Consider the following 72,089-nt stretch of genomic DNA (forward strand, 5'->3'; position numbering starts at 1 on the left):
CAACCTGCAGTAGTGTAAGTCATCAATCCTTGCTGGACACACCTATTTGAGAGAGCCAAAATTATGTCATGACTTGTTAGAATTGCTCTCTATGCTTCACTTCAATTTTTATGAGCTATGGACTTGCTCTAGTGCCTCATTTATATCTTTTTATAGCACGGTGTGCTTTAGTATTTTTGAAGAAATGCTCTGTTGCTTCACTTAGATTTATTTGAGAGTTAGTAAAATTTTCAAGAAATTATCTCTTGCTTCACTTAAATTAATTTGAGAGAAATAAATATTATGCTCATGATCTTCACTTATATTTGTTTGAGCTTATGAAAAGAAACATATAAAAAATAGTCCCAAAGCGATAGATATCCAAGAAGGATATAATTAAAACTTTCATGAAGATCATTCATACGTCTCCAACGTATCTATAATTTTTGATTGTTCCATGCTATATTATATTCTGTTTTGGACATTATTGGGCTTTATTATACACTTTATATCATTTTGGGACTAACCTATTAACCGGAGGCCCAGCCCAGAATTGCTGTTTTTTTTGCCTATTTTAGGGTTTCACAGAAAAAGAATATCAAACGGAGTCCAAACGGAATGAAACCTTCGGGAACGTGATTTTTGGAACGAACATGATCCAGAGGACTTGGACCCTACGTCAAGCAATCAATGAGGAATTGGGCTTTATTATACACTTTATCTCACTCTCGTAAGTGACCGTGTAGGGATTGACAACCCCTTATCGTGTTGGTTGCGAGGATTTATTTGTTTGTGTAGGTGCGAGGGACTCGTGCGTGGCCTCCTACTGGATTGATACCTTGGTTCTCAAAAACTGAGGGAAATACTTACGCTACTTTGCTGCATCACCCTTTCCTCTTCAAGGGAAAACCAACGCAGTGTTCAAGAGGTAGCAAGAAGGATTTCTGGCAGCGTTGCCGGGGAGGTTCGCGCAAGACAAGTCAAGATTTGACTCCCGACAACGAGTCACTTGTGGCGTCGTTGCAAGTCAAGACATACCAAGTACCCATCACAAACCCTTATCTCCCGCATTACATTATTTGCCATTTGCCTCTCGTTTTCCTCTCCCCCACTTCACCCTTGCTGTTTTATTCGCCCTCTCTCTCCATCCTCCCTCTTTCTCTATTTGCCTCTTTTTGCCCGTCTCTTGTTTGCTTGTGTGTTGGATTGCTTGCTTGTCACGATGGCTCAAGATAATACTAAATTGTGTGACTTCACCAATACCAACAACAATAATTTCCTTAGCACTCCGATTGCTCCTCTTACCGATACTGAATCTTGTGAAATCAATGTTGAATCTTGTCATGAAAGATCAATTCGTCGGCCTTCCTAGTGAAGATGCTGCTTCCCATATGAATAGCTTCGTTGATTTATGTGATATGCAAAAGAAGAAAGATGTGGATAATGATATTGTTAAATTGAAGCTATTCCTTTTTTCGCTTAGAGATCATGCTAAAGCTTGGTTTTTGTCTTTGCCTAAAAATAGTATTGATTCGTGGAATAAGTGCAAAGATGCTTTTATCTCTAAGTATTTTTCCTCCCGCTAAGATCATCTCTCTTAGAAATGATATTATGAATTTTAAGCAACTTGATCATGAATATGTTGCACAAGCTTGGGAGAGGATGAAATTAATGGTACGTAATTGCCCTACACATGGTTTGAATTTGTGGATGATTATACAATTTTTTTATGCCGGATTGAATTTTGCTTCTAGAAATCTTTTAGATTCGGCTGCGGGAGGCACTTTTATGGAAATCACTTTAGGAGAAGCTACTAAACTCCTAGATAATATTATGGTTAATTATTCTCAATGGCACACTGAAAGATCTACTAATAAGGAAGTGTATGCGATAGAATAAATTAATGTTTTGAGTGGAAAGATGGATGAACTTATGAAATTATTTGCTAATAAAAGTGTTTATTCTTATCCTAATGATATGACTTTGTCTACTTTTATTGAGAATAATAATGAATCTATGGATGTGAATTTTGTTGGTAGGAATAATTTTGGTAACAACGCGTATAGAGGAAACTTTAATCCTAGGTGGTATCCTAGTAATTCCTCTAATAATTATGGTAATTCCTACAACAATTCTTATGGAAATTATAATAAGATGCCCTCTGATTTTGAATCTAATATTAAAGAATTTATTACTTTGCAAAAGAATTTCAATGCTTTGATTGAAGAAAAATTGCTTAAGATTGATGAGTTGGCTAGGAACGTTGCTAGAATTTCTCTTGATGTTGATTCTTTGAAACTTAGATCTATTCCACCTAAGCATGATATCAATGAGTCTCTCAAATCTATGAGAATTTCCATTGATGAGTGCAAAGAAAGAACCACTAGGATGCGTGCTAAGAAAGATTGCTTTATAAAAGTGTGTTCTCCTAGTTTCGATGATAACAAAGATGAAGATCTAAAAGTTATTGATGTTTCCCCTATTAAATCTTTGTTTTGTAATATGAATCTTGATAATGATGGGAGTGAATATGATCCACCTTTACCTAGAAGGTGTTCCAAAAATTCGGAGTCTTTAGATCTTGATGCTAAAATTGTTAAAAGTGGGATTGAAGAAGTCAAAATTTTAAATATTAATGAACCCACTATTTTGGATTTCAAGGAATTTAATTATGATAATTGCTCTTTGATAGATTTTATTTCCTTGTTGCAATCCGTGCTAAATTCTCCTCATGCTTATAGTCAAAATAAAGCTTTTACTAAACATATCGTTGATGCTTTGATGCAATCTTATGAACAAAAACTTGAGTTGGAAGTTTCTATCCCTAGAAAACTTTATGATGAGTGGGAACCTACTATTAAAATTAAAATTAAAGATCATGAATGATATGCTTTGTGTGATTTGGGTGCTAGTGTTTCCATGATTCCAAAGACTTTGTGTGATTTGCTAGGTTTCCGTGATTTTGATGATTGCTCTTTAAACTTGCACCTTGCGGATTCCACTATTAAGAAACCTATGGGAAGAATTAATTATGTTCTTATTGTTGCAAATATGAATTATGTGTGTGTAGGTTTTATTGTTCTTGACATAGATTGCAATCCTTCATGTCCTATTATTCTTGGTAGACCTTTCCTTAGAACGATTGGTGCAATTATTGATATGAAGGAAGGAAACATTAGATTTCAATTTCTATTAAGGAAAGGCATGGAACACTTACCTAGAAAGAAAATTAAATTACCTTATGAATCTATTATGAGAGCCACTTATGGATTGCCTACCAAAGATGGCAATACCTAGATCTATCCTTGCTTTTATGCCTAGCTAGGGGCGTTAAACGATAGCGCTTGTTGGGAGGCAACCCAATTTTATTTGTATTACTTGATTTTTGCTCCTGTTTAGTAATAAATAATTTATCTAGACTCTATTTTGGTTGTGTTTTTTGTGTTTAATTAATGTTTGTGCCAAGTAGAACCATTGGGAAGACTTGGGGAAAGTCTTTTTAATCTTGCTGTAAAAAACAGAAACTTTAGCGCTCATGAGAATTGCTGCCATTTTTATTTGGAAAGTGATATTTAGTTAATTATTTTTGCAGATGATTAATAGATAAATTCCTCACGTCCAGAAATTTATTTTAGAATTTTTGGGGTTCTAGATTTTGCGTTAGCTACATATTACTACAGACTGTTCTGTTTTTGACAGATTCTGTTTTTCGTGTGTTGTTTGCTTATTTTAATGAATCTATGGCTAGTAAAATAGTTTATAAACCATAGATAAGTTGGAATACAGTAGGTTTAACACCAATATAAATAAATAATGAGTTCATTACAGTACCTTGAAGTGGTGTTTTCTTTTCTTTCGCTAACGGAGCTCAGGAGATTTTCTACTTTAAGTTTTGTGTTGTGAAGTTTTCAAGTTTTGGGTAAAAGATTTGATGGATTATGGAACAAGGAGTGGAAAGAGTCTAAGATTGTTTATGCCCATGGCACCTCAATATAATCTAAGGACACCTAAAATCCAAAGCTTGGGGATGCCCCGGAAGGCATCCCCTCTTTCGTCTACTTCCATCGGTAACTTTACTTGGAGCTATATTTTTATTTACCACATGATATGTGTTTTGCTTGGAGCATCTTGTATTATTTGAGTCTTTATTTTTTAGTTTTCCACAATCATCCTTGCTGTACACACCTTTTGAGAGAGACACACATGATTCAAAAATTGTTAGAATACTCTATGTGCTTCACTTATATCTTTTGAGTTATATAGTTTTTGCTCTAGTGCTTCACTTATATCTTTTAGAGCACGTCGGTGGATTTGTTTTATAGAAACTATTGTTCTATCATGCTTCACTTAGATTATTTTGAGAGTCCTACAAAACAGCATGGTAAGTTGCTTTAATTATTTTATGCATTCAAGATTAATAAAAAATTTCTTATGAGTGTGTTGAATACTATGAGAAGTTTGATACTTGATAATTGTTTTGAGATATGGAGATGGTAATATTAGAGTCATGCTAGTCGAGTAGTTGTGAATTTTAGAAATACTTGTGTTAAAGTTTGTGATTCCCGTAGCATGCACGTATGGTGAACCGTTATGTGATGAAGTCAGAACATAATTTATTTATTGATTGTCTTCCTTATGAGTGGCGGTCGGGGACGAGCGATGGCCTTTTCCTACCAATCTATCCCCCTAGGAGCATGCGCGTAATACTTTGCTTTGATAACTTGTAGATTTTTGCAATAAGTATATGAGTTCTTTATGACTAAGGTTGAGTCCATGGATCATACACACTTTTCTCCCTTCCACCATTGCTAGCCTCTCTAATACCGCGCACCTTTCGCCGGTATCATACACCCACCATATACCTTCCTCAAAACAGCCACCATACCTACCTATCATGGCATTTCCATAGCCATTCCGAGATATTTTGCCATGCAACTTTCCACCGTTCCGTTTACTATGACACGCTCCATCATTGTCATATTGCTTTGCATGATCATGTAGTTGACATTGTATTTGCGGCAAAGCCACCGTTCATAATTCTTTCATACATGTCACTCTTGATTCATTGCATATCCCGGTACACCACCGGAGGCATTCACATAGAGTCATATTTTGTTCTAAGTATTGAGTTGTAATTGCTGAGTTGTAAGTAAATAAGTGTGATGATCATCATTTTTATAGCATTGTCCCAAGTGAGGAAAGGATGATGGAGACTATGATTCCCCCACAAGTCGGGATGAGACTCCGGACAAAAAATAAAATAATAATAATAAAAAAAGAGGCCATAAAAAAGGCCCAAATAGAATATATATATATATGAGAGAAAAAGAGAGAAGGGACAATGCTACTATCCTTTTACCACACTTGTGCTTCAAAGTAGCACCATGATCTTCATAATAGAGAGTCTCCTATGTTATCACTTTCATATACTAGTGGGAATCTTTCATTATAGAACTTGGCTTGTATATTCCAATGATGGGCTTCCTCAAAATGCCCTAGGTCTTCGTGAGCAAGCGAGTTGGATGCACACCCACTTAGTTCCTTTTGTTGAGCTTTCACATACTTGTAGCTCTAGTGCATCCATTGCATGTCAATCCCTACTCACTCACATTGATATCTATTGATGGCATCTCCATAGCCCGTTGATACACCTAGTTGATGTGAGACTATATTCCCCCTTTTTGTCTCCTCCACAACCACCATTCTATTCCACCTAAAGTGCTATGTCCATGGCTCACGCTCATGTATTGCGTGAAGATTGAAAAAGTTTGAGAATAGTATGAAACAATTGCTTGGCTTGTCATCGGGGTTGTGCATGATTTAAATACTTTGTGTGGCGAAGATAGAGCATAGCCAGACTATATGATTTTGTAGGGATAACTTTCTTTGCCATGTTATTTTGAAGAGACATAATTGCTTAGTTAGTATGCTTGAAGTATTATTATTTCTATGTCAATATTGAACTTTTGTCTTGAATCTTTCGGATCTAAATATTCATACCACAATTAAGAAGAATTACATTGAAAATATGCCAAGTAGCATTCCACATCAAAAATTCTGTTTTTATCATTTACCTACTCGAGGACGAGCAGGAATTAAGCTTGGGGATGCTTGATACGTCTCCAACGTATCTATAATTTTTTATTGTTCCATGCTATATTATATTCTGTTTTGGACATTATTGGGCTTTATTATACACTTTTATATTATTTTTGGGACTAACCTATTAACCGGAGGATCAGCCCAAAATTGATGTTTTTTTGCCTATTTTAGGGTTTCGCAGAAAAAGAATATGAAACGGAGTCCAAACGGAATGAAACCTTTGGGAACGTGATTTTTAGGAAGATTATGATCTGGGAGACTTGGACCCTACATCAAGAAAAGAAAAAGGAGGCCACGAGGTAGGGGGCGCGCCCACCCCCACCAGGCGCGCCCTCCACCCTCGTGGGCCCCCTGTTGCTCCACCGACGTACTTCCTCCTCCTATATATATCCACGTACCCCAAACGAACAGATACAGAGCCAAAACCCTAATTCCAACACCGTAACTTTCTGTATCCACGAGATCCCATCTTGGGGCCTTTTCCGAAGCTCCGCCGGAGGGGGCATCGATCACGGAGGGCTTCTACATCAACACCATAGCCCCTCCGATGAAGTGTGAGTAGTTTACTTCAGACCTACGGGTCCATAGTTATTAGCTAGATGGCTTCTTCTCTCTTTTTGGATCTCAATACAATGTTCTCCCCCTCTCTCCTGGAGATCTATTCGATGTAATCTTGTTTTGCGGTGTGTTTGTTGAGACCGATGAATTGTGGGTTTATGATCAAGTTTATCTATGAACAATATTTGAATCTTCTCTGAATTCTTTTATGTATGATTGGTTATCTTTGCAAGTCTCTTCGAATTATCAGTTTGGTTTGGCCTACTAGATTGATCTTTCTTGCAATGGGAGAAGTGCTTAGCTTTGGGTTCAATCTTGCGGTGTCCTTTCCCAGTGACAGCAGGGGCAGCAAGGCATGTATTGTATTGTTGCAATCGAGGATAACAAGATGGGGTTTATATCATATTGCATGAGTTTATCCCTCTACATCATGTCATCTTGCTTAAAGTGTTACTCTGTTCTTATGAACTTAATACTCTAGATGCATGCTGGATAGCGGTCGATGTGTGGAGTAATAGTAGTAGATGCAGGCAGGAGTCGGTCTACTTGTCTCAGACGTGATGCCTATATACATGATCATACCTAGATATTCTCATAACTATGCTCAATTCTGTCAATTGCTCAATAGTAATTTGTTCACCCACCGTAAATACTTATGCTCTTGAGAGAAGCCACTAGTGAAACCTATGGCCCCTGGGTCTATTTTCCATCATATTAATCTTCTAACACTTAGTTATTTTTATTGCCTTTTATTTTACTTTGCATCTTTATCATAAAAAATACCAAAAATATTATCTTATCATATCTATCAGATCTCACTCTCGTAAGTGACCGTGTAGGGATTGACAACCCCTTATCGCGTTGGTTGCGAGGATTTATTTGTTTTTGTAGGTGCGAGGGACTCGTGCGTGGCCTCCTACTGGATTGATACCTTGGTTCTCAAAAACTAAGGGAAATACTTACGCTACTTTGCTGCATCACCCTTTCCTCTTCAAGGAAAAACCAATGTAGTGCTCAAGAGGTAGCAATCATTGGACAAAATAAACTTGATTCTTAGTAATAGTTTTGAGATATGATGATGTGATATGTGAGTCATCTTGATGAGTAATTATGCTTTAGTAAGAATATTGGTGTTAAGGTTTGTAATTCCCTATGCAAACACGAAAGTCAATAGTCATGCAATGAAATTATATCCTACTTGTGGTGCATTATTCGGTGTTATTTATGCTTAATGCTTGCTTATGAGATTATCCATTTCTTGGTTGGTCGCTTCTCAATCTTTTGCTAGCCTTCATTTTTGCACTAAGTATGATCTCTACTTGTGCATCCAAAAACCTTTAAACCAGTTTTGCCACATGAGTCCACTATATCTACCTATATGCGGTATTCTTTTGCCGTTCTAAGCAAATTTATATGTGCCATCTCTAATTTTCAAAATAAACTTCTCTTTTGTGTGTTTGTTTCGCTCGTGGAGCGGTGAGGGGTGGCTAATATTTTCCATGCTAGATGTGTTATTCTCACGATGAGTGTTTATTCACTTGTCATTACACGAGAATAAGGCAAAGGTATTAGGGATGCCCAGTCCCGAAATGCAAAAAATGAATTTACTTTATGTTGTCAAATAGTAAATTCATTGGAAAGTGTTGGTATGGAGGGCACCCGTTGATACGGTTAGCCATGGAAAGTGAAAGTACGGTGGAAAAAGGAATAAACTTTATTTTCTCTTTGGGAACCGCCTATGATATATCTATGCATGGAAAGTATTGGTAACTCTAAGTCGTTTTTGTTGGTGGGATGGATACACCTCCCAAAATGTTTTTATCTCTAAGTTTTTCGTTTTGAGCTCTGGCACCTACACAAATCCCTACTTCCCTCTGCGAAGGGCCTTTCTTTTACTTTATGCAATTTTTATTTTGAGTCTCCATCTTCTCTTATAAAAGCACCAACTAGGAGGCAATATGATCGTACTTAAGTATTGGGTATAGCTAGTATTCGAATGTGTTTCATGAATGGATCAATGGTTGAGCATGAATGGCTAGGGATAACTTATTTTAGCGTTGATATTTTGAAAGACATGGTTGCTTGTTGATATGCTTGAGTATTTAAATTATCATGTCAAAACTAGACTATTGCTTTGAACAACTAAAAGTCCAAATGTCCATGCTATAAAGAAAAGAAATATGATATGACATGTTAGGCAACATTCCACATCAAAAATTCTGTTTTTATCACTTACCTACTCGAGGACGAGTAGGAGTTAAGCTTGAGGATGCTGACACGTCTCTGACGTATCTATAATTTTTTATTGTTCCATGTTGTTATATTATCAATCTTGGATGTTTTATAATCATTTTATATCATTTTTTGGTACTAACCTATTGACATAGTGCCAAGTGTCAGTTGTTGTTTTTCCATGTTTTTTTACATCGCAGAAAATCAATATCAGACGGAGCACATATACCTCAAAAATTTATGGGGAATTTTTATGGGCCAGAAGGAACACAACGGGCCCTGGCTGGGCCTGGGGGGTGCCCCGAGGGGGGCACAACCCACCAGGGCACGCTAGGAGGCCCAGGCGCGCCCTGGTGGGTTGTGCCACCTCGGGTGCCCCTTGGACCACCTCTTTGCTCTATAAATACCCCAATATTCCAGAAACCCTAGGGGAGTCGACGAAATATTCATCTAGCCACTGCAGAGTCCAGAACCACCAGATCCAATCTAGACACTATCTCGGATGGGGTTCACCACCTCCATTGGTGCCTCTCTGATGATGCGTGAGTAGTTCTTTGTAAACCTTCAGGTCCGTAGTTAGTAGCTAGATGGCTTCATCTCTCCCTCTTGATTCTCAATATAATGGTATCTTGGAGATCCATATGATGTAACTCTTTCGCGGTGTGTTTGTTGGGATCTGATGAACTTTGAGTTTATGATCAGTCATATCTTTTGTTATCCATGAAAGTTATTTGAGTTTCTTTGATCTCTTATATGCATGATTGCTTATAGCCTCGTATTTCTTCTCCGATATTTGGGTTTTGTTTAGCCAACTTGATCTATTTATCTTGCAATGGGAAGAGGTGCTTTGTAGTGGGTTCGATCTTACGGTGCTTGATCCCAGTGACGGAAAGGGAAACAACACGTATGTATCGTTGCTACTAAGGATAAAACGATGGGGTCTATCTCTACATAGATAGATTTTGTCTACATCATGTCATCGTTCTTATTGCATTACTCCGTTTTTCCATGAACTTAATACACTAGATGTATGTAGGATAGTGGTCGATGTGTGGAGTAATAGTAGTAGATGCAGGCAGGAGTCGGTCTACTAATCTTTTACATGATGCCTATAAAATGATCAATGCCTGGATATCGTCATGAGTATTTGAAGTTCTATCAATTGCCCAACAGTAATTTGTTCACCCACCACTTTGCTATTTTTCTCGAGAGAATCCACTAGTGAAACCTATGGCCCCCGGTGTTGGATAACACAGTAATTTCAAAAAAAAAATCCTATGCACACGCAAGATCTATCTAGGTGATGCATAGCAATAAGAGGGGAGAGTGTTGTCCACGTACCCTCGTAGACCGAAAGCGTAAGCGTTATGACAACGCAGTTGATGTAGTCGTACGTCTTCATGATCCGACCGATCCTAGCACGGAAGGTACGGCACCTCCGTGATCTACACACATTCAGCTCGGTGACGTCCCATGAACTCTTGATCCAGCTGAGGTCGAGTGAGAGTTTCGTCAGCACGACAGCGTGGTGAAGGTGATGATGAAGCTACCGGCACAGGGCTTCGCCTAAGCACTGCAACGATATGACCGAGGTGGTAATATGTGGAGGGGGGCACCACACACGGCTAAACAATCAACTTGTGTGTCTATTGGGTGCCCCCTCCCTCGTATATAAAGGAGTGGAGGAGGGGGAGGGCCGACCCTCTCATGGCGCGCTCAAGGGGGAAGTGCTACTCCCGGTGGGAGTAGGATTCCCCCTTCCCTAGTTGGAGTAGGAGAGGAAGGAAGGAGGAGAGAGGGAGAAGGAAAGGAGGGTCGGCCCCCACCCCAATTCGGATTGGGCTTGGGGGGGGCCACCTTGGCCGCCTCCTCCTCTCTCCCACTAAGGCCCAATAAGGCTCATACACTCCCCGGGGGGTTCCGGTAACCCCCCCCCCGGTACTTCGGTAAATGCCCGAACTCACCCAGAACAATTCTGATGTCGAAACATAGCCTTCCAATATATCGATCTTTATGTCTCGACCATTTCAAGACTCCTCGCCATGTCTGTGATCACATCCAGGACTCCGAACAACCTTGGATACATCAAAACACATAAACTCATAACACCGATCGTTATCAAACGTTAAGCGTGCGGACCCTACGGGTTCGAGAACTATGTAGACATGACCGAGACTCATCTCCGGTCAATAACCAATAGCAGAACCTGGATGCTCATATTGGTTCCTACATATTCTACGAAGATCTTTTATCGGTCATACCGCATAACAACATACGTTGTTCCCTTTGTCATCGGTATGTTACTTGCCCGAGATTCGATCGTCGGTATCTCAATACCTAGTTCAATCTCATTACCAGCAAGTCTCTTTACTCGTTCCGTAATGCATCATCCCGTAACTAACTCAATCGTCACATTTCTTGCAAGGCTTATAGTGATGTGCATTACCGAGAGGGCCCAGAGATACCTCTTCGACAATCGGAGTGACAAATCCTAATCTCGATCTATGCCAACTCAACAAACACTATTGGAGACACTTTTAGAGAATCTTTATAATCACCCAGTTGTGTTGTGACATTTGATAGCACACTAAGTGTTCCTCCGATATTTGGGAGTTGCATAATCTCATATCATAGGAACATGTATAAGTTATGAAGAAAGCAATAGCAAGAAACTAAACGATCATCGTGCTAAGCTAACGGATGGGTCAAGTCAATCACATCATTATCTAATGATGTGATCCCGTTCATCAAATGACAACTCTTTGTCCATGTCTAGAAAACTTAACCATCTTTGATTAACGAGCTAGTCAAGTAGAGGCATTCTAGTGACACTCTGTTTGTCTATGTATTCACACATGTACTAAGTTTCCGGTTAATACAATTCTAGCATGAATAATAAACATTTATCATGATATAAGGAAATATAAATAACAACTTTATTATTGCCTCTAGGGCATATTTCCTTCACCCGGGTCTCTTTCTCATATTATTTGCCTTTGCGGTCTACTTTTATTTGCTTTTATTTTCAGATCTATTAATCCAAAAACCCTAAAATACTTTGCTGTAATTTATCCTTATTTATTTGTTTGGCGGTTGATCTATCAATCTACTACAAATTTACCTCATGTTCATTTCCCTATCTTGAGGCACCGTACCCCGGAAGGGATTGACAACCCCTTTAACACGTCGGGTTACGAGAAGTTGTTATTTGTGTGCAGGTGTTGTTTACGTTGTCTTTCTTGGTTTTCCTACTAGTTCGATTACCTTGGTTTCATATCTGAGGGAAATACCTACCGCCCCTGTGCTGCATCATCCCTTCCACTTTGGGGAAATACCGACATAGCTTTAAGAGACATTGACCACAACAAACACGCACACCCTTAGTTGTGTGTTGATGATTGACATGCAACTATGGACCCTCACACACACTCCCCCTAGTTGCAAGTCGATGGATGGCTTGCACGTATATGCCACGAAAAACAGATACACCCCTAGTTGTGAGTCGATGGTCGGCATGTAACTGGGGGAACGACAAAACACACACACACACACACCCTAGTTGTGAGTTGACGGCCGACATGCAATTGGGAACCCTCAACAAACACACACACACACACCCTAGTTGCGAGTCGATGGTTGACATGCAACTAGGGACTGTCGAAAAACACAAACACTCTTAGTTGCGAGTCGATGGTCGGCTTGCAACTAGGGACACGATAGAACAGACCCACACCCCCTAGTTGCGAGTTGATCGTTGGCATGCAGCTGGGGTCCACGACAAAACATACATACACACACTAGTTGTGAGTCAATAGTCGACATGCAACTGGGGACCCTCGACAAACACACACACACCCTAGTTGTGAGTCGATGGTTGACATGCAACTGGGGACCACGACAAACATACAGAAAACACCCCTTAGTTACGAGTCTATGGTTGGCTTGCAACCGAGGACCCTCGACAAACATAAACACCCCCTAGTTGCGAGTCAATGGTCAACATGCAATTGGGAACCCTCGATAAAACACAAACACACCCTAGTTAAGAGTCGATGGTTGACTTGCAACTAGGGGCCTGACAAACACACACACCCTCCCCTAGTTGTGAGTTGATTATCGACATGCAACTGGGTACCCTCTACAAACACACACTCCCCTAGTTGTGAGTAGAAGGTTGACATGCAATTGGGGACCCTCGACAAATACAAACACCCTTAGTTGCGTGTCAATGATCGGCTTGCAAGTGCAGGCTGTCGACACACACACACACACCTAGTTGCGAGTCCATGGTCGACAAGCAACTAAGGACCCTCGACAAACTATGGGCTCAGTTGCGAGTCGAGGGTGGACTTGTACTAGGACAACTACTAAACTACGATCCGAGTTGCGAGACAAGGGTGGACTTGCAACTCGGATGAAACAAACTACGAGCCATGCGAGTCAAGGATGGACTTGCGACTGAGAATACTACACAAAACTACGAGCCCTAGTTGCGAGTCAAGGGTGGACTTGCAACTGCGACAACAACAAAATACTAACTCAGCTGCGAGTCATGGGTGGAGTTGAAATTGGGATGAAAAAACACAGGCCCAGTTGTGAGTCGAGGGTGAGCTTGCAACTAGGACCACAAAAAACTTTGGGCCTAGTTACGAGTCGAGGGTGGACTTGCAAATTGGACAATAACAAAGCTATGATCCGGCTGTTAGTCGGAGGTGGACTTACAACCAGGACAACTACGAAACTACGAGTCATGTTGCGAGTCAAGGGTCGACTTACAAATGGGGTGAAACAAAACTATGGGCCTAGTTGTGAGATAAGGGTAGGCTTGCAACAGGGACAACTACAAGCCCGGTTGTGAGTTGAAGTCTGGCTTTTAACTATGAACCCCAAGCAAAATTGCATATCCGGGGTGAAATTGCAACTAGGACAAAAGTTCGTGTAGAAGTTGCATGTCGAGAATGGACTTGCAACTGGGAGAAGGTTCAAAGGCAAGTTAAATGTCGAGGGAGGACTTGCAACTATGATAATGGTCAGCGGCAAGTTGTGTGTCGAGGGTGGACTTGCAACTTTGTTGGGGTTCAAGAGCAAGTTGCTGGTTGAGGGTGGACTTGCAATTGGATTAGGCCGGTTCATGGACAAGTTGCACATCGTGGGTGGACTTTCAACTAGGTTGGGGTCAGGGATGAGTTACGTGTCGTCGGTGGGTTGCAACTATATCATGGACAAAAAAGGGGGTCGAGGGTGTCTAGTTGCATGTCAATGGCGGATTTGCAACTGGGACAAGGGTCGAGGGGTGGCAAATTGCATGTCGAGAGTGGACTTCCAACTAGGTCGTGGTTTGGGGGCAAGTTGCATGTCGAGGATGGACTTGCAACTGGGTCGGGGGTTGGGGACAAGTTACTTGTCGACATTAGGGTCCAAAAAGGGGTGAGGTTGGCAAGTTGCATTTTGATGTTAGACTTGCAACTGGGACAAGGGTTGAGGGTGGCAGGTTGCGTGCCGCTGGTGGACATGCAACTAGATCGGGTCGAGGCAAAGTTGTAGGTCGTGGGTGGAATTGCAACTCGGACCAAGGGTCGAGAGTCAGACTCAGTTGTGTATCGAGGGTGGACTTGCAACTCGGGCCACAAATAGAGGCGGGCCTAGTTACATGTTAGGGTGGACTCGCAACTAGGACAAAATAGGGGCTACCCCTAGTGACGTGTCGAGGACGGACTTACAATTGGGACAAGGAAAAAAATGAGCCACCCGGTTGTATGTTGGGTGTGGAGTTATGACTCCGACAAAAAAGATTGCCCCACTAGTTGCGTGTCAATGATGGACTTGCAACTGGTACAAATAATAGGTCGGGCCCAGTTGGGTATCAAGGGTAGACATGCAACTCGGAGCAAAAAAGAGATAGGCAAGCATAATTGCATGTGAGGGATGAACTAAGAACTAGGACAAAAAGGGGTCGGCCCCGGAGTTACATGTCACGAGTGGACTTGCAAATCAAACAAGAAGTAATGGGTAAGGCCCAATTGCGTGTCTAGGGTGGACTTGCAGTTGGGATAAAAACATGGGCCGGGCACAGATGCGTATCAATGTTGGACTTGCAACTGGGGCAAAGAAATTGGTTGTAGTCCCTACTTGCGTGTTGATATTGGATTTGCATCTGGAACAAAAAAGGGGTCGAGATCCCAGTTGCATGTCAGTTGTCAACTTGTAACTAAGACAAAAAATGGTTTGAACCCTAGTTGCAAGTTGATGGTTGACTTGCAACAGTGACAACAACAAAAACGGGTCCATGCATGACAGGGTTGTACTTGCAACTAAATTTAGAAATATTTCGAGCCCAGTTGCATGTTAGTGGTCTATCGACAAGAAAAATAAAAGATGTTTGCTCTAGTTTGTAGGTCGGTGGCCAACCTGTAACTTGGACAAAAAATTTGAAAGGCCAGCCAAGTTACATGTCGAGAGCACACTTGCTGCAGAAATCAAAAAATAAGTCAGGCTCAGTTGCATGTCGATGGTCAACTTGCAATTAGGACAACAAAAATAAAAGAGGCGGTCTTCTTGCATGTCAAGGTTAGACATGCAAAAAAAGGCGGTCTTTGCATGTGGTTATGGGATGAGGATCCCCTGCCGTGCCCCAGCCTACCTTTAAGTCACTCACACATGGGTCCCACAGAGCATGGGGCCCACCTGTCAGTGACTCAAACGCAGGGTATGGCAGGGATTGCAAAGTCAGAGGATACACGTCTGTGCTTATGATGTTTGGAAGCAAATCATTGCTTGGGTCGCCTCTGCATGAAAGACAATGGGGAAAACGGGATATAAAGAGGGAAAGAGTAAAGAATGGAAATGATGATCCAACGGCCAGATCGTCTCTTCGACCTATACTGCCCCTCGTCTCTTTAATTATGACACAACTTAATAAAAATAAAATGTGCCACAAAAAAGGCCCAACAAAAAGACACACAACATAATGGGCCACAAAGTGGACAACAAACGCACAGAGAGATAGTACAAAACAACCCCATCAAAGAATTTCACAAAATTTACAGCGACTGATTGAAACTTACATAAAACATCACTAAAAATCTTCTCATTGAAATGAGTTTTAAAAATTATTCACATATTTAAAAAACAGTTGACAAAATTGAACAATGTTCACCAAACACCCCAAACCCCAAAACTAATGCAAAAAGAAAAAAATACAAAAATAAAAATGGTAGTTACGCTCGCTCCTCTAGCTACATAGTCGAACCAAAACAAACAAAAACAGAGAATAAAAAGAAAATGACCCACTAGAAATAGTTGTATCGGACCTCACTGCTTCGCGAGGGACGAGCATAACATGAGACATATTGAGAGTGGATGCAACTAGGTCGGGGGTGAGGAAAAATTATGTGTCGAAGATGAACATACAACTGGGTTGGGGGCGGGGGGGGGGGGGTCGGGGCAAATTTCTTAGTCAATAAATGACATGCAACTGAATTTTTTTTGGGGGGGGGGGGGGTGTCGACGCAACTGCACAGATCATGTCAAGAAATATTCAAGTATTAAAAATAGAAAACTGAACACGACCTTAGAAAACACACACACACACACACACAAAAGGACTCAAAACCTCGTGGTCTGTCATCTCTTGGTCACGTGGAAGCTGGATCTGAGTGAACTCCCCTTCGTGCTCACATCGCAGTGAGAGAAGAGAGAGATCTTGCCTGAGTGAGCTCCCCTTCGTGCTCACATCGCAGTGAGAGAAAAGAGAGATCTTGCGTGCCAGGGTCAAGCTAGATGCCGTTAACAAATCCCTTATTTTTTTTGAGGAGTAAAAAAAGCCTCGATTGTTCTAACCAAATAGTACGACGTTCATGCAATCAACAAGAAAAAAAGGCCCATATAGAGTCACATCGCCTGCAGCAGACATGGGCTAAGGCCCTCACGCATGACACGAACGAAGACAACAGGCGATCGACAAAAACGACAAGCCCGACCCAGGATAGCAGCCAGCGACAATAGATCAAGACGTTTGCACGAATTTTTCAGCGATTAGATCCTGTGGTAGACAACTTTTTTTTTTGCGAATGAAACTTGTATTACTCAACCCCACGGGTACAATCAGCGAGACACAAGTTCTCGACATTCTCCGGGCCAGAACAAAGCCAAACTGCAGTACGATTGCTACGCCTAGCATAACTAGCTAAGAAGTGACTAATATAATTCTGGTCTCGCTTTACATGAGTAATGCAAGTCTCACGTGTGCTCAAGAGAGCTTTGATCTCTTTCACTAAAGTCATGTGTCCAGAAAGATCTTGTTTCCTCTTCTTTAACATATTCACCATCTTCAAACAATCCATTTCTAGATGAATGGGGCCATCGCACCAATTCAGGGACAACGCCAAACCTTTCCTGGCTGCCATCAGTTCTGCTTCTAGTGCAGTTGAGCATCCGTCCAGATATCGGCAAGAGGTGAAGATGATTTTCCCTTGTTGGTCTCGTAAAATCATGCCTGTACTAGCAACCCCATCAGTAGTAAAAGAGCCATCTGTGTTTAGCTTAAACCAATCTGGATCAGGGGGATTCCATCGCCTACTGGGTGCCTCAAGAGATACTGAAGTTGGTTGCAGTTTTGAATTTCTATCTAGCCTTCACATAGTTCTCATTCGGAAAGTATTTGACTTGAACCAAAGAGCTCAGATAGCTGATTAAGAATCGGCAAGACACATCCAGTGGTGGAGGGATTTTATCATGGACAATCTCATTACAAACGAACCATATCCGCCAAAGAAGCATCAGAATCATATCAATAGTGTCCTTATCTAGACCACCCACAAGGATTAGCAGCCAATCCCTTCCCGTATTTGTAATTGCATCAAGCTGTGGAAGCTTCCAAAATTCAGACATATAATTCTAGAGCAGCCGTGCCATACGACATCGAACAAATGGATGAAAATTAACTTCAGGTTCAATGCCACAAACGGGGCATTGGTCCGTCACTTCTAGCTTCCTTTTCATCTTATTTCTCCAGGTCGGCAGTGAATCATCACGACAATTTAGATGTAACATCCTTAAATACTATGATTTAGATGCGAATTAGTCATTCTGTTTTACTATTTCTTATTATTATGACTGCCGGACTCCTTTTGTGCCTTTTTTTTGCAACACAACCGTAAGCAACCTCGATTGCAAAAGGACTCTTTCATGACCGCACGCGTCAGCGCGCGATCCGCTTCGTGCAACTCCAATCTGTTTCCATAAGCGATGTATATCTCTTTCCAATTCTTTTTTGTTGTTGCATTATTGCCTTCCAATTCAGTCGCAGTTGTTTCCATCTATTCGAATGGTGGCCTTCTATACTCGTTCAACGATACAAGTATCCCAGCCCATCAGGGACTATGGTATCCCAGCCCATCAGGGTTTAAATCCTGATACTCGAATTTATTTCAGGATTTCCGGCGATGCACATTCAGTGAAAGGAGACGTTCCTGTCAACGACGAGACGTCTACGGTAACTTCATAAATCTCAAGATAATATACCGGCTCAGTCTTTCGAAGATGCTCATAGAGGTAAGGTGTGCGTGTGTACGTTCATAGAAGTGAGTGTATACACGTGTATAAGAGCACTTGTGTCTGTATTGATGTTAAAAAAAATATCCCATCGTGCATGCACTTCATAATCTACAGCCCCTGATTTTTTGGTGGGCCCACCAATCTTTCCATCCATCAATTAGGAATAGCGCCCCGGTCGGAATTCGATCGCTCCAACGCGCGCGCATTAGCCTTCTCCAACTAATTTTTTTAGTAGAAAAGCATATAGCACACGTTGAACTGTTTTGTTTATAGCTTAAAAAAAAACTGTTCTGTTTACGTGACAGGCCAAACAGTTTGTACATCATGCTATTTTTATGTAATGCTATATTTTTTAAATCTCAACCGTTAATATCTAACATTTATAGTCGAGATAATTCAAACTACGTGGATGAACGTGATGGCTTATTTCACTTTTGTCTTAATTATATAATACTCCCTCCGTTTCTACATACTACCTCTCTCTCAGTTTATAGGGCGTATGCGTATTCCTAGGTCGTCAATTTGACCAACCTAAAATAAGTCATATATTACAAAAATATATACCAATATAAACTTCAGATGTTCTATTTTCAAACGATATAATTTTTATGTTATATAGTTTATATTAGGGTGATAAAATTGGCAACCTAGTTATACGCGTAGGACTTGTAAATTGAAACGGAGGTAGTATAAATTTTTCTCGAGATTTTAATATGGACTATATACGAATGTATATAGACATAGTTTAGAGCGTAGATTCACTCATTTTACTCTGTATGTAGTTTATATTAAAATCTCTAAAAAGACTTATATTTAGAAACAGAGTGATAGATAGATAGATTCTGAAAATTCACTCAAGAAAATCTTCTTGGGTCGGTCGTTCACAACTCTGGTGTCTAAAAATGGAGCCCAAGCAATTCTGGTTAACATGATACTCGATCCACCTCGTACGTGGCATTTCTCCAAATCGATCCTTCGCTAACCCTGTTAGAACTAGTAAGCTTGCACGTGCAACGCACGTCTCGATCGAAGCATCCTATTAAAATCAAATGAGTATTGAATTCTTAGTTCATATTCTAGAAATTTGGGGAAAAAGAATATCTATAGTGCCTGATGACCCCGCATGTCTAAAGGTCAAGTTTAATACAAACCATAAATTATCTTTTGATGATGTCATTTGAAGTTCAAGAAGACCAAAATGATTGTATAGTAAAGATTTCAGGATATCTAATTTTTTCTTGTCTGAACTTGAAGGACTTATAATAGGTATAGGTATTGCCCAAGTGAACATGGCTGCAAATTTTTAATAAATATAAAAGAAATAGTTGTCCTGGAAAAATTAAATCCATTCCCTCTTGGGTTCGGGCTACATGTTATCCTCACAAGTTGAATTGTTGGGCCTGACTACAACGCCACCAGTGGGAACACGGCGAGCTAGAAGAGTTCACCAATAGTCAGGACTATTTTGCTCCCATTCTGAGTTTGTCTCACCTCATGTAGTGCAACATATTGATGTACAAAAATGAAGAAATGGAATTTAATATTTTTGTATGACACAAATGGCATGCATCACGCCACAGTTTCTCTAAGCTAAGCTTAGCTCTAGAAGGATTAAACATGAATTAAACTTTTCATATCGACATCCTAATTGTGGAGAAAAGTCTAGTATTCTAGAATGATAAACTGTACAATAAGGTAAAAAGCTCTTAGTAGATCATGCGCTAGAATAATAATTGGTTAGCTAACCAGGAAAAAAACACGCGAAATTTAGGAAGACAAAAGCCACACAAAATAAATTTCTGATGAGATGAATATACCCTTAGGAAAATAAATCGCACCAATATCATGACGGACACACAAGTAACTTGGCAGGTTTAAAATGAAGGAAATGCATGATGTGATGCAACTATCAGTACATATTCCATTTGAAGCAACCTTATGTCAGTTAACTCACAAAAAGGGGGAAATAACATACTGAAAATGCTAAATACTCGAATTTCCATGATAGCCATAGTGACTCACTTCCTGTGTAATGAAACTTCAGCGGTGTTCTTTAGAAAGAAAATGATTAGGTGCAGATTGAAATACAGATACAAAATAGTCAAGTTGCCTGTCATCATGATTATCGAATCACGCAATGAACATCATGGAAGAAAGATAAGAAAAGTGCTTTCATTATGTATTGGAATATGAAATAGTTGTTCTGACTAAGCTTTTTAAGTGTAAGAAATGAACAGCATATCTTGCAAACTCTATACACAACATGCCTACCATATTTGGCTGTTGAACTTAAGCTCCTCCTCCTTCCATTTTAGAGCCCCATTCTTAAAACAAAACAGGGTTATTGTTCATGCATAAAAATCTGATCATTCTACAAAGGGGGAGTGGTAATTAAAAATCAATTCAGGAGCTATTATCAATATAAAATAAGAAGAAAAGAGAGAAATTTATTGTTAGCACTAATTCTATACAATGTAAACTTGTCATAGTCTGGATCCTCTTTTATTTGGCCACTATTAGCAAAAATTAGATCTATTTTTAGTTGCAACTATTATCAAACGTATTGTTAGACCACAAATTAAATCGTCTTATTGTTTAACATGTATGGCCGCAAGCCCTAACAGCAAAAGAAAAGAAAAAATAGTTGTTGCAGCTAAATGCTGGAACTGCATGTATACATAGAACAGAAAAAAAAATAGCAAAAACAAATTAGCAAATTTTTTTTTTGGCAAAAAGTGCACTGATGATGGGCATATGTTTCCCCAATTGACATGTGGAAATTGTTGTAATGCACTGGCGAATTTGTGCCAGCAACTATGAATCAAAAATGGAAAAATAGACTCACCTGATTGAGCATCGAACGACAAATAATACAGCTGCAAATACTCCACGGATAATGGTGCAGAGCATTGCGTAATACATGAGTTATCTAGTTACGGCTGGTGTACGTAGGAACTTATTCTGAATTTTCTGATACCCAAAGGCAGATTTCAAACAAACTTCTTCCAATCTAGAAGTCTAGAAGCCCGACCAGTCCGAAAAGAGATACTGTAATTAAAAAAAACATATATGTATCAATACAAAGGGTGTTCTGTTTACCACAACACATGAAAATATAGTGCTACATCCCTGTAATAGCATCTATGACAACCATATAGAGATTTGAACAATAAAAAATTAAAAATGAATGATAAAGGGATCTACATGAAGCAACAATGGTGTAGGATCATGGAGAAAAGTAAAATATCTGGGATCTTCAATCTTGCAGGCACACATAGCGTTGGCCTTGTTTCCTGCAGATCGTCGTTCTGTTAGGAACATTTGGCTTCAGGCCTTTGGCTCTTCACCTCAAACCATTTTCTTAATTAAATAATATGCAGATAAACCCACATCGAACCCATGAGTTGGCGCGGCGATGGTCGGCCTTGGCTGTGACCTCGTTAATCTAGCAGGTACAGTTTGGCGATTACTGGGAGCGGCTTCGGTGGTGGCCCGTCTTCCCAGCCGCCATGGAGGAGTGCAAGGGAACGACCAGAGATGCGGAAGCGGTGCTGGGGTAGAGCTCTTCTGTTGGAAAAGGACAAGAATACATCATATATTTGTCATGCTTATCTATACCTACTATTAAAGGGAATAGGTATTCTTTGTCCGTCACACATATTTTATAGAATGACCCCTCACTTTTTTAAAAATCAACCTGCTATCAATCTACTATTTTTTTTAATATGACAGAAAACTTTTCATCCAGTTGGGCCTCGACTGCGCTCCATACGGCCCACCTCGCCTGTCCATCGTCTCCGGCGTGCGTAGCAAAAAAAAAATAATGGCCAAAGTATGGGATCAAAACCGTGACCTGCCGCACAATAATAATGTGCACAACCAACTGATCTAACCATCAATTTATAAAATTATCTCATATCCTTTCTTTACCATCCGCCTAATCAACTTTATATGTAAGCAATTTAAAATCAATAAGCGCCTCAAGAATCAATAAGCAGAGAAACAAAATCGAAGGATTCGTGCGACACAATTAACAGGATTCTTGTGAAGTACCAAGGAAATAAAAAGATTTCAGCCGATATGCAAAGAAGTAATAAGGAAGGAAAGGAATTGAGTCCATTGTGGCAGGGAAAATAAGGAAGGACAAAAGAAACTGAAGTCGTTGTGGTAGAGAAACTAAGGAAGAAAAATAAGAGGATTTCATGCGAGTGCAAAGAAATAAGGAAGGGAAGGAATATATGAAAGGAGCAGTCCACACCTAGGAATATAAGGAAGGAGGAAAACAAGGAAGGACACCCTCTAATCCTCAACTTGAATAAGGAAGGAGAACATTACACATAATCAAAGGAGCATTATGGGCCTTGCTTAATATACAAGGGATTACATGCACACTGTGCCTTCACATATATGGGCCTGCATACGGTGATGATCAATAAAATCCCTAATCTTGTCTAAAAAACCAAAATTATCTTGAGTAATCAGGGTTGCTTTAGCCAATTGAGATAAGAAAAGTTGTTCACAAGAACGGCCCATAAGTCGAACAATGCATTCATTTCCCCTGCCAAAAAAAACAATGTATTAGACCTTTTGCAAAGATGATTGGCTTGAAAGAACAATTCTTCTTAATGTTAGGGATATTTGACCATATTTTTTAAACCATACTGATTGGATTATGAGTGTCGGAGGAGTGCGAGGAATATCTATCACGTTGCAACGCACGGGCCATTTTCCTAGTGGTCATAAATTTCTTATACGCACAAGGATACTTCAAAAGAAAAAAAATATCATATGTTAATTCATGAAAGTACCTAAGCAAAATCCCTACCGATGATCCACTTCCCGTTTTGAAAATAGTGATGACCAAAGTCTATATGAAGTACTGAAATTTCAATAAGTGTGCTTAGTAAAGGTTATGTTGACATACCTGGTTTCATTAGGGGTACATGAAATCAGCAGTCACCTGGACGTACTTCCCTTCATGACACCAGCCGGGCCTCCGCTGAATCCATACAGGTGCTGCCTTTGGCACGCTCCCGCGGGTAATCAGATCCACAACACCAACCATGACAAGTCAACGAAAAGAATTATTCAGGAAACACATCAAAAGCAACAAAATCTAAAAAGATCTATCCTCATATTTTCCATCAAAGAAGAGACTGACGCAGTGCACTAACACCTTTTTAATTCAATTATGAACACCTATTTCCAATTTCAATTGGTCTCAGCTAGTGCTAAACGAACGTGCAGATAGAGATCACTCGCACTTATCAAAGACATCGCAGATCACATTCTGCCCCCCTAGAGCCTGGCCACCAGAAAGCACGACGCTGATCTTGAGCAGCTTCGATGTGACCGGCTCGGTCGAAGGCTGACCGTACAAGTTTGGGAACAGCTTGGCGATCTCATCTGTGAGCCGTCAAATCCAAAATTCAAAGAAGCCCAGACCGCGATTCTGCTGGCCAAGGTCCGGGAGCGACGCATCCAAGACATAGGGAGTTCATTACTCACCGGGGCTTCCCGCGGCGGCGGTGGTGGTGGGCCCGTCGGCGAGTGTGAAATGGAAGCGGAGGACGGAGGGAAGGGGCAGCGTGTGCCGATGCGGCTCGTCTGCACCTCGCTGTACACGGCGATGGCTCGGGCAGCGACCTGCGGCGAAGGGCGCGGCGTCTCCCGTGGCCCGCGGTGAAGGGCGGCTCCGGCGGCGGCTCCGAGGCGGCGGCTCGGCGACCTGCGGCCCGCGCCCGGCTGCGGGAGGAACGGCGCGGGGGCATGAGGTCATGCGACGTGCGGGCGGGGCAAGAGGTTTGTGCAAACGGTTTCTTTTTTTTAGCGGCGGGGCAGCGTTAGTGATCGATGATCGATGGATTGTTGGCTTGATGCGTGTTTGCAGTGTTAAACACCGAAGGATTAAGGGTCATTGGATTTTGCTGATGGATGGATGAGATGATTTGGTTCTCCACCCTCTCTTCCTTTTATAGGGGTAGTAGATAAATCCGAGGCATACCATTGATCATCTGAGGACCAAGCAATCACACGAGCATGACACCGAGATTTGTTAACGAGGTTCACCGATATGGCTACATCCTCGGAGCCTGACTATGGGCGCTCCTCCCCATGACACCGCTACAATACCGCACCCGGTCGCCCTGGATACCGGCACATGCCATCGACTTCCCTTGCGTTCCGGTGCTATTATGTTGGCATAGGTTACATCATGTGTCTACCCCCATTATATATGAGAGACTTAGGATACAAGTGTCCTATTAAGACACAACTCCACATCCTATGTAAACACAATACAACTCCTAGTCCAACTGTAACTTACCTTGTACACTATATTCGACACAACTCTAACAAACTCCACCTTGGCGAATATACTCCACCACCCTGAATTTGTCCATGCGTCAAACTTCCATGTACATTGGACTTGAGCTTATCCCATGAGAACCGCTGCTACTCCAAAGACTCCATGTGACTTCACCTGCAACTTGTAGTCCCTTCTTTTCTTGACCACAGTCAACACTCGAGCAAAATCAAGTTTCACATTACTCTAGTTTGCACTCCCAACTTCCAGAGTATCATTCCAACGCCATCACACACTGATCACTGACATGCGTGAAAGTGAACAACTCATATATTGGGTGTCAGACATGAGAGTTACCTGAACTCAACATCACCTCTCCTTTCTTGACCACCTGTCTGAAACTTGAAAGAATTTCACCATTGCTTATAGTCCTCCCGAGTCAAATTCGCAGTTGTCTCACCACATGTATGGCCACCAGAGCCCTGGCCCGTCTCCATGTCCGTGCGTACCGCACGCCTCGCCGCTATTACCGCGTCGAGCCTCTACTGTCTCGGTCGGGTCTCAAGGGTCGCGAACCCACACCACTCAACCCCCACTGTAGAGTACCACCGATCATCACCGACCGATGACGAGTTTCACGCTTCCATCAGACCACTGGGCTCCAGTCCGAACTGCATGTCACTCGCTTTTCCCGCTGAATAGGCTTCGATTCCCTGGATCCTTACACCGTAGCCCCTCAATCCAGCTCCACATTCAACATGACTCCATGGTAGATTACCAGTCCACCCACGCGCCTCATCGACTTCAAGCTCCGTGTATACACCACCTTGAATCAATCCCGCGCCATAGTCTTGTCGAAGCCGCACAAGCCTCGGGCATGTGCATCACGTGTTTCCACGCCCCAGAAGTCGGTCACCATCAGCATCACGCTCCTACGTCGTCGTCGCCGATCCCACCACCGTCTTCTGTTCCAACCGACTCACGTCGATCCGTCAGACTGTCCAGTCCGACCCAGCCGAACATATCCGACCGTTATCATGCTCCACCCTGCATCACAACTGCGTGCACATCTATGCATGTCTTGGACGCCCTGTGTTTGCATGATCCTGCTCAACATGCTCCGGACTCCTCAAATCCTCAAGTGTGACTGCCATCCATACACAAACTGTGTACCAAACAAAAGGAGACCAAAAATAAAGTCCCATATAGCCTTCCTGTATGCACGTACCAGAGGAGACCAATGACACTAGTCAAACTCCACTCCACATACAAACACACGTAGCTTCTGGACTTATCTTTCTTTCCTTTCTAAGTAGCAATCACGGTATGATTCTTGAGCCTTGTGCCAACTCCTTTTGTCAAAACAAATCTCCAGTACGTGCACGTCCAGCTCGCAACTTCCTGGCCAGTAGTACATCCTATCTGTACGCGCAAGCCGTGCGCTAGCACCTCGCCTTGATGTCCACTGCCTGACCCATGAAACAACCATGAAATTGGTGCATCGATGCCTCCGGCTACTCGCTGCCTCACGGTCGATCTTACCGCTACGCAGAACCACGTGCACATTGCTGGGCCTCACGATCGCTGCGCCAACACGCACCGAACCTGACCGCTTCCAGGCGCCGCACGCATCGATCTGCATGCCACTTGCGTGATACACTGTCGCGGCGTTCCATCGATCTCGTCGAGACTTCCGCTGCACGCCGCGGACTTCCGCTGTACGCTGCACGCTGCTCGCCTTGGTCTATCCAGCCGCAAACCGATAGCTTCCACGAGAGAAATTTCTCAAACCGAATTCTCACGACCGCCGTCTTTGCACTGGATCTAACACGATCCATCCTCTAGATCAATCCGACGACCTCTTCGAACCTTGCTTTGATACCACTTGTTAGAATAAATTTGAGGTATACTATTGATCATCCGAGAACCAAGCAATCACACGAGCATGACACCGAGATTTGTTAACGAGGTTCACCGATATGGCTACATCCCGGGGCCTGACTATAGGAGCTCCTCCCCATGACACCGCTACAATACCGCACCCGGTCGCCCTGGACACCGGCACATGCCGCCGGCTTCCCCTACGTTCCGGTGCTATTATGTTGGCATAGGTTACATCATGTGTCTACCCCCGTTATATATGAGAGGCCTAGAATACAAGTATCCTATTAGGACACAACTCCACATCCTATATAAACACAATACAACTCCTAGTCCAGCTGTAACCTATTTTGTACACTATATTCGACACAACTAAAACAAACCCGAGCGTTTTTCTTTCGTGTTTTGATCGAGCATTCCACAATCTCGGACGCCATATCCCCATTCCCCACTAGTACATACTCCCTACCTCTCCACAGTCAGCCTGTCTTTCCCATTCACCACCAGACCTGAAACGTACACAACGCAGGCGAAAACCGTCGATCCAAGCCAACCATGAGGCCGCTCACCTATGTCTTCTTCCTCCTGCTCATCTCGTCAACCAGCGAGTCCTCCGCTACTACATTAGAAGACACATGCAAATCCTTCGCCGCAGGCCACCCGTCCATCGGCTACAACTACTGCGTCAAGACCTTCCACGCCGACAGCGCGAGCGCCACCGCCGACGCGCGCGGCCTCGCCGCCATCGCGGCAAAGATCGCGGGGGCGACAGCCAACGGCACGGCCAGACGCATCGCCGCATTGTGCGCCTCGGAGGAGGACGCCGGGAGGCGGGAGCGCCTCGGCGTGTGCGCGGAGGTGTACTCGGACGCCGTGGACCAGCTCGGCGAGGCCGCGAAAGACATCGCCCGGGGCGAGGACAAGTCCACCCGGGACGCGCTCACGCAGCTCAGCGCGGCGCTGGACGCGCCCGGGACCTGCGAGGACGCGTTCGGCGAGGCCGACGACGCGTCGCCGCTGGCCGCGGAGGACGCCGAGTTCAGGAAGCTGGCGACTATCGCCCTCGGCGTCACGGCGTTGCTGTCACCGCCGCCGTCGGCGCCGGGGATCAGTGACTGATAGTGCGTCCGTGTTGAGCATGCTTAGCATGGACAGGCAGGATCAAATAAGGTTTTCCGATGATTTCCATTGCAAGTGTGTGGTTTTTAATCTTTCCATGCTTTCGTTTCGTTTGGACGTGTTTGATTGTGTGGTGAGTGCGTTGCATGCCTCGCATGCAGTGGTTTGATCGATGGTGGTGTGGTGGGCGAGTGGCCAGCTTGGAATCTGCTCCCGCTTTTTTTGATCTTTGAACGTGGGGTGTTGGTTGTGCATGTGTGTCGTGGAACGTTGAGTGGAAGGAAGGCATGCTGCCTGCTGTAGCGCACCTTTGCCTTCCGATCTCGGCATATCTTTTTTCCCTCCATGGTTCATGGACATATATATGGTTTTCAATGTTCGTTATTTGAGCTGATCAGTGCGAGTCTGTTAGCTGCAAGAGGGCTATGGATATTCATATGGACTAAGAAAACAGAGGGCGGATGATCCTACGCAGTGCCGGGCCCAAAAGGTCAAATTCTGCTTAAACTTAAATAATCTTTAACTTTTTAGCTTAACAACTAATCCCATTTCATATAATTTCTCTAGGGTAGGGGGTGGCACAGCCCCCCTTGGCCCTAGTGAAGCTCCGCCACTGATCCTATGCACACATGACAACATTGGCGGAGGACCCCCGGTGGGCAAGGTGTGGCAGTCGCCACACCTTGATTTGGTCCAAATTTTTTATATATACGCTTCGTTCGCTAATCGCTAGGATTCTGGGAATTACTAATCGCTAAGTATATATATAGAGAGGGCGTTCATTTTATTGGGCCAGGCCGCCTTAGCCAGCCCAGTATTTGGGCCTTCTAGGGACGCATCATGCACGAACGCATCGAGATCGAGTCATTCATGTCAGGAGTAGGTGGAGTGGTGGAGCGATTCGAGCCAGGCAAACAGCGACCGAACGACGCAGCCGGCTGTGGCGTCGAGCATTCGTCGTTGGGCAAGCGTGAGGCGTGGCTGGGCGCTGGTGAGACAGGGACGCGGGCACGCGGTGAGCGGCGGCTGCGGCTGGGTCTAGCAGACAGCGCAACAGCACAACACGATGGCAGCCAGCTGCCCAGCTTCATGTCCTTCTCGTCTCGGTCGGCAGAAGATGGAGAGCAAGGGGAACGAGCCAATGGGGAGAGGTATTTTTCTGAATTTTGTAGCATTTTTTGATACCTTGTAATATGCAGCAATCAGTAGTTCTAATTGCAATGATTTATCTCTTCTATTGCAAATGGAAATCATTTTTGGTGCTATATGAGCTATAATTATTCAGATTAGATGCATGTGTATTTTCTTAATTTAAAATCATTTTTGGATAGCATTTTTTGACATCTTGGAAGCAATGCAATATAGTGATACTTTAATGTTGTGAAATTGTGAATTGCAGGAGGGTAGGGCACCGCCATTGCCTGGGTCTTCTAGACACGATTGAAAGCTTCATTATCGGTATGTTTTAGATTCTTTTTCTATTGAAATATATCTACATTTTCATTGTATTTGGTATTTTGTTTGTGGTGTGCAATGTTAATGTGCATTTACTCTTTTGGTTTGTATCAAAAATACTCTTTGCTTAAGACTTTGCCACATCTTAAATATTTTTCGTCCTCCGCCTCTACATGACATGACAAGACTCTGCACTCGCAACGTGTTCTAGCAGTTGGCGAAAGCTTTACCTCTCTATTTAAAAATAGAATTAACTAATTCATAAGGAAAATCGACCAAAAACCATGCAAGCTCGATCAATATACAAAAAATCAGGCAAAAACATGTACAAAATGACCACACTGCCTAGCTAAACTAGTCATGGAGCGCCGCCAAACATGAGGAATCATGCCCCACCCGAGGAGCCATCGCTCCAAGAACGAGACATCCAATAAGGAGACGGCGTCGAAAACGCTGTCATGTTTTGATCCAAAAGGCATGGTCTGGGTTTTCACTCGAAGTGACACCCCAAGGGTTAGGGAGGTGTCGGGTCTCCAAAACATCGCCGCCAAGGAGGAAACCGACGCACACGAGCATCACCATTACCTGCAACAACTAGTCGGGGAAGGCTTTGTAACACCCACGATGCGGTTATATCTCCCACGTGTCGGAGCACGACTTAGAGGCATAACCGCATTGTAGGCATGTCGCAAGAGGGGTAATCTTTACACATCTCATGTACTGAATAAGAAAGAGATACAGAGTTGGCTTACAATCGCCACTTCACACAATACATAAATATAGCATTACATCATCCATATACAATCAAGGTCCGACTACGGAACCAAAATAAAGACAACCTCAAAAGCATAGGTCCCCGATCGCCCCAACTGGGCTCCTCTACTGATCAACAGGAAACAGAACAACACAACGAACAAGATCTTCATCGAGCTCCCACTTGAGCTGGGTTGCGTCATCTGCACTGGTATCATCGGCACCTGCAATTGTTTGGAAGTAATTGTGAGTCACGAGGACTCAGCAATCTCACACCCTCGCAATCAAGACTATATAAGCTTATGGGTAGGAAAGGGTAGTGAGGTGGAGCTGCAACAAGCACTAGCATATATGGTGACTAACATACGCAAATGAGAGCGAGAAGAGGAGCAAAGCACGGTCGAGAAACGAAAATGATCAAGAAGTGATCCTGAAACTACTTACGTTCAAGCATAACACAAGAACCGTGTTCACTTTTCGGACTCCGCCGAGAAGAGACCATCACGGCTACACACGCGGTTGATGCATTTTAATTAAGTTAAGTGTCAAGTTCTCTACAACCGGACATTAACAAATTCCCATCTGCCCATAACCGCGAGCACGGCTTTCGAAAGTTCAAAACCCTGCAGGGGCGTCCCAACTTAGCACATCACAAGCTTTCACGGTCAATGAAGGATATTCCTTCTCCTAGGAAGACCCGATCAGACTCGGAATCCCGGTTACAAGATATTTCGACAACGGTAAAACAAGACCAGCAAAGCTGCCCGAATGTGCCGACAAATCCTGATAGGAGCTACACAAATCTCGTTCTCAGGGCACACTGGATGAGCAATCCGTACAACTAAAACCAACCCTCAAGTTTCCCTAAGGTTGCGTTGCAAGGGGCTCTAGTTTGGACCAACACTCAGAGGAGCACTGGCTCGAGGGGGTTAAAATAAAGATGACCCTCGGGCTCCGAAAACCCGAGGGAAAAAGGCTTAGGTGGCAAATGGTAAAACCAAGGTTGGGCCTTGCTGGAGGAGTTTTATTCAAGGCGAACTGTCAAGGGGTTCCCATTATAAGCCAACCGCGTAAGGAACACAAAATTAAGGAACATAACACCGGTATGACGAAAACTAGGGCGGCAAGAGTGGAACAAAACACCAGGCATAAGGCCGAGCCTTCCACCCTTTACCAAGTATATAGATGCATTAATTAAATAAGAGATATTATTATATTCCAACATATCCAATGTTCCAACATGGAACAAACTTCACCTGCAACTAGCAACGCTATAAGAGGGGCTGAGCAAAGCGGTAACATAGCCAAACAACGGTTTGCTAGGACAAGGTGGGTTAGAGGCTTCACATGGCAATATGGGAGGCATGATAAAGCAAGTGGTAGGTATCGCAACATAGCAATAGAGCGAGCAACTAGCAAGCAAAGATAGAAGTGATTTCGAGGATATGGTCATCTTGCCTGAGATCCCGCAAGGAAGAAGAACAAGTCCATGAAGAAGACAAACGGACGAAGTCGAACGAATCCTCACAAACGCGACGTTATCGGAACTAACCCGAAGAAGCAACACCGGAAAGAAGCAAACAACATAATAAACAACCACCGCATAAACATGGCATGATGCACAACCAAGTATGATGCATGTCCGGATTAATGAAGTATGGCATGGCAAAACGCACAAACAATCCTACAAATTAAGTGGAGCTCAATATGCAACGAGTTGCATATTGACGGAACACCACATCAATTATTTAGTTCACTCTCGTTTAGGTACCCAACAATTTTAAATGTTGTCAAACATGGCAAGAGGTGAAACATGAGCAAAATACACAGTTAGGCATTTTAAATGAGGCCGGAAACATCAAACAACAAATCCGGTAAACCCTCATGTGCATTAGTAATTTAATGCAACAACAATTTTTAAACATTTTTAATGTTATTATCATGATGCGGATGGCATGTTCAAGTTTTATGCAGTATTTATGAAAATGTCGACATGATAAGATATGAGGCATTTGTCATCATGGCGGAAACGAAAGGGGTGCCACGGCAACGAATCCGAACATGGTGCCACGGCGACATAACGGTGATCCGGTAGCTCAAAGGGATACCGGTGCAAAAGGAAGTGGGTGTGAGTGTGTCATGCAAGATGATGGGGTGATCCCAGTTGCCGGGTTCCCACGGGTGGACGGCATGGCAACGAGGAGGAACATGCAAGATGGCAATTTCAGACACGGTGCAAACGCGAGGTTCATCTCATTCAACACACATGCATTCGGTCCACGGACGGTCGTCTCGGGGTTATACCTTCGAAGTGCGCGGTTCGGGTTCGAAGGGACGTAGACGGAAGTAGGCGTTCTCGCCACGTTCGTAGTGGTAGTAGTTGTACTCATGCCGTGGTGGAAGTAGTGGTTCACGTCGATGGTAGTGGTACATAGCAATCGTGGACGAACTTGGAGGGTCATCGGTAGTCGTTCATGAGGGTCTTGACGAATCCACGTAGTCATACACGTTCAAGAAGAAATTTATGCAGCGTCGAGGCACTTGGCAATTTCGTGTAGTCGGTCTTGCCGGTCTTGGTCTCGACAATGTAGTTGTACAAGCGCGCCATCGGACTTGTCGAACCCAAACTCTTCGAGGGCCGTCGTGGTACTTGGCGCTTGCCGGGTGGTGTTTGCCGAAACGAGGGGAACTTGACGAAATCTTCAACAATGGAACTTGGCGATACTCCTTGTTCGGTAGTCGTACATGGTTCGGAGTGGTACTTGCGTCTTCGGTCAGTAGCCGTTCGAGCATCCGTGGTCTTGCCAGAGGGGTACTTGGCGCTTGCGGTCCAACTCCGAGGTCATAGCCGTGTAGTCGAACTCCGTCATGGTCGTCGGTGTCTTGGCGGGTTCCAGAACAACAACGGAATGGAGGGAGACGAAGCCGCAGCCGGTGGTCAACGCCCATGGCAGTTCAGGGCGTGGTGCGGGGCTGCAGGCTGACGCTGCTGACGATCTGGGGACACCGGGACCGAAAGCAAAGGAGCAGGGGAGGAGATGGGAAGCAGCGGCTGCAGCTGGAGCTTGGGCCATGGCTGCACGACAGGAGAGGAGGAGGGCGCGACGAAGGGATGGCACGACCCGGTTGGCCGAGGAGTTCGACGGCGGCCATGCTTCAGCGGCCTTGGTCACCGGCAGTAGAGGTGCAAGGTGAGTTGCGGCCTCCTGGTGGTCACGGACGGCGGCGATGCTGGAGACAGAAGGAACGGCGTGAAGGACGGGCGGCTTGGGCGGCAGGATGTGCAAAAGGGAGCAGGGAGCAGAGGCCGACGGGCAGTGGGGATGGCCAACAGCGATGGACCCCAAGGAGCGGCGGTGCTGCAATCCTCCATGGCCTCGACGTGGTTCCTGTTCGTCTGGTCGCTGGTCGTCGGCGCGTGGAGGAGCAAGGGCGAGGCAGAGGGGGAGAGGGAAAGAGGTGGCGGCGCTGTGGCCCTGGTAGGACGACGACCGTGGGCACGAGACCTCGCTCCTCTCCCTGGTGAAGCAAGGAAGGAGGGGATCGAGGGAGAGGGGTGCTGTGACTGAGAGAAGGTGGGGATCAAGCATGGCTCTCTGGCGGCGCGAGGGAACAAGGAGGACGGGCGCAGGGGATCGAGCTAGCTAGGGTTACCTGCTACCTCTTGAGCACTGCGTTGGTTTTCCCCGAAGATGAAGGGATGATGCAGCAAAGTAGCATAAGTATTTCCCTCAGTTTTTGAGAACCAAGGTATCAATCCAGTAGGAGGCTACGCGCAAGTCCCTCGTACCTGCACAAAAAAAATCCTCGCAACCAACGCAAATAGGGGTTGTTAATCCCTATAAAGCCACTTACAAGAGTGAGATCTGATAGATATGATAAAGATAATATTTTTGGTATTTTTGTGATAAAGATGCAAAATAAAATAAAGGCAAAGTAAATAGCAAAGGAAATAACTAAGTAGTATGAGATCAATATGATAAAGATAGACCCGGGGGCCATAGGTTTCACTAGTGGCTTCTCTCGAGAGCATAAGTATTCTACGATGGGTGAACAAATTAATGTTGAGCAATTGACAAAATTGAGCATAGTTATGAGAATATCTAGGTATGATCATGTATATAGGCATCACGTCCGAGACAAGTAGACCGACTCCTGCCTGCATCTACTACTATTACTCCACTCATCGACCGCTATCCAGCATGCATCTAGAGTACTAAGTTAAAAACAGAGTAACGCCTTAAGCAAGATGACATGATGTAGAGGGATATACTCATGCAATATGAAGAAAACCCCATCTTGTTATCCTCGATGGCAACAATACAATACGTGCCTTGCTGCCCTTACTGTCACCAGGAAAGGACACCGCAAGATTTAACCCAAAGCTAAGCACTTCTCCCATTGCAAGAAAGATCAATCTAGTAGGCCAAACCAAACTGATAATTCAAAGAGACTTGCAAAGATAACCAATCATACATAAAAGAATTCAGAGAAGTTTCAAATATTATTCATAGATAGACTTGATCATAAACCCACAATTCATCGGTCTCAACAAACACACCGCAAAAAGAAGATTACATCGAATAGTTCTCCACAAGAGAGGGGGAGAACATTGTATTGAGATCCAAAAAGAGAGAAGAAGCTATCTAGCTACTAACTATGGACCCGTAGGTCTGAGGTAAACTACTCACACTTCATCGGAGAGGCTATGGTGTTGATGTACAAGCCCTCCGTGATCGATGCCCCCTCCGGTGGAGCTCCGGAATAGGCCCCAAGATGGGATCTCGTGGATACAGAAAGTTATGGCGTTGGAATTAGGGTTTTGGCTCCGTATCTGTTCGTTTGGGGGTACGTGGATATATATAGGAGGAAGAAGTACGTCGGTGGAGAAACAGGGGGCCCACGAGGGTGGAGGGCGCGCCTGGTGGGGGTGGGCGCGCCCCCTACCTCGTGGCCTCCTATTTTAGTTCTTGACATAGGGTCCAAGTCTCCTGGGTCTTATCTGTTGAGAAAATCACGTTCCCGAAGGTTTCATTCCGTTTGGACTCCGTTTGATATTCCTTTTCTTTAAAACCCTAAAACAGGCAAAAAAATAGCAATTCTGGGCTGGGCCTCCGGTTAATAGCTTAGTCCCAAAAATAATATAAAAGTGGATAATAAAGCCCAATAATGTCCAAAATAGTAGATAATATAGCATGGAGCAATCAAAAATTATAGATACGTTGGAGACGTATCAAGCATCCCCAAGCTTAATTCCTGCTCGTCCTCGAGTAGGTAAATGATAAAAACAGAATTTTTGATGCAGAGTGCTACTTGGCATAATTTTAATGTAATTCTTCTTAATTGTGGTATGAATATTCAGATCCGAAAGATTCAATACAAAGGTTCATATTGACATAAAAATAATAATACTTCAAGCATACTAACTAAGCAATTATGTCTTCTCAAAATAACATGGCTAAAGAAAGTTATCCCTACAAAATCATATAGTCTGGCTATGCTCTATCTTCACCACACAAAATATTTAAATCATGCACAACCCCGATGACAAGCCAAGAAATTGTTTCATACTTTTGACATTCTCAAAACTTTTTCAATCTTCACACAATACATGAGCGTGAGCCATGGATATAACACTATAGGTGGAATAGGGTGGTGGTTGTGGAGAAGACAAAAAGGGAGAAGATAGTCTCACATCAACTAGGCGTATCAACGGTCTATGGAGATGCCCATCAATAGATATCAATGTGAGTGAGTAGGGATTGCCATGCAACGGATGCACTAGAGCTATAAGTATATGAAAGCTCAAAAAGAAACTAAGTGGGTGTGCATCCAACTTGATTGCTCATGAAGACCTAGGTCAATTTGAGGAAGCCCATCATTGGAATATACAAGCCAAGTTCTATAATGAAAAATTCCCCCTAGTATATGAAAGTGATAACATGAGAGACTCTCTACTATGAAAATCATGGTGCTACTTTGAAGCACAAGTGTGGAAAAAGGATAGTAGCATTGTCCCTTCTCTCTTTTTCTCTCATCATTTTTCCTTTTTTTTCTCTTTTGGGCCCTTTCTCTCTTTTTTGTGGCCTCTTTTTTTCGTCCGGAGTCTCATCCAGACTTGTGGGGGAATCATAGTCTCCATCATCCTTTCCTCACTGGGACAATGCTCTAATAATGATGATCATCACACTTTTATTTTTCTTACAACTCAACAATTACAACTCCATACTTGGAACAAAATATGACTCTATATGAATGCCTCCGGCGGTGTACCGGGATATGCAATGATACATGAGTGACATGTATGAACGAATTATGAATGGTGGCTTTGCCACAAATACGATGTCAACTACATGATCATGCTAAGCAATATGACAATGATGGAGTGTGTCATAATAAACGGAACAATGGAAAGTTGCATGGCAATATATCTCGGAATGGCTATGGAAATGCCATAATAGCTAGGTATGGTGGTTGTTTTGAGGAAGGTATATGGTGGGTGTATGATACCGGTGAAAGGTGCGCGGTATTAGAGAGGCTAGCAAAGGTGGAAGGGTGAGAATGCGTATAATCCATGGACTCAACATTAGTCATAAAGAACTCATATACTTATTGTAAAAATCTACAAGTTATCAAAGCAAAGTATTACGCGCATGCTCCTAGGGGGATAGATTGGTAGTAAAAGACCATCGCTCGTCCCCGACCGCCACTCATAAGGAAGGCAATCAAAAAATAAATCATGCTCCGACTTCATCACATAACGGTTCACCATACGTGCATGCTACGGGAATCACAAGCTTCAACACAAGTATTTCTCAAATTCACAACTACTCAACTAGCACAACTTTAATATCACCATCTTCATATCTCAAAACAATTATCAAGCATCAAACTTATCATAGTATTCAACACACTCATAAGAAAGTTTTATTATTAATCTTGTATACCAAGCATATTAGGATTTTAAGCAAATTACCATGCTATTTAAAACTCTAAAAATAATCTAAGTGAAGCATGAGAGATCAATAGTTTCTATAAAACAAATCCACCACCGTGCTCTAAAAGATATAAGTGAAGTACTAGAGCAAAATTATATAACTCAAAAGATATAAGCGAAGCACATAGAGTATTCTAACAAACTCCAAATCATGTATGGCTCTCTCAAAAGGTGTGTACAGCAAGGATGATTGTGGTAAACTAATAAATAAATACTCAAATCATACAAGACGCTCCAAGCAAAACACATATCATGTGGTAAATAAAAATATAGCTCCAAGTAAAGTTATCGATAGAAGTAGACGAAAGAGGGGATGCCTTCCGGGGCATCCCCAAGCTTTGGATTTTAGGTGTCCTTATATTATCTTGGGGGTGCCATGGGAATCCCCAAGCTTAGGCTCTTGCCACTCCTTGTTCCATAATCCATCAAATCTTTACCCAAAACTTGAAAACTTCACAACACAAAACTTAAAGTAGAAAATCTCGTGAGCTCCGTTAGCGAAAGAAAATAAAAGACCACTTCAAGGTACTGTAATGAACTCATTATTTATTTATATTGGTGTTATACCTAATGTATTCCAACTTCTCTATGGTTTATAAACTATTTTACTAGCCATAGATTCTCAAAATAAGCAAACAACACACGAAAAACAGAATCTGTCAAAAATAAAACAGTCTGTAGTAATCTGTAGCTAGCGCAAGATATGGAACCCCCAAAATTCTAAAATAAATTTCTGAACGTGAGGAATTTATCTATTAATCATATGCAAAAATAATTAACTAAATAGCACTTCCCAAATAAAAATGACAGTAGTTCTCGTGAGCGCTAAAGTTTCTGTTTTTTATAGCAAGTTCAACAAGACTTTCCCCAAGTCTTCCCAACGGTTCTACTTGGCACAAACACTAATTAAACACAAAAAACACAACCAAAACACAGGCTAGATAAATTATTTATTACTAAACAGGAGAAAAAATCAAGGAATAAAAATAAACTTGGGTTGCCTCCCAACAAGCGCTATCGTTTAACGCCCCTAGCTAGGCATAACAAACAAGAATAGATCTAGGTATTGCCATAATAGTAAGATAGATTATTAAAACTCATCTTATATTCTCTACGTTCGGCGGCAAGTTTTCTTTGAGGCAAGCAAAGGTAATCAAAAGGGCTAAATTTAATGGGGCAAAAGTCCCCAAGATCAACCTTGGGAGGTATAGGTTCCTGCTTTGGTCCTTCATATTGCACAACCAATTCATCATTATACGCATTCTTTTGACAGAACTTTGTGAGCCTATATTCAAGAGAATATCCTAGTTCATTATTTCGAATAGCCAAATCATCATTAAGTTCAGAAATTCTATCAACTAAAACATTGGTAGGAACCCTTTTTCTAAGATTTTCATTGAAAGCAACATAATCTAGAGATTGAAAGCGCATTATTTCTTATTGATCAAAGAGGATAGCCTCTATGGGAGGACGACAAGTGTCCACCCTATAATGTGCAAAGATTTCTTTGGCCTCTTTTATTATGAATCTAAACTCATAAGCCAAGAAGATAGTAGCGGCACGCTTAACAGAAGAATGCTCAACATTAGAAAATTCCAGAAAAATCCTTTGTATAGAAGGATGCATGTGCATGAATTGTCTTTCAAGTTCAACTATAAGCATGGCAATAGCGTCCGCAAGACTACTAGTTCTATGAAGGATAAAACTACCCATAGAAGGTAAAGCACCGGCACAAGTAAAGAAATCTTGAATAACTCCTTTTCCAATAATATTACCACTACCAACACGGAATCTTTTTATATGTGATATAGTGGGTTCTTTAGTAGGAGCATCAGAATTATTATCGACAATAGTTTCTCTAATTTCAGACATAGAGGCAGAAGGTAAAGGACTAGCCATAACGACAAAACAAACTAACACACAAGCAAACAAAAAGCAAGCGGGCAAAAAGAGGCAAATAGAGAAAGAGAGGGAGGATAGAGAGAGAGGGTGAATAAAACGGCAAGGGTGAAGTAGGGGAGAGGAAAACGAGAGGCAAATGGAAAATAATGTAATGCGAGAGATAAGGGTATGTGATGGGCACTTGGTATGTTGACTTTTGCGGAAGACCTCCCCGGCAACGGCGCCAGAAATCCTTCTTGCTACCTCTTGAGCACTGTGTTGGTTTTCCCCGAAGAGGAAGGGATGATGCAGCAAAGTAGCATAAGTATTTCCCTCAGTTTTTGAGAACCAAGGTATCAATCCAGTAGGAGGCTATGCGCAAGTCCCTCATACCTACACAAAACAAATAAATCCTCGCAACCAACGCAAATAGGGGTTGTCAATCCCTATAAGGCCACTTACGAGAGTGAGATCTGATAGATATGATAAAGATAATATTTTTGGTATTTTTGTGATAAAGATGCAAAGTAAAATAAAGGCAAAGTAAATAGCAAAGGAAATAACTAAGTAGTAGGAGATCAATATGATAAAGATAGACCCGGGGGCCATAGGTTTCACTAGTGGCTTCTCTCGAGAGCATAAGTACTCTATGGTGGGTGAACAAATTACTGTTGAGCAATTGACAGAATTGAGCATAGTTATGAGAATATCTAGGTATGATCATGTATATAGGCATCACGTCCGAGAAAAGTAGACCGACTCCTGCCTGCATCTACTATTACTCCACTCATCGACCGCTATCCAGCATGCATCTAGAGTATTAAGTTAAAAACAGAGTAACGCCTTAAGCAAGATGACATGATGTAGAGGGATAGACTCATGCAATATGAAGAAAACCCCATCTTGTTATCCTCGATGGCAACAATACAATACGTGCCTTGCTGCCCTTACTGTCACCGGGAAAGGACACCGCAAGATTGAACCCAAAGCTAAGCACTTCTCCCATTGCAAGAAAGATCAATCTAGTAGGCCAAACCAAACTGATAATTCGAAGAGACTTGCAAAGATAACCAATCATACATAAAAGAATTCAGAGAAGATTCAAATAGTATTCATAGATAGACTTGATCATAAACCCACAATTCATCGGTCTCAACAAACACACCGCAAAAAGAAGATTACATCGAATAGTTCTCCACAAGAGAGGGGGAGAACATTGTATTGAGATCCAAAAAGAGAGAAGAAGCCATCTAGCTACTAACTATGGACCCGTAGGTCTGAGGTAAACTACTCACACTTCATCGGAGAGGCTATGTTGTTGATGTAGAAGCCCTCCGTGATCGATGCCCCCTCCGGCGGAACTCTGGAACAGGCCCCAAGATGGGATCTCATGGATACAGAAAGTTACGGCGGTGGAATTAGGGTTTTGGCTCCGTATCTGTTTGTTTGGGGGTACGTGGATATATATAGGAGGAAGAAGTACGTCGGTGGAGCAACAGGGGGCCCACGAGGGTGGAGGGCACGCCTGGTGGGGGTGGGCGCGCCCCCCTACCCCGTGGCCTCCTGTTTTATTTCTTGACGTAGGGTCCAAGTCTCCCGGGTCTTATCTGTTGAGAAAATCACGTTCCCGAAGGTTTCATTTCGTTTGGACTCCGTTGGATATTCCTTTTCTTCGAAACCCTAAACAGGCAAACAAACAACAATTCTGGGCTGGGCCTCCGGTTAATAGGTTAGTCCCAAAAATAATATAAAAGTGGATAATAAAGCCCAATAATGTCCAAAACAGTAGATAATATAGCATGGAGCAATCAAAAATTATAGATACGTTGGAGACGTATCATTACCGCGGGGCGTGGTTGGGCCTTGGAGGCCGGCCTAGCTGGGATGGGCTCTCTCCCCTCTATCTCTGATCATTATAGAAGAAAGAAAGAAGAAAGAAAGGAAAGAGAGGAAAGAAAGAAAAAAAAGGAGAGAAGAAAAGGGATGATGGCACAGGGATTATTTTTCCTGGACTCACAAAATTGAGCTTGACCCAAGAAAAAAGGAAAAGCGCATGTGAGTGAAGTTTGGATTCAAACTCATTCGAATTATTTCAAATGGGTTCAAAAGTAAGGGGTGTTTGGAAGGCCCCAAAAATGTTCGGATTTTTGGAGGAACCTCGGCAAAAGGGAAGAGAAAAATTGGGCAAGGTTTTCAAGTCAAGCTTGAACTAGAAAAGACATGGGGAAAATGCAAGTGTGTTGTGGTGAATTCCAAAAGAATGGAATATTTACTATAGCTCCCCAATATCGGGAGGATGTGTTATAAAGAGAATCACCATGTGAATTCCCTCGGTTTAAATGGACGGAAGATCCATGCGGTTTATTTATTTAAGTTGCCGAAAGGATCGATATGGTTGACTAGAGGGGGGGTGAATACGCAACTAACAACTTTTAACTTTTCTTTACCAAATTAAACTTTGCATCAAAGTAGGTTGTCTAGATGTGCAACTAGGTGAGCAACCTATATGATGCAATAACAACAAACAAGCAAGCAAGCAAGAGAAGTAACACTAAAGAGCTTGCATAAGTAAAAGTAAGAAATAACCAAGAGTGGATCCGGTGAAGACGAGGATGTGTTACCGAAGTTCCTTCCTTTTGAAGGGAAGTACGTCTCCGTTGGAGCGGTGTGGAGGCACAATGCTCCCCGAGAAGCCACTAAGGCCACCGTATTCTCCTCACGCCCTCACACAATGCGAGATGCCGTGATTCCACTATTGGTGCCCTTGAAGGCGGCGACCGAACCTTTACCAAACAAGGTTGGGGCTCTCTCCACAACTTAATTGGAGGCTCCCAACGAAACCACGAAGCTTCACCACAATGGAATATGGCTCCGAGGTGACCTCAACCGTCTAGGGTGCTCAAACACCCAAGAGTAACAAAATCCACACAAGAAAGTATGGGGGAAGCAAATATCCTTTGGTGGAAGTGTAGATCTAGGTCTCCTCCTTCAATCCCTAGCAAATCAACAAGTTTGAGTGGCTAGAGAGAGAGAGATCGGGCAAGAGATCTTGAAGTGCATTAATGGTGGAGTGAGAGAGGTCAAAGGTGAGAGTGGTAGGTGGGAGAAGCTCCCTTATATAGCAACCCTAAATTCCAGCCGTTACTGCGTTTTTTGCACTACAGCGGTACAACCGGTCCTCGTCCCGGTACAACTGGGACTCACGGTGTATCTGCAGAACCCTACCAAGCGGTACAACCGGACCTGCAGGCGGTAGTACCGGCTAAGAAAAATAACCGGACTAACCGCCTAGCCACCGCACAACCACCGCATCAAAACAAGAGCTTGACCGGTACTTGGGCGGTGCCTGGCCGGAACAACCACATGGCCTTGAGCTCTTGGGCGGCTAAGTTCTGAGCGGAAGAACCGCTCGGACCACCGGTGGTACCAGTCATCGAGGAACGACCGGACCAACCGGGCCACTACCGCCCAAGAACCGCATCAAAACAGAAGCGCGAGCGGTACTTGAGCGGTGCATGGTCGGAACCACCGCCCTAGCTTTTGCAGAGCATGGTGGCAGTACCACCGCCCGGAGGCAGCGGTACAACCACTTGAGCAAAGCTGATGAGCGACAAGACCCAGCGGTACAACCGCTCCAGAGAGCGTTACAACCGCTGGGCAGAAACAGTGAGCAGGAATAGATAAGGGAAGAGACAAGGAAAACTCTCTCTCTCTCTCTCTCACCTGAGAAAGACAAAGGAGGGGTGATGAAGGTGTACGTGAAAAGATTCCCCTAGTTCTTTCTAATGAGGATTCCCTCTTGATAGTACGGGTTCCCTATGACCAAAGAGATAAAAAGCATAGGGGACTCCGTCTTCGATCTTTTCCTACAAGAGATAATAGCTTTCCGATGTGGTCCTAAGCGTCAAGAACCTGAAACATTTAGCACAGGATTAGACCAACAAAGGGTTGTCATCATTATCCAAAACATAAAGTAGGGAAATGCCCTTTCAATCTCCCCCTTTTTGGTGGATGATGACAACAATATGATTTGCAAGAGAGAAGTCTATGAAATCTAGTCAGAACTCCCCCTAGATGTGTGCCCCAATAAGAACACGCTGTTAGAAAGCATGGGCACACTTTCAGGGCTAGACTCCCCCTAGATTTTATAGACTCACCACTCTAAGTACATAATATGAGAGACAAGATAACGGATAGATAGCAAAAATAACAATAATAATAACCGACAAACTGATAGCAATAAAAGGAGTAGCAAAAGTCTCACACACAGCAAGAAACCACGAACAAAGTTCAACACTAAAAGAGAAACACGAGGAAACGAGAAACCCAACCCATGCAAATCCCGAGACCTATAGAACCCTCTCCCCCTTTGGCATCAAGACACCAAAAAGGAAAAGAGCGAAGCTAGCGTCCCAAAGCTCAGTAGTCCTCCTCTGACTCCTCGGTCGCATCTGGATCCTCATCAGCAGAGTCGTCATCGTCGTCGGGATCGGATTCCTCCATGGCATTGTCAGCAGCAGCAAAAGAGGTGGATGGCTAGGGAGGGGCCTCATCATCAGACCAGGTGATGTGGGTTGAAATCCAACGCTCCTTTGGGGTGATGCTCTTCTCAGAGCCACTCTGAACCGACATATTGAGGTGCTTCATCATTGCAATTTGGCGACACCGTGCAAGCTTCTCATTGACATGTGCCTCATACGTCTTCTTTTGGATTTCAGTCTGGAGACAAAAGGTCTTCTTCACCTTGGCAGTGAGCTTGGCCACCCAAGAGGGCTTGGCCCCTGGCTCCATCTCAAAGTACTCATCGTCAGAAGTGGCATAGACATCCTCAGGAGCATTGGCAGGGAAGCGGGGCTCGGCGTGCTTCTTCTTCTTAAGAAGCTTGACCTCATGAACAGTGAGATTGTCTGGAGAAGTGAGAAGCTCTCCAGGACGACGAACAGCCCACACAGAGTTCAAAAAGCACATGACAAACGGAGCGTAGATTGGGACCTTACGGTAGATGACCATGTTGTACATTTCATGCCACAACCAATTTGACACATCAAACGTTGCACCAGTCCCCACCATGGTCTTCATAGCAACCATGAAGTCAACCAGATAGCCATGAATCTCATCTTGGTTTCCCACCTTGGGCAAGAGCACATTACGGAACACTCGGTGCATGATGTCATAGACCTTCTCCAAATCCTTGGATTCTCCAATAATCCCACGGCCCCGAATGTATAGAGGGGCAAGCTTCCCCTTAGGCATGGACTCAGGATGGTCATGAGGACGAATGCCACCCCTTCCTTCCAGACCGGTATCATCATACCCAATAGCATTGCAGAAAGCCCTCCAGGGAACTTGAAAGAGCTCATCACGACACATGAAAGTGAGAGTGCGTGCGTCGTCTTCTCCAAAGTGAACCGTGGCATAGAACCGATGGATGGGTTGAACATCAAAGTCATAGTTGACTGACATGAGCTTGACAAGATCAAATTCCTCGCAGAGAGCCAATGCCTCACCAAAATACTCCAAGTTGCTCCTCCAATGGTCAAGATCGTTGGTCCACTGCTTGGCATACCTGTTCTTGTTGTGCTCAAAGAGTTCATGTACAATTCGTACTTGCATCTCATTCCGGAACTGAACGGTGGTCCAACGAGGAGCAATGGGAACCTCATAAGGATTCTTCGAGTGGTAGGCTTCCCAATCCTTGGCTTTCCAGCGATGCAACGACAGTACCACACGTTGCTTTGCAGCAGCAGACTTTTCACGGCGAGTGGGCTTGGTGGGAATCACAACCTCTTCTTCGTCATCAGACACAACCGGACGCAAGGTCCGTCGTGCCCTCTTCTTGGTCTTGCGAGGAACAGAGCGAGAACTAGAGCCACCTGAACACACGCACAAGGAGAACACAAGAGACCCAACAAACATGAGAGGATTGCACACACAAAGAAGATAAGATATATTGCACAAACTTTAGAAAATGAAACAGGGCTACATGGTGCAGATAACCCGGTTGAACCGGTTCTCCTACCGGTAGTACCGCTCCAGCGGTTGTACCGCCCGTAGAGGCGGTAGAACTGCTGGACAGTGGTACTACGGGTAGAGACTAGATTGAACCGCGAAATATGAATCATACTAGCCATATCTACTTTCAAAGACGTGCAATCTAAGCAGGAGGCAAAAAGTGATCTCTTCCACCCAATAGTTTAATCAATAAACGCGGAATGTCAAGTAATGCCCTAGAACAAAGGGAACAAACCCTAGAACAAAGAATGAAGGACAAGGGGCATTACCGGCATCCATGGGAAGAGATCGAGAAGGAGGAGGCCTCCTTGGAGAGGATCCACGGAGACCCCACGGATCCGAAGCGCGAGAAGCACTCCGGGGCAGAGGCAATGGCGGCCGGCAGCTAGGGCACAAGATGGGAAGGGCTGGGGAAGGAAGAAAAGAAATCCCCACCAACCCCGAGGGGTATATATAGACCCAAAGCCGCGCGAGGTTGTACCGCTCAAGGGAGCAGTTGTACCGCTGCCTGGTACGAGCCAGTGGTTACGGGCAGTACTTCCGTCGCCAAGAGGCAGCGGTAGTACCGCCATAACCAACCGGTAGAACCGGTCAGACGGGCACCCCAGTGGTTGAGCGGTGGAACCGCTCAGCTATCGCTAGGAGACCGCCTGGAGAGCACCAACGGTTGAACCGCCTATGACCCCGGTTGTACTGCCCAGACACCATCACCAAAGCCAAGGTCAAGAGTGTGCAATGAGACTAGAAGGCTTGAGGAAGGGAAGGCTTGGGATAGAGAAGGCATGGGGAAAAAGGTGGGTCTCCAAGAAAAAGAAAAAGAAAAAGAAAGAGAAACACCCTTGGAGACCCCAACACCTAGCACCTAAGAAAACAAACTGAGGCACGAACAAGAAGAACTAACACAAGGCACAACATGAACAAGGGGGTCGGAGGCCGTAGCCCCCTATGTATGAGTCAATTGGTATGGCACCGCGAAGAATTATCCTTGGGCCCATGACCAAAACTCGTCTTTGAAGCACAAGTACCATCACAAATGGATAATGTGAAAGAGTTGTTCAATTTATGCATAATGGGGGGAGGGAGAGTTCATCGAGAGAACAACACTCCCCCTATGTCCATGCCTGCATCTAAACGAGATAACAAGTTGAGTATTGTGGGGTGTGCAAGGGTTCAAGTAGCATTGCTCGAATCAATGATATTTAGCTCATGCCTTAACTCGCGAAATCTTGCTTCATCCAACGGCTTCGTGAAAATATTTGCAAGGTTATCATGAGTGTTGACATAGTTGAGCTCGATCTCCCCTCGCCTAATGTGATCCCGGATGAAGTGATACCGAATCTCGATATGCTTCGTCTTGAAGTGTTGCACCAGGTTGAGAGAAATCTTGATGGCACTTTCATTGTCACACCAAAGAGGCACTTTGTCACAAATGACACTGTAATCCTTTAAAGTTTGCCTCATCCATAGGAGTTGTGCACAACAACTACCGGCCGCTACATACTCCGCTTTGGTGGACGAGAGAGACACACAACTTTGCTTTTTGGAAGACCAACTTACCAAAGAGCAACCAAGGAATTGGCACCCTCCGGAAGTGGACTTCCTATCCACTTTGTCTCCCGCCCAATTGGAATCCGAATACCCTACAAGCTTGAAGTTTGATCCTCTTGGGTACCATAAGCCAAAGTTTAGGGTATGAGCCAAATATCGAAAGATTCGTTTGACCGCCACATAGTGACTTTCCTTAGGTGCGGGTTGAAACCATGCACAAATTCCCACACTCAACATGATATCCGGTCTAGATGCACAAAGGTAAAGTAAGGAACCAATCATGGAGCGATATACCTTTTGATACACCGCTTTACCATTGGGATCTATGTCAAGTTGGCACTTGGTGGGCATTGGAGTGGAAGCCGGCTTGACGTCACTTAGCTTGAATCTCTTGAGCATGTCTTGAGTGTATTTGGCTTGGTTGATAAAGGTTCCTTCTCTTCTTTGCTTCACTTCGAACCCTAGAAAGAACTTCAACTCTCCCATGGAAGACATCTCGAACTTTGAGGTCATGAGAGCGGCAAATTCCTCATTGAAAGCTTTGTTAGGGGAACCAAAGATAATACCATCAACATATAATTGTCACACAAACAACTCCCCTTTGACCTTCTTAGTAAAAAGAGTGGGGTCAATTAGCCCAACTTCAAAACCACGGTCTTGTAACAACTCGGTAAGGTGATCAAACCACGCACGTGGGGCTTGTTTAAGGCCATAGAGTGCCTTATCGAGTTGATACACATGATCGGGAAAGTAGGGATCCTCGAACCCGGGGGGTTGCTTGACATAAACCAATTCATTAATAGGACCATTAAGGAAAGCACTCTTCACATCCATTTGTTGTAACTTAAAGTTATGATGAGAAGCATATGCAATCAACATGCGCATGGATTCAAGACGAGCAACGGGAGCAAAGGTTTCACCGTAGTCGATACCCTCGACTTGCGAGTAGCCTTGTGCTACCAAACGAGCCTTGTGCTACCAAACGAGCCTTGTTGCGAATGATAATCCCATGGGCATCTTGCTTGTTCTTAAATATCCACTTGGTTCCAATGACATTGTGGTTCCCCGTCAGCCTTGGCACCAATCTCCACACTTTGTTGCGCTCGAAGTTGTTGAGTTCTTCATGCATGGCATTGAGCCAATCCGGATCTTCGAGCGCCTCATAGACCTTGTGGGGTTCGACACAAGAGACAAACGCGTGATGCTCACAATAGTTTGCTAATTGTCTACGAGTGCTTACCCCCTTTCTTAAGCTTCCAAGCACATTCGTCATGAGATGATCCTTGGTGGAGAGCTTGGAAGCAACCTTGGCGGCATGACGCTCCAATTCCTCCTCGGGGGTGAGACGAGAAGTAGTCATTTGATCATCTTGAGCGTCGTCTTGAGCTTGTTCTTGTTATTGAACTTGCTCGGAGGAGAGAACTTGACCTTGGGCATCACTTGGTGTGTCAACACCGTCTTGAGCATGATCTTGTTCTTGAGGATGAGGGCCTTCATGTTGTTCTTCGGAAGCGTGTGGGCCTTGGGTTGGTGATGGCTCCACTCGAGTGGAGCATTGTCCTTCTCCCTTGGCCACAAGGGGTTCATCAATGGGTAGGATAAAGCTAACACCCATTCTTCTTATGGCTTGGGGAGGAATTTCATCACCTACATCACAAGTGCCACTTTGCTCCACTTGGGAGCCGTTATTTTCATCAAACTCCACGTTACACGTCTCCTCAATAAGTCCCGTGGATTTATTGAGGACACGGTAAGCATGAGAGTTTGTAGCATAACCAACAAATATGCCCTCATAAGCTCTAGCTTCAAATTTAGACAACCGAACACCTTTCTTGAGAATGAAACACTTACACCCGAACACCCGAAAGTACTTGAGGTTGGGCTTGTTACCGGTGAGTATCTCATATGGAGTCTTATTCAAGCCCTTGCGGAGGTAGAGCCGATTGGATGCATGACACGCGGTGTTGATGGCTTTGGCCCAAAAGTTGTATGGAGACTTGAACTCCGCCATCATGGTCCTTGCCGCATCCATCAACATCCGGTTCTTCCTCTCCGCGACACCATTTTGTTGAGGGGTGTAAGGTGTGGAATATTGATGCTTGATCCCCTCATCACTAAGAAACTCATCCAAGGTGTAGTTCTTGAACTCGGTGCCGTTGTCACTTCTTATTGTCAAGATCTTTGCATTGTGTTGACGTTGTGCTTCATTTGCAAAGTCAATGACGGTTTGTTGGGTCTCGCTCTTTCTCTTGAAGAAATACACCCAAGTGTATCTTGAGTAGTCATCCACAATCACCAAGCAATACTTCCTACCCCCAAGACTATCGAAGGATGGAGGCCCAAAGAGATCCAAGTGAAGGAGCTCCAAAGGCCTCTTTGAGTAAATGATAGTCGTGGGAGGGTGAGCCTTCTCATGTAGCTTTCCTTCGATACAAGCACTGCAAGCACGATCTTTAGCAAAACTAACATTCGTTAGTCCACGGACATGGTCCCCCTTGAGAAGACTTTGCAAAGATCTCATATTAACATGGGCTAAATGGCGATGCCAAAGCCATCCCACATCAACTTTAGCCATTAGGCATGTCATGGTCTTAGTGGGTCGCTCCGAAAAGTTAATCACATATATACCGTTCTCGACATGCCCAACAAAGTACCTTAAGAGTCTTGCTCCACAAGAGGGCCACGGTATTGATATCAAAGAAAGTGGCAAAGCCCATGATTGCAAGTTGACGAACGGAAAGTAAATTGTTTGCAAGGGACTCAACAAGCATGACCTTCTCGATCGTGAGATCATGAGAAATGACTACCTTGCCAAGTCCCAATACCTTAGAAGATGAGGCGTCACCCCACTCGACATTGGTGGGCATAGATGGAATCTTGTGCACGTCCACCACCAAGTCCTTGCATCCGGTCATATGATTTGTAGCTCCGCTATCGAGCAACCATGACCCCCCACCGAAAGCAAACACCTACAAGAGATCAATGCTTGGTTTTAGGTACCCATTTTGTAATGGGTCCTTTGATGTTAGTAACAAGGGTCTTTGGAACCCAAATAGACCATTCAATGTACTCATGAGGGGAACCAACAAATTTGGCATAGACATGCCCATCACTAGCGCGACATAACATATAAGAAGGATTAAAATCGCCGGCTTTGATGGGAGTAGTGACATTGCCCTTTTTGACACCGCCACTCTTCGCATTGTTCTTCTTCTCCTTGGAAGCACTCTATCCCTCCTTCACAAAGGTTTGCATGAGAGGAGGAGGTCGTTTGGTCTTGTCATTCTTCTTCTTGTTCTTGGACTCGAGCATGTACCCAATCCCTTCCTTAGCCACAACTCCCTTTTGGTTGGTCAAGAGGTCGTTGAGGTTCTTCTTGCCTTGTATGCAAGACGCAAGACCTTTCTCAAGTTGCACCTTTAGCTTAGCGTTCTCCTCAACAAGATGCACATGCTCACAACACGGGTTAGTAGCATTTGCATTATCAATTAACATCATACGAGGAAAAGTGGCTTTTTCCTTGGTTAGCTTTACTTGAAGTTGATCATGAGACTCTTTGAGGCTAGCATGAGAACCCTTCAAGACCTTGTGAGCCTTGTCAAGTAGATCAAACTCCTCTTTGAGTCTAGCAAGATCAACCTCAAGTTCGGCCTTCTCGGATTTTAGCACACGAGAAACAATGACAACATGATCAAAATCTTTCTTTAAATTAGCATGATCAACGTTGTGTGACTCCTCAAGAGCCAAACGAAGACCACACTCTTCCTCAAGAGCATTGGAAAGATCCGAGATCTCATCGGCATAGTCACGACTATGCCCTTCCATCTTAGAGATGGTATATTCGTGAGCCTCGATCATGTCATTGGCTTCACCAAGTTGTTCCAAGAGAGCAACAAAGTGCTTCTTGGATTTACCCTTAAGTTTGCCCATAAAGGCATCAAACTCATTCACTCCACATTAGCTCCCTCATGTTCATCAATGCTATCCGTCGAAGAAGGATGATTAATGATGGTAGTTTTGATGTTGGAGGTTACCTTGATGGTGGCTTTAGCCACGAGGCACTTGGCGGTGATGCTCTCATTGGGTGAGTCGAAGAGAGACACCCGTGGAGTCGTCACAATGGAAACAGAGGCCATGGCAACCGACCCACCATCTTCATCATCGTCATCATCCTCATTGTACTCTTCTTGTACCACCAATGCCTTGGGGGAGTCTTCTTGGTGAAGTTGCTCTTGTTGGGGAATGACTTGGCCTTGTCCTTTCGGATGAGCTTGCCACCATTGTCTTCGCTCTTCTCATACGGGCACTCCGCAACAAAATGACTCACATTGCCACAATTGTAGAAAGTCCTTACACATTGCTTGCTCTTCGTGCCACTTGAGTTGTTTTTGTTAAAGTTTGGCCTTGAGTTTTTCTTGCTCCAAAATTGCCTTGAAGCAAGTGCCATGTGTTCATGATATGCATACTTAGTATCTTCGGGGTTGCTCTCCTCTTCTTCCTCTTCCTCTTCTTCAACGCAGAGCTTGGCCTTCAATGCAAGGTTGGGCTTCTTTGCCCTTTGAGAACGAAGCACCGCATTGTCGGCGGTCTTGTCCAAAATGTTCATGGCCACAGACTCATCCAACACTTTGCTTGAGGTCAAAGTGTGGAAGTCTGGCCTTTGACGAATGACGGAGGACATGGCCTTGTGGTAGGGCATCATTGCCTTGAGGAATTTGTGCTTGATCCAATTGTCATCCTTGTCCTTGCTCCCATGATCTCGGAGTGAGACCGCGAGTTTGGTTACTCTCCGATAAAGCTCACGAGGTTCTTCATCTTCTTTCATTGCAAACTCATCGGCCTCATCTTGCACCAGTTCATAGTTGGAGCGTTGAATGCTTGCGCTTCCCCGGTAGAGTGAGACAACACAAAGCCATGCGTCTTTGGCCAAGGCGAAGGGCCGAAGATGAGGTAGATCTTCGGGTGGAATTGCATCTTGAATGATGAAGAGAGCATTCTCATTGAATTGATTACCCGCGGCTTCTCGAGGAGTGAAGTTGCTTGGATCATGCGGATAGAAACCTTCTTCAATGATTCTCCAAAGATTAGTGTTCACATGATTTAAATGATGTTTAAAGAGGTAAACCCAAGAATCAAAGTCCTAATTTTTCACAATCTTAGGGGGAGGACCGGCATGATTCAAATGAGTGGAAGGAACCGGTCCACCATAAACAAGTGGTGGTTCCACATGAGCAAAGATGCCGATGCCATTCTTACCACTAGAAGAAGGAGCCTTTTCGCTACTAGCTTCCCCCTTATTGGAGGTAGCATCCATCACCTTGTCGGTGGGATTACCCACTTTCAACGGTGCGGTGGATAGTTTAAGCCCTTCAAGGAATTTAGTAAACATGCTTTCAACCTCGGTTGTCATGGAGGTTTTCAATGTCTCCAAGGCCACATTGAACTCCTCACGAGAGACCGAGGTTCCCCCATCGCCCGTAGATGAGATCGGATTCACACTGCAGTGCTCCTCCACACCGTCTACGGTATCAACCATACTCTTAGGACGGTAAAGTCCTTAATAAAGAGACGAGGCTCTGATACCAATTGAAAGGATCGATATGGTTGACTGGAGGGGGTGAATAGGCAACTAACAATTTTTAACTTTTCTTTACCAAATTAAACTTTGCATCAAAGTAGGTTGTCTAGATGTGCAACTAGGTGAGCAACCTATATGATGCAATAACAACAAACAAACAAGCAAGCAAGAGATGTAACACTAAAGAGCTTGCACAAGTAAAAGTAAGAAATAACCAAGAGTGGATCCGGTGAAGACGAGGATGTGTTATCGAAGTTCCTTCCTTTTGAAGGGAAGTACGTCTCCGTTGTAGCGGTGTGGAGGCACAATGCTCCCCAAGAAGACACTAAGGCCACCGTATTCTCCTCACGCCCTCACACAATGCGAGATGCCGTGATTCCACTATTGGTGCCCTTGAAGGCTGCGACCGAACCTTTACAAACAAGGTTGGGGCTCTCTCCACAACTTAATTGGAGGCTCCCAACGAAACCACGAAGCTTCACCACAATGGAATATGGCTCTGAGGTGACCTCAACCGTCTAGGGTGCTCAAACACCCAAGAGTAACAAAATCCACACAAGAAAGTATGGGGGAAGCAAATATCCTTTGGTGGAAGTGTAGATCTAGGCCTCCTCCTTCAATCCCTAGCAAATCAACAAGTTTTAGTGGCTAGAGAGAGAGATCGGGAAAGAGAGCTTGAAGTGCATTAATGGTGGAGTGAGAGAGGTCAAAGGTGAGAGTGGTAGGTGGGAGAAGCTCCCTTATATAGCAACCCTAAATTCCAGCTGTTACTGCGTTTTTTGCACTGTAGCGGTACAACCGCTCCTCGTCCCGGTACAACCGGGACTCACGGTGTATCTGCAGAACCCTACCAAGCGGTACAACCGGACCTGCAGGCGGTAGTACTGGCTAAGAAAAATAACCAGACTAACCGCCTAGCCACCGCACAACCACCGCATCAAAACAGGAGCTTGACCGGTACTTGGGCGGTGCCTGGCCGGAACAACCGCATGGCCTTGAGCTCTTGGGCGGCTAAGTTCTGAGCGGAAGAACCGCTCGGACCACCGGTGTTACCGGTCATCGAGGAACGACCGGACCAACCGGGCACTACCGCCCAAGAACCGCATCAAAACAGAAGAGCGAGCGGTACTTGAGCGGTGCATGGCCGGAACCACCGCCCTAGCTTTTGTAGAGCATGGTGGCAGTACCACCGCCCAGAGGCAGTGGTACAACTGCTCGAGCAAAGCTGATGAGCGACAAGACCCAGCGGTACAACCGCTCTAGAGAGCGGTACAACCGCTGGGTAGAAACAGTGAGCAGGAATAGATAAGGGAAGAGACAAGGAAAACTCTCTCTCTCTCTCACCTGAGAAAGACAAAGGAGGGGTGATGAAGGTGTACGTGAAAAGATTCCCCCAGTTCTTTCTATTGAGGATTCCCTCTTGATAGTACGGGTTCCCTACGACCAAAGAGATAAAAAGCATAGGGGACTCCGTCTTTGATCTTTTCCTACAAGAGATAATAGCTTTCCGATGTGGGCCTAAGCGCCAAGAACCTGAAACATTTAGCACAGGATTAGACCAACAAAGGGTTGTGTTGGGGATATTACTACTGGGCATAAACCGGCCTACCTGGGCCGGATTAACTTCATCAGTAGTTCAAAGGTGTTAAAGCCCAAAGAGGCAGATAAAGGCCCAGGGCCCGTAGTCGGTTTACAACCTATAGCCGTACACCGACGTTTGTGCATATACTTGTACTGTAAGTTAGGAACAAGGAGGGACCAACCCGGATACGAGTATGAACCAGTGTTGGGACTCTCAGAACCGGTAGGCGTCACCCGTGTATATAAGGGGGCGACCCGGCGGCGGTTCAGGGGAGACAGACAACAACTCGAGACATAGACGAAGCTTGTTGGCTCCCTAGTCATCGAAACCCGATCAATTCCATCACAACTAGACGTAGGCTTTTACCTTCCTTGAAGGGGCCGAACTAGTATAAACTCTCTTGCGTCCTTGTGTCTGCTTAACCCCTTCAAGCTAACCCGTCGCGATGGCTCCACGACTAAGTCCTTTCTCTAGGACATTTGCCGTGACAAAACCACGACAGTTGGCGCCCACCGTGGGGCTATCGCACGATGGTTTCCAGTTCTTGGAGTGCCGCTTTGAAGGACTTGAGGGCTACGCTGTAGGCCGGATGACTAAGAGTCGTCGCGGCAGGCTCTACATCGACGACGCAGGCTGGGGCCCCGAGGCCGGCTCAATTAAGTACGGGTACCGGGTCCCCTTTGGTAGCATTCACGTTTTCATTGGCAAGATCGGTGAACCGGGCCCTGAGCCGGACATCTGCACCGACCTCATCGAGACGGCTCAGCGTGCGCAATCTGCCCGGGTTAAACCGGCCATGAAGCGTGCCTTCGTGGGAGTCATCCATGGAGGAAGTTATGAGGACGGATCGGAATTTCGCGGGGCGACTGTCGTTTGTTCCGGTGACGAATCTTCGACCGGAGAAACCGAATCTCTTTATCAGCTACAAAATGGCCGGATTGGGAGCTGTTCCCATGGCGACAGTATTCCGGACCCCTCTGATCTGCCCAACCGGGTTGGAATATTCATGGCCGGAACACAAGCAGCGCTTCATTCTTCAACAGCTGCGGCAACGATTTCCGGTTCAGCAGCAGCGACGGCTGCCGGGGCAGGGGGCCCTGTGCGCCCGCCGGCTCAGGTTTTATCAGAACTATTTGATGCGTTGGCTGTGATTATGGCGGAAATTAATCCGCCAGATCAGGACGTTCACAATACGGGGATTGCAAAGGTAAAGGAACAGATCACCCAGGCCAAGGCGGATCTGGCGGCTGAGGACACCAGGATGGCCGCAGAGCGGGCCGCTTTAGACGCACAAGCCTACAGGCTTATGTTGGACCAGAGCACGTCGCATGAAGTCATGAGGAGGAAGCACCGATCCCGCTTACCTCCGGTTTTCGAGGCCAGAGACCATTTCAACACCCCAGGGCCAAGAGCCGGCAATCCGCTGGAGGGGAACCGGGCAGAAGCCCCTGGGACCGGTGCACCGGTTCAGCCTCGTCAGATGGACCCGCCTCGTCAAAACACCGTTGTACCTCAGGCTGCTTTAACACCCCCGGGTCACTATTCCATCCCAATGGACAATCTTGTTGCCGCTGCTGCACGGCTGGAGGCCATTCCGATCGAAGGCGACTCGCCACATGCAGTAGAGACACGACGGGTAAAGGAACTTCTGAGGACAGCTTTGGCCCAACAGGAAGCGTACTCGTACAGCCGCGACCGGATCCACTCGACCCCTCATCCAAGCCGGAGCTATAGCAGACATATGGATGAACCGGCAGTATCGAGTAATCAACGACGTGGGGCACCCCGGGACAACAACCCGGCGGGTGGTGCTGATGACGCTCAGGGAGTGGTGGACCGGGCCCGCGCGTGCAGGGAGGCCGAGTTAGCCGCACAGCATCAGGCTCGGCAGCTCACGCCGGTTCGTCCAACCACCTTGACTGAACCTGGTATTACTTCTAGTTCTTTAGGGGTGCCTTGCCTTATCCCCGCTTTGCGCAACATGCGCCTGCCCAAGGATTTCAAAGGCCCGCGCAAGGTACCAAATTACACGGCGGATCAACCTCCAGAGACATGGGTGGAGAGCTATGATATGGCCATGGAGATGCTTGATGTGGATGACGCGGCGTGTGCAAAATACTTCACCATGATGCTCGAAGGAACGGCCCAATTACGGGCTCGGTTTATCAGCAATTTCAAAGATACCTATAAACAGCCTATGTCGATAGTGGACTTAGCGGCATGCATCCAGGAGGAAGGAGAGTCAACGACTCATTGGGTGCGCCGGGTTTCACAAGTGTTGCACTCCTCAGACCGCATCAACGTTGACACCGCAGTATTAACCCTAGAGGGCAACTGCCGGTTTGGACCCCTGAAGCTGAAGTTGGGACGGATGAAGCATCATTGCACCGACATGGGGACCCTCATGGCCGCTTTGGTGAAATATGTTGATTCTGATAGTACCAAGGATCCCGAATTTGATGATGACAAGACAAGGAAAGGAAAGAGGAACAACAGCTCCAAAGGTCAACAGCATCACTGGGTAGGCAATGGTGGAGGAAGCAAGCGTAAAGCGGATGGTAACATGGACTTTGTGGCTAATACCAACACATAGAACAATGGCCAGCGACGCAAGGGTAGGCCGAAAAATCATAGTGGGGCGCCCAACCCTAACCCAAACCGCCTAAACTATCTCTAAGCCAGCCCTGTCCAAGACATGGGACGAAGGAGGAACCAGCAAACCACCTTTGGAAGGATTGCTTTATTATGCAGGAGTTCAAGAATTCTAATAATTTCTGGTATGATCACGAATCTGGTGATGGCTCAGGGTCCAGGACGGGTTACGGTGGAGGAAGTTCCGGTTCAGGATTTAATGGTAACCCGGGCGGAAATAATGGTCAAAATAATCGGAACAACCAGGGTGGTTACAACCAACAGCAGCAATAGTCAGGTTACCAGAGAAACCCAAAGCAGTTGAGTGGTGGGCAGTACCATGTCTTTACCACTAGCTTGGACAAGCGAGACCGGAAGGTTCAGAGGCGGGCGGTCAACTCTGTTGAACCGGCCATACCCCGTTATCTACGTTGGTCCGAACAGCCGATCATATGGAGCAGAGAGGATCACCCACCCCAGGTCGATAATCCGGGTCAGTTGGCTCTGGTGGTGGCGCCTCAGGGGGGAGGTTATAAGTTCACCAAGGTGCTCATGGATGGAGGGAGCAGTATTAACATCATGTACTATGAGACCTTCCGTCGTATGGGGCTAACAGATAAGAATCTCAAACCGTCTAATACAGTATTCCACGGTGTGGTGCCTGGCAGATCAGCATATCCCGTTGGTAAGATAGCTCTGGAAGTGGCCTTTGGGGATGATCATGATTCTAGGTCGGAGACATTAACGTTTGAGGTGGTGAAAATCCAAAGTCCATATCATGCCCTGTTTGGGCGACCGGCATACGCCAAGTTTATGGCTCAGCCCTGTTATGTGTATTTGCAGCTCAAGATGCCGGGTCACAAGGGGACAAAATCGCTTTGGAATGCGAGGAAGGAGATGCGACTTATGCAGAGTCGGTTTGTGCCACCGAGGAGTTGAAGCACTATAAAGACAATGTTGATCCGGCGGACATGACTCCGTTGAAGAAGCCAGCTACGGAGCATAATTCGGCACTGAAGTTCAAATCGGCAGCAGAGACTAAGCTTGTTGACTTCGTACCTGGCGATTCATCCAAGCAGTTCAGCATTAGTGCCAACTTGGATCCGAAATAGGAAAGCGCGCTCATCGAGTTCATCCGTGAGAATCGGGACATTTTCGCATGGAAACCCTCTGACATGCCAGATGTACCGAGGCAACTCGCTGAGCACATACTTAATGTGGATCCTAAATATAAATCGGTGAAACAGTTCCTCCGCCGGTTTAATGAAGAAAGACGCAAGGCGATTGGAGAAGAGGTAGCCAGGCTTTTAGCAGCTGGCTTTATTGTTGAAGTTTTTCACCCTGAGTGGCTTGCCAATCCGGTGCTGGTCCTCAAGAAAAACGGCACCTGGCGCATGTGTGTGGATTATACAGATCTTAATAAAGCTTGTCTAGCAGATCCTTTTGCCCTCCCCCGTATTGATCAAATTATTGATGCTACGGTGGGTTGTGAGCGTTTAAGTTTTTTGGATGCGTACTCTGGCTATCATCAGATCAAAATGGCAGTTAAGGACTAGGAGAAGACAGCATTTATAACTCCCTTTGGAGCCTTCTGCTATGTGTCTATGCCCTTCGGGCTCAAGAGTGCCCAGGCAACTTACCAACGGTGTGTACAAAATTGTCTTCACAAGCAGATTGGCCGTAATGTACATGCTTACGTGGATGATATCGTGGTTAAATCCAGGGAGAAGGAGACTCTGGTTGATGATTTGAAAGAAACCTTTGATAACCTGAGAACGTACAAGATGATGCTTAATCCAGACAAGTGTGTCTTTGGTGTACCGGCGGGCAAGCTATTGGGTTTTCTAGTGTCCAACAGGGGAATTGAGGCTAACCCGGAGAAGATACACGGCTATCACCTCCCTGGCTAAACCGAAGTGTATCAACGATGTTCAACACCTGGCAGGCCGGATTGCTGCGCTAAGCCGGTTTATCAGTCGCCTGGGTGAGAAGGCAATCCATTTGTATCAGATGTTGAAAAAGACGGATCAGTTTGTCTGGAGTTCTGCTGCTGATGAAGCATTTGACGACTTAAAGCGGCAATTGGCCAATCCGCCTATGCTCACCGCTCCCATTGACAAGGAGCCGTTACTGCTATATGTTGCTGCTAATGTTCGGGCGGTCAGCGTAGCTATTGTGGTGGAGCGAAAGGAGGCAGGTAAAGAGCATCCGGTTCAACGTCCGGTCTATTATATCAGCGAGGTACTCATTGAGTCCAAACAAAGGTATCCGCATTGGCAGAAGCTGGTGTATGGAGTTTTTATGGCAAGCCAGAAGCTTAAACAATATTTCCAAGGGCACTCAATTACGGTGGTCAGTTCTGCTCCTTTGGGAGATATCATCCAGAACCAGGAAGCAACTGGCCGGATTGCAAAGTGGGCCATAGAGCTGGGGCCGTACGGTTTGAAGTATGTGCCTCGGACAACGGTTAAGTCTCAAGCACTTGTTGATTTCATCAATGATTGGACGGAAATGCAAGCGCCCGAGGAAAGGCCGGATCATACGTATTGGACCATCCATTTTGACGGATCCAGGCAGTTGGAAGGCTCGGGGGCTGGAGTTGTGTTAACTTCCCTACGAGGTGATAAGTTTTGTTATGTTCTCCATTTAATGTTCCCTTGTACTAACAATGCAGCTGAGTATGAAGCCTTGCTCCATGGTCTCCGGATGGCTAAGGAGATGAATCTAAGTCGAGTTAAGTGCTTCGGTGACTCGGACCTTGTGGCTCAGCAAGTGTCTGGCACTTGGGACTCCAAGGACCCACTCATGGCAGCATATCGTCGTGAGGTGGATACTGTCGCAGGCTATTTCAAGGGCTATCAGGTGGACCACGTGGACCGGCGGAAAAATGAAGCGGCAGACGCTTTAAGCCGGCTGGGCTCTCAGCGCAAATCGGTCCCACCCAATGTTTTTCTGGATGTGCTGCACAACCCGTCGGTCAAGATCCCTGGTGAAGAGGATTTGGCAATTCCTGATCCGGAGGCTCAATTGGTGGCGGCTCTTCATGTTATTTTGGATTGGACGCTTCCTTACCTGGCGTACAAGAACCGGGGTGAGTTGCCAGAGGATGAAATTCTAGCCCGGCAGATAATCCGGCGATCCAAGTCCATGGCTATCATCAACGGCGAGTTGCATCATTGCAGTATATCAGGGGCTTTTCAACGCTGTGTGTCTCCTGAAGAAGGCCGTGAAATCTTGCGTGAGATCCACAAAGGAGATTGTGGTCACCGCGCCAGTTCAAAGTCTCTGGTGGCTAAAGCATTTCGCCATGGTTTTTATTGGTTAACTGCTCATGCTGATGCGGAGGATCTGGTCAGACGGTGTGATGGTTGCCAAAGGTTTTCAAGGCGTGCTCATGTACCGGCTCAAGAATTGAGAATGATTCCGATTACTTGGCCGTTTGCGACTTGGGGGCTGGATATGGTTGGGCCTTTCAAAAGGTCCAAAGATAAGAAGACCCACCTCCTGGTGGCGATTGACAAGTTTACAAAGGGGTGGGGCAGAACCTGTTAGCAAGTGTGATGCGGCCACGGCGGTTCAGTTCATCAAAAAGGTGATTTTTTCGGTTTGGCTTTCCGCACAGTATTATCACAGATAATGGTACCAATTTATCCAAAGGTGCTATGAAGGAGTTCTGCGAACGGGAGCACATCCGGCTCGACGTTTCATCAGTAGCACATCCACAGTCCAATGGTCAAGCAGAAAGAGCTAATCAAGAGATCTTGAGAGGCATCAAGCCCCGGCTCATGGTTCCTTTGCAGAGAACGCCGGGTTGTTGGGTAGAAGAATTACCATCTGTGCTATGGAGCATCAATACAACACCCAGCAGATCAACAGGATACACGCCGTTCTTCATGGTTTATGGAGCGGAGGCGGTTCTTCCCAGTGATATCCGCCATGATTCACCTCGTGTCACGGCTTATGTTGAAGCGGAAAACGAGATAGCACGGCAAGATTCTTTGGACCGGTTGGATGAAGAGCGTGACATCGCAGCCGCCCGATCGGCGATTTACCAGCAGGATCTTCGTCATTATCACAGTCGCCGGGTCAGAACCAGAACCTTTCAGGAAGGAGATTTGGTGCTTCGGCTCATCCAAGATCAGACTAATATGCATAAGCTATCCCCACCTTGGGAGGGGCCTTTTGTGGTCAGCAAAAATCTGCACAACGGGTCGTACTATCTGATCGATATTCGAGAGCATAAGGACTCACGTACATCAGAGGAGGAGATTAACAGGCCGTGGAATATAGCTCATCTTCGGCCTTACTATACCTGAGCCATTGGCTATACTTATGTACATATTACGACAATGTATATATTATGATTAAATATAATAAACCGGAACCTCAGCTAAAGCGAGGTATCTGTTCTTTTACATCATGTGAGGTTACACGGACTTGCTCTAAAGCGGCCCCCGGTTTACCCCTTGAGTTCGCTTTGCTAAAAGCAATGCGTTATATCACTTGGAGGATTGATCGTGTCCGAACCAATACCATGCCTCTTGATAGGCGAAAGCCACCAGATCACTTGGGGACTAGGTCATGTCTGAACCAGTCACGCCTCTTGATCGGCCTAAGGCCACAGAATCACTTGGAGGCTTGGTCGAACCCGAACCATGACCACGCCATTTGGTCGGCATAAATGCCACGGTTTCATTTGGGGACCTGGTTGACTAGAACCATAGTTACACCTAACGGGAGCTTAGTCGTGTTTGGCCATGGTAACACCATTTGATCAGTTTAAATAAAACTTTTCTTTTGCTTCACACTTTTCTTTGAAGGGGGGGTTTTTGCTTTTCATTGTGCGTTTTTTAAACCGATAATTTTTTTTCAATTGACGGAACACAGTTCACGTCAATCCGGAGACTATTTGATCGGTTTGATCCATGTTGTTAACACCCTCTTATGGAGTAACACGGTCTTTATTATAACCCGGCACGGTTTACAATGGTAAACCAGCGTCATATATATACAGGAGCTGTTATCTCCTCCAACAAGTGTGGGTTTGCAAAACTCCGCTTCAAGATTGGCCAAGCAAACTTCACGCTCAATGACGGCAGGTATTATGTATCTCAAAAATTTGTTCATATACTTAAAATTTTGTTTTGATTTCATATATGCAGACATCATATTCTGCCTGACGGTACAACCGCGGTGGCACTTGACGAATTTTTCATTTCAGAAAGTGTTGTGGAAAGTACATTACCACAAGAAGAACAAAGTATGCACGAAGGCATATCAACATCAAAGGTATCAGCTAGCCTATTACAAGGCAACATGGTGCCCATAATAAAATAATTGTTTTTCGCGAAGGAGAGGCAGTTTTAAAACCGGCTTCCGGTTCAAGCTTGGTCACCAGCTTGGCCTGATGGTTGCGGGTCATCATGCGCCGCTTCAGCCTCCGTGTCCCTACCCAGTGGCTGGAAATCAACAGTTGTCCAGTCGATTCCCATTAATGCTTGAAAAACAACTTCATCGTGGATCAGCAATGACGGGTCAATATCGGGAGCGTAAGTATGCTTATGGATTGGAGGAATCAGATTTTCTGATTCATGGATTGGCGCAGCTATTCGCTTGTTCTGACTGTCATATTGCGCTTGATAACCAGACAAGTCTGCTTTCTCAGCCAACTGACAAGCTAGTGGATGCACCTCCCGGTTTATTGCTCGCAGATCCGCTTCACCGAATTCTGACCCGTCTTCCTTCAAGCTGGGATAGCCCTGGGCCGCTTCAATAGGATCAAAATCCGGCACCCAGGCTTTTGCCCGGATTAAAGCATTGATTGCGTCGGTTCGAGCAGCAGATTTCTTCAGCTCTTCAACCCGGGCAGGAAGCACCGACAGTTTCATTAGAGTATCTTGAATCAAAGTGGGCGCTGGTTTGTTATGAGATGCAGTACAGATGATCCGCTGGGCAACAGTATACAATCGTTCAACCAATGTATAGGCGGCTTTTAGTTTCTTCCGCACATCTGACCCCAAGTGACCAATGTGTGTCCCTGAAATACCATAAAAGGGTTAATAAACCGGCGACTCTGTCAGAAGGCAGAGCCAATTCAGAAGGCAAATTGGCTTACCAAAGATAGCAGCAGTCATGGCATGCACGTGTCGCTTTATGCTGGTCAGTTCATCTGCCACTGGTTTTAGTGCGGCCTCAGCATCCTCTGCTCGTTTGATCAAAGCGGACTTTTCAGTGGCCCAGTCCACCCGTTTCTTCTTGAAGTTCTCCTTAAGTTGTTCCATGGCGCTTAAAGCACTGGCCAATTCCTCTTTTCCTTTGGAGGTTTCAGCCTGTTGGGTTTTCAAGTTTTCTTGAAGATCGATGACTTGGTTTTCTTTCGTCTTCAGCTCCGCCTGCATGCATACAGATATATGTTTCAACAAACCGATAGAAGGATTCAAGTACCAACCACATAACAAGTTATGCGCTTAGCACTTGGGGGCTAATGCATGTTTGATCTTCATCTTTCAATTGTTTACAAAGTCCCAAGATCAATACAAGTATTCAAATTGGCACTTGGGGGCTAATGGCTATTTGATCATATATATTCTGATGCGGCAGTTTCAATTACTTAAAGTACCGGCTTAACTACGCTAAAGTTGAACCGGCCCTTGGGGGCTACATCAGCAAATTTCAAAGCAACAAGATTTATATTATTTAAGTCCTGGTTTGAAAGAATATTCCAAACCGGCCCTTGGGGGCTAGGAGAATCAAGAATGGAAGCATACAAGTAGGAAGAAGCATATGGAAATTACCTCATATTTATCTTTCATCATATTAACCAGACCGGCTTCGTAGTCACGGCTGGTATACAGCCGGTTTAGATAGCCGGAATGGATATCTTGGGCGTTCAGAGCAGCGTAAGTCGTCAGATCAGCATTCCACTTGCCTTTGCCAAAGGCAGCAAATTCTTCCCTGGCAGAATGTTTGGATAGAGCGACAGGATTGTTTGGCTCAGTATGGCCAGTACCAGTAATGACAACCTCATCATCTTTGGTACCGCCGGTTTGCACTGGAGCTGTTGGCTTGTCAGTAGGCTTTGCTGGACCGGTGGAGCTTTCAATCCGGATGGAACCTGTGGGCTGATGGGTTAGACCTGAGGTGTCAGTAGGTCTCTCCTCTGTAATAAGATCATCATCTTGTTGCAGTGGATCGTTGGGAATATCCTCAGGAATAGCCGCTTTAGCATTGGGTGTCTTGTCTGCTTCAAGAACGACATCTTCTTCGGCCGCTTTGTCCAGGCGGGCCTTCTTGCTTGGCCTAGGTTTGGCCCTGAGAAGAGTAACAAAATCAAATACAGAATATGTTCTAAGGCAATGTACTGCAAACATCACAATAAGTATAGCTTACCCAAGCACCGTTTTGAGCGGTGGGAGCTGAGTAGCCGATGACTCGCCAGAAGATGAGTGGGAAGTAACCTGATAATCGGAGTCAGACGGATTAAGAGGTTGACGAAAGCAGCCCGCTTTAGGACAAGCACTGACAAGCAAATTAGAGACCTCGGAATGGCGTTTCTGAACCAGACTGTTCGGTAAACCGGCGGAGGTAACTACCTGTCCGCTGGGCCGGGTGGTGCGGCGAGCTTCGTGTTGTTGGGTCTTCATAAGAAGTTTAGGATCCAGATAAGCAAGAGGATGAGAAAATTTAACTTTCCGGTTTGCCTGACAGATTTTTTGTGAAGGCAAAGTTTCTGAATCGGAAGAGAGAATAATTACCTCTGCAACATCCGTGTGGCTGGCTTCGACATCATCCTGACAAATATCCTCATCAATAAGACGCATGAGAAATAAACCAAGTGAGTCAAGCTCTACCTCAAAGTCCGGATTATCCACCTCATCTTCAGGAGCCGGATTAGAAGATGCAGTGGTTCTTTTCCTATGGGTAGTCTTCTTCACAGCTTTAGTCTTTTGCCGGGTTGCTCTTTCCGGTTTGTCTGGTTTTTCTGGTTTCTCCTGCGGCAGTTTTTTGCTCCAAAACGGATCATCGCCCTGATTATGCAGACACTGATATTAAAAACAATGACCAGACATATCAATAACAGATTCAGCAAAGAGAAAAATCAAAGTCTTACAGCTGGCGGTTTGTTGGTGGCACAGAAGGGAAGCAGGCCGGTTCTGGCGCAGACGTGTTCCGGTTCATTCAATATCTTACACACAGCCTCTGTCATTTCTTCACCGGAGAGCTGGAGTCTTGAGTGTCGCAGTGGGTCATCAACACGGTCAGTATACTCGCACATCAAACCAGAGCGCAAACTAAGAGGCAGTATGCTCCATGATATCCAACAGCGAGCAAGGTCAACCCCTGTTAAACCATTGGCCATAAAAGCTCCGAGCTTTGATAGCCGAGGAGCATATTTACTTCTCTCCTGTGCAGTCAATCTTTGTGGAGAAGGGTGTGTGTTGCTGAGCCGCTCCGGTCGAAAGCCAGGCAAGGAATTCTCACCAGCAGGGGAGGTGTCTTTGCAGTAGAACTATGTCTGATTCCATTCTTTGGGGTGGCTATGCAGTTTGGCGTGAGGGTGTGTGACCTCTTTCCTTTTCTGAATCACCACACCACCCAACTCCGTATTGGATCCGTCAGTAAATTCAGTACGACCGTTTAGATGGAATAGGTCTCTGAACAGTTCCACTGTGGGCTCCTCTTGAAAGAACGCTTCACAGAGCACTTGGAAGTGACACATATTTGTAACAGAGTTGGAGCCAGTATCTTGTGGATGGAGCTGGAAATCGGCTAAGACATCCCGGTAAAATTTAGAACCGGGCGGCTTAAAGCCCCGGGCTAAGTGATCTATGAAAACAACAACCTCTCCTTCTCGAGGTGTGGGAGGGCATTCTTTGCCAGGAGCCCTCCAATGGATTGTATCTTTGCTGCCTAAAGCACCAATCAGGACTAAATCGTCAAGTTCAGCCTCTGTGACGCGAGAAGGAACCCAATTTCACTCATACACTTGCTTGGCCATGATGGAATCTACAAGCAACCAACATCTGGCGGTTCAACAAGGGGACTAATGGCATATACCGGTTTGGAAAATTTTCTATAAGGTTAAACCGCCTGATCTAAACATTGAAGCAATTAAGATTGCGGATGGTTAAGTATGCAGAAACAGGTTTCACAAGATCTTGTTACGGCGTTGGATCTGAAGCAAGTTCAGAAAATAAGAAAGATAGTCGAAGATCAAAGCAGAACAGTATTGAATCAATGAGCAGAAGTATATGTAAGATCTATGATTTTGGGCAGGAAACTAGCGGCGGATACTAAAAGTTACTGCTACACAAAGCAAGGGTTCACATGTGCATCCAGGAGCTAGTACATGAGTATGAACAAGTGATGAACACCGCAAGAACACGAAGCCCTAGATCAGATCTATGTTGAGAAGAACAGAAGACCTACCAGAGCTGAGGAAGACGCGGAAGGTCGCCGCGGCTTTCTGGTGCGTTCAGGTTGATGCAGCGGCCAAGGATGATGCAGAAGACGACGGCGGCGGCGGAGCTCTGATACTGGCGACGCGAGGAAGACGAAGAGGAAGGGAACGAAGGGAAGAAAAGAAATGACCCTTCGGGCCTATTTATAAGGCAAAGGACATGTGTCAGGCGCGTGAATCAAGGGACCGCAGATTTTGGAAGTGGAGCTGTCACCTCGGTCATTGTGAATCTATTAAACAAGAGGATATCATGGATGTTTTCTTTATGACAGATGACGTCACGCCGGTTTACAGCAAACAGAGAAGATGACGTCACGGCGGTTCGACAACTACAAGAAGATGTTGAAGACGAAGATTTTTGCTAAGGATTGACATGAACCTGTTCAAATCAATCTGGGGCCTAATGTTGGGGATATTACTACTGGGCATAAACCGGCCTACCTGGGCCGGATTAACTTCATCAGTAGTTCAAAGGTGTTAAAGCCCAAAGAGGCAGATAAAGGCACAGGGCCCGTAGTCGGTTTACAACCTGTAGCCGTACACCGACGTTTGTGCATATACTTGTACTGTAAGTTAGGAACAAGGAGGGACCAACCCGGATACGAGTATGAACCAGTGTTGGGACTCTCTGAACCGGCAGGCGTCACCCGTGTATATAAGGGGCGACCCGGCGGCGGTTCAGGGGAGACAGACAACAACTCAAGACATAGGCGAAGCTTGTTGGCTCCCTAGTCATCGAAACCCGAGCAATTCCATCACAACTAGACGTAGGCTTTTACCTTCCTTGAAGGGGCCGAACTAGTATAAACTCTCTTGCGTCCTTGTGTCCGCTTAACCCCTTCAAGCTAACCCGTCGCGATGGCTCCACGACTAAGTCCTTTCTCTAGGACATCTGCCGTGACAAAACCACGACAGGTTGTCATCATCATCCAAAGCATAAAGTAGGGAAATGCCCTTTCAGTTGCAAAGATTAATGACATGATGGCATGATGACATGATGCAATGCAAAAAAAGAAAGAGCAAGCACAAATGAGACACACAGCGATCACGAAAATATGGAAGTCTTCTGAAGCGTCAGTCTCGGGGAGTCACAACACTCCACCACTACGAGAGGATCTCGTCCCGAGATCTAGGATGGTACCGGATAGAAAACGGAAGAGGAAGAGGTAAAACAAAGTCGCTTCTTTGACAAACGAGTGAAACCAAAGAACCTTGAGATGTTGAAAAACTTGAAAGAAAGAATACCACGAAGATGAGCAAAGTTCAAAACACTCTGTTAGAAAAGAGGAACAAGGAACATTACCAGAACCTTGTAGGTTGAAAAGGGTTGCAAAGGACAAGAAGTACATACAAGCACTCCGGTTGAAACAAGATGTACAAGGAACGATAAAGAACAATAATGACAACATTCCGGTTGGAAATGGAAGGCATAGAATATGAACTTGGCAAAATTATAGCACTTGGATGAGAGTCCGGTTCGAAGAGGAATGATAGCCACAACTCTCCGGTTAAAACAAGATAGAGAAGGAATAAGAATGATATAATTTGGACATCACTTCGACTGTAAATGGAAGGGATTGAAGATGATCTTGACAAGATGAGAAGATACTTGATGAAATCAACAACACACTGCCTCCAGAACAAATGTAAGAATGAAATCAAAAGAACGGAGGAGAAGACAACATCTTCTACCTCAAATGAGCTTGAAAAAGCATCTTTAGGAGAAGGGTCGAACGGAGTTGTTGGAAAACTAACAACGAAAAGAGTAAGCTTGTTGTGGGCTTATGGAAAACATCTCAAAGCTGAGGTGAAATTCTGCCACCGAAAGCAATGATTGATCGGGAACAAAGAAGAGATGAAAAAAAACTTCTTCACCGAGAAGAGAAAGAGAAACTTGGATCATTGACAAACACCATGATAGCAGCATTCCCAATGGAAGGCTTTAGGTGAATTTTTCCAAGATAGCACCAACGAAAGGATTGATTGGTTGAAAAGATCTCTTGAGCGAAGAGAAAATGATGGATTTAAATATGTCACTCTTTGAAAACTTGTGAATCATGAAACCCGAAGGAAAATTATCAAGAGTGACATAACACCACCTCAAATGATAAGGTAGAAAGAATTGCACATCAAAATGTAAGATAAAGAATGCTTGAACTCCTCAAAACAAGACATGCGTTGAGCCCCATGTTTATTTGAGAGTATAGCTTGGCGGATCTGAACTCCGAGAGAAATCTTGAAGAACAAATGGAGAATGAAAGAAAGCCTTGACGAACCACCAGGTTGATCCTCCATGAAGAACTCCGGTAATGAAAGAATGATCAAAAGGAAAGAGAGTTGAAAACACAAGGTGAAGCCTTGCAAAGATTTGGATGGAGCTTTGCGACGATATAATGCGGAAAAACTTGGAACTCCAGAAAAGAAAGATGAACAAATGAAATCAAGAATTTGATGTGAAGGAAAAATGCCCTAGAGGCAATAATAAAGTTATTATTTTATTTCCTTATATCATGATAACTGTTTATTATTCATGCTAGAATTGTATTAACCAGAAACAGAATACTTGTGTGAATACATAGACAAACTAAACGTCACTAGTATGCCTCTACTTGACTAGCTCGTTAATCGAAGATGGTTATGTTTCCTAACCATAGAATGTGTTGTCATTTGATTAACGGGATCACATCATTAATATGTTTGGTTGGCATGACCCATTCCATTAGCTTAGCACCCGATCGTTTAGTATGTTTCTATTGCTTTCTTCATGACTTATACATGCTCCCATGACTATGAGATTATGCAACTCCCGTTTGCCGGAGGAACACTTTGTGTGCTACCAAACGTCACAACGTAACTGGGTGATTATAAAGGAGCTCTACAGGTGTAACGCCCTCGATGCGGCTATATCTCCTACGCGTCGAGGCACGACTTAGAGGCATAACCACATTGAAAGCAATGTCGCAAGTTAGGCAATCTTCACAACATCCCATGTAATAAATAGATAATAAAAGGGAGATACATAGTTGGCTTACACTCGCCACGTCAATCAAAGTACATAAATAGCATTACATCAACCAAACACTCATGGCCCGACTATGGCGCCAAAATAAAAGATAAGCCCAACATGCGACACGGTCCCGATCGCCCCAACTGGGCATCACTACTGATCATCAGGGAAAGACACATAGTAACGGCGTGAGTCCTCGTCGAACACCCACTTGAGCTCAAGCGCGTCATCTGGAACGGAATCATCAGGCCCTGCATCTGGTTTGGAAGTAATCTGTGAGCCACAGGGACTCAGCAATCTCGCACCCTCGCGATCAAGACTATTTAAGCTTATAGGTAAGGCAAGGTAAATATGTGGACCTGCAGCAAGCGACTAGCATATATGGTGGCTAACCTGTTCGCAAAAGAGAGTGAGAAGAGGAGGCAAAGCGCGAACGAATAACTAGAGAGCAACCTGCGGCAAGCATTACTCCAACACGTGTTCACTTCCCGGACTCTGCCGAGAAGAGACCATCACGGTAACTCACACAGTTGATTTATTTTAATTAAGTTAAGGTTCAAGTTATCTACAACCGGACATTAACAAATTCCCATCTGCCCATAACCGCGGGCACGGCTTTCGAAAGTTCAAATCCCTGCAGGGAGTCCCAACTTAGCCCATGACAAGCTCTCACGGTCAACGAAGGAATAGACCTTCTCCCGAGACATTCCGATCAGACTCGGTATCCCGGTTCTACAAGACACTTCGACAAGTTAAAACAAATCCAGCAACACCGCCCGAATGTGCCGACAAATCCCGATAGGAGCTGCACATATCTCGTTCTCAGGGCACACTCAGATAGGTCAAGTTACGAGTAAAACCAGCCCTCGAGTTTACCCGAGGTGGCCCCGCAGGCTGCCTGGTTCGGACCAACACTCAGAGGAGCACTCGCCCGGGGGGGGTTTAAATAAGATGACCCTCGGGCTCCGGAAACCCAAGGGAAAAAGAGGCTAGGTGGCAAATGGTAAAACCAAGGTTGGGCATTGCTGGAAAAGCTTTAATCAAGGCGAACTATCAGGGGGTTCCCATTATCACCCAACCGCGTAAGGAACGCAAAATCCGGGAACATAACACCGATATGACGGAAACTAGGGCGGCAAGAGTGGAACAAAACACTAGGCGAGAGGCCGAGCCTTCCACCCTTTACCAAATATATAGATGCATTAAGATAACAAGATAATATAATGATATCCCAACAAGTAAATAATGTTCCAACAAGGAACAACCTCCAATCTTCACCTGCAACTAGAAACGCTATAAGAGGGGCTGAGCAAAGCGGTAACATAGCCAATCAACGGTTTGCTAGGACATGGTGGGTTAGAGGTTTTGACATGGAAATTTGGGAGGCATGATAAGCAAGTGGTAGGCATCTTAGCATAGGCATAGCAAAAGAGCGAGCATCTAGCAAAGCAAAGATAGTAGTGATTTCGAGGGTATGATCATCTTGCCTGCAAAGTTCTCAGAGTTAACTGGATCCTCGAAAGCAAACTCAACGGGCTCCTCGTTAGCGAACTCATCTCCCGGCTCTACCCAAAAAAGACAAACAAGCAAACGGAACACAATCAACCACGTGCAAATCTCAAACAATATGATGCAAACATGGTATTCTATGCGGGATGCGATATGCGATGCATATGCAAGATTTGACAAGGATTGAATGAACCTGGCCTCAACTTGGAAGTCCAAGTGTGCCACTGGAAAGGTGAGATTAAAACGCTTGAAAATGATATAAAGAAAGCCGGAATCGGAGTTACGGTTTGGAAATGGCAAGCAATTTAAATATGACCACGGTCTGCGATTTACAGCAAGTAGCCATATAAAAGCAACAAGATGAACATGCTACAGCACTCAAACATGACAACAAAATACATGCCAGGGATACATACATGATGCTTAACAAAAGATGAACACTGAGCTACGGCCAATTCATCCATTAACAGGTTCAAACAAGCATGGCAAAAATGCATTTGGTAAACAGATTTCAGACTTAGTGAAATTAACACTTGTCTGGAATTTCAGATCAGGTAGCACACTTCGGAGCATGAAAACTATATGCTACAGGACCTGAACATGGCAAGGTAAAGCATGGCATCGAGCTACTCAAAGATCTTACCAAAAGTCCCTTAGTGACCTTGAGCCAAAAGGGATCAGAAAATACATTTGCAAGCATATGAACATGGCAAAAACATAATCAGTTCTCAGACTTTGTGAAAACTGGAACATGCAAAATCAGATATTAAGTAGGCATGTTTACGAGCTCGATGCACTCATTACAGAGTAAGTCATGACAATCTAAGCATACACCCATCAAGAATACACATTATACAAGCTAGACATGGCAAGAACAATAACATAGCATGCACGGATCAACTAAAACATCCTCGGCAAAATCGCTAACAAGTAGACAATCTGCCAAAATTCACGAAATGACAAAAGTAGAGCTTGATTGACTCAATCTAGGGTACTCCATAATTGCAAACAAAGACATGGATGGATAGAGCACTACAAGATTAACAAAACATCCTTACTGATCATCATCAAAAGAGGCACGGATCACTAGGAAACAACATGAACATATGGCATATTAAGATAAACAGGTCAAGGACTTAGTGAAAATGTTATCCCTGAAATCAGCATTAACGAATGCACCACTTTGCAAGCTTGTGCTAGTCACCACACGCATCACAAAAATACATGGGTTGCACCTTTGGAAAGATGACAAAGCATATAACAAAACACATGTAGAGCTCAGGGGTATATCATGCACACAATAATCATGGCAAAAATGACAAATATCTAATTGGAGCAGCAGATCTGACAATTATCTCAAATATCATTCTTCCAACAGCATTTCGGGCATCAAGATGAAACCGAATGAAAATGATGCAATGAGATGAAATGATGTGCTCTCTGAGACGAACATTTTGATCTGCTATATGCCCAAAATGGAGCTACGGATGCAAAGTTACGATGCGATGAACATAGCCAAATACTTAGGGTTTCGGGCAAAAGTCAACCGAGACAAATCCTAGATCTAGATCCGGCCCACGTGTACTATAGCAGTGGCGCGGTTGCCGAAGTTCGCCGGAGAGCTTGGGGCTCGCCGGAGTCGTTGGAGACCGCCGGAGGAGGAGAAGACGGCCGGGGCGGCGGTGGCGATGGCGGTGGCCGGCGATGGCGGCGGGGAAGGTCCGGCCGCCGGAGGAGGAGCGGGCGGCGCCGGCTTCCGGCGAAGTGACGGCCGCCGGCGTGGAGGCGGACGAACACCGGCGGGGAGGCGGCGGATGGCGGCGGGCGAGTGGAGAGGCGGCGGGGCGCACGGGCGAGTGGAGAGGCGGCGGGGCGCGCGGGCCTCGGGGGCCGGCGATGGGCCTGCCCGGGCCGGCGGCGCGGGGCGGTGATATGGGGCGCGCGGG

General features: G+C 44.9%; 1 protein-coding gene across 1 annotated transcript; it reads left to right on the forward strand.

The window, feature by feature from the left end:
• The first annotated feature begins 26,959 nt into the window (after nucleotides 1-26,959).
• On the forward strand, nucleotides 26,960-28,108 carry LOC125512354 (putative invertase inhibitor). Its single transcript, XM_048677445.2, has one exon. The coding sequence runs from the start codon at nucleotides 27,167-27,169 to the stop codon at nucleotides 27,728-27,730; it is 564 nt and encodes a 187-aa protein (XP_048533402.1). The 5' UTR covers nucleotides 26,960-27,166; the 3' UTR covers nucleotides 27,731-28,108.
• The last annotated feature ends 43,981 nt before the right edge of the window (nucleotides 28,109-72,089 follow it).

This window comes from Triticum urartu, chromosome 6A (assembly GCF_056163025.1).
Source record: "Triticum urartu cultivar PI428250 chromosome 6A, HENAU_Tu73, whole genome shotgun sequence".
NCBI lineage: Eukaryota > Viridiplantae > Streptophyta > Magnoliopsida > Poales > Poaceae > Triticum > Triticum urartu.

Bases quoted from the DNA above. Each gene is read 5' to 3' on its own strand.
- LOC125512354 (XM_048677445.2), top strand. From the start codon at position 27,167: ATGAGGCCGCTCACCTATGTCTTCTTCCTCCTGCTCATCTCGTCAACC.